Genomic DNA, 70,520 nt, shown 5'->3' with positions numbered 1-70,520 from the left:
ATTTTCAATCAACTGTGAACTTTTTCCCACCATGTTGGTGACGGATAAAGGAGCTTCACTGCATTCATCCAGTTGACATGTTGGAGGATTTTCTTTTGGGGAAATGTAAAATTTAAGCAGCTTGCCAACCGTTTCATCGAAAGATATCTGATTTCTTTTAAAATCACAGACCTCAAAGGTAAAGTCACCAACTGGTCCTTTGGTTGAGCTTCCATCTGGGAAAAGAGCTCTTTTCCCAACTCCAAGATCTGAGGGACAGTTGCTGTTTTTCCATGATGGTATGCCTTGTTCCTCCACCATTGCTTGTCCTCACTTGATGGTAATCATTGCCATAAAAATGGAGCCATCCAATTTCAAGCTCTCTGTGAGTCTTTTCTGCAGAAACATTTTTTTGTCTTGCCATTCCCCCATCATGGTTTTGGGGCACACCTGGAGTTCCACCCAGTACAGTACACTTTTTTCCCCCTTGATCTTATTTTTTTCTTAATTTTTGGAGGCACATTTCATTTTCACCAGTGGACATTTTTTGTTGACAAAAGCAAAGGACAGCTATTTGATCACCATAGGAAGTGATATATTTGCCCATTTGCGCTTCAGTCATCATAGAAATTACTGCCATGTCAGCCTGCAAAGATAAATTGTGAGAATACTTGAACTGTTTACTTAATAATAACTTTAAATAAATTTAACATATTGACATGAGTGATTGTAGATCTGTTTATTATTTTGGTAATGTCCCAATTACATAGGCCATTCTAACCCGCTGTTATACCACCCGTCCACAAGGTGTCGCGGGAGCTCTAGGGTTGATTGGCAACACGAGGAAGCCTGTAACACATTCTTGGTGCTGCTGAGTAAAAACTACTTTCAAGCTCATAAACGGACTGGTCTCTTCATATCAAAACTACAGTGATGGTACACAGCAGTCATCATTATTTGTATTCAATATTACATAATATAATAAGAATAATACTGTACTACATCAGGAAGCGGCAGCACATTTACTAACTGTGATGTCGTTTTTAAATTACATAACGTTTAAGTTTCATAACGTCATAATTATAAGAACATTAACTGTACAGGTAGAGTAGATAGAAATGCTGGCTTCACTTTCCCCACCAAGTTCGTTTCTCACTGTATTTGGAGGTCTGTGTTACTAATTATTACTACAACTACTACTACGACTCCTACTACGAGTACTGTTACTACTACGACAACTCCTACACTAATAATAATAATAATAATACAATTTATATCATGTTTGTCTTACCACTCAAAAGAGTCAAACGGTTTGCACTACACTGCGATTGGCTGGCAACTGATTCAGGGTGTCCCCGCCTACTGCCCGAAGACGGCTGGGATAGGCTCCAGCACCCCCCGCGACCCTAGTGAGGATCAAGCGGTTCGGAATATGGATGGATGGATGGTTTGCACTACAGTAGCCTTTTTACAAGACAGAAAATCAACAGTTGGGAAAGTGAGTGTGTGGGAGCCAGTGTCCATGTTGCTCTCGTTACGCTTATTACGTTAGATCTGTGATTTTTTCGAAGGAATGCAAAACTTTGCGAGGAAATGCAAAGTTTTGCAAGGGAATGCAAAACAGAGAGGGAACGCAAAGGGTGGCTTTTTTCTTCCATGGCCCCTTAGGGCAGTGATTCTCAAACTGTGGGGTGCGCCCCCCTGGGAGGAGGGGGGTGCGTTTGACCTCAGGAAACATGCTTTTTTATTTGGAATTTTTTTACTGTCCGAGAATAAAGTGCAATTGCACCTCCACTACATTTGGGGGCAGTGGCGCTCTCATTGGCAGAGTGTGCGCAGGGAGCATTCACTCTGTGTTTTATTGGCACTTAGCATGCGCGCTTTGCACACAGCACAGAGTATGAATATGAAGTGTAGACACGAAGTTGACAGACGGAGATACAGAGACAAATGAAAGTCTCCCTAAAGCTAAGACGAGGAAATATGACGAAGTGTATGTACCGCTTGGCTTCACTGTGACAACGGTGGGAGACGAGGAAAGACCGGTGTTCTTACTGAGTCTAAAAATGTTGGCAACGGACAGCATGAAGCCAAATAAAGGTGTCACTTAAAGACATTACACCCCAATCACGCTGACTGTCGAGCCGCAACCAATTCACTCTGAGCATGGAAATAGCCAGGATCAAGAGTCGCTTCCTCGTTTTTCAAAGTCTTGTAGATTTGAGTCTTTCAGACTCAAGCGTCTCGTGAATGTTTCATACTTCGTAACCCGCTTCGTTTAATCAGATACGCTTCACTTTCTTTTCCGCGACCATTACCTTTCCTCTTCGTTTGGATGCCATGATCTCCAGGATGTAAACGTTTTTGCAATTCCAGTAAGACTCACTGCAATATAGAGTCACTTGCATGTCGCTGTTTTGGATCCAAGTCCAAATGAAATGAATGCAATCATTTACATCGAACCTTAACTCATTGAATACCACCCCTTTTCACTGGAGCAACCCCCTCAATCCCTCACATTTTACTGAATTTTGACTGATTTGCAAGGCCCACAGAATTTTCTGTTCTATGGCTATATATACATGCAACCTGTCAAAAGAAAGGTGAGACTCTTCTTTCAGCAGAAAAAAAAAGTTTGTTTCTATCTTTCTCCGTTCGTTGGCAATCAGCATTAGAAAACTGCTAAGTTTTATGGGAAAGGCCGATTTTCTGCAGAAATCCAGAGAAAATGAGCTTTTTGTAAAAGCATGCATTTCAAGCATCATTTCAAGTTTTACACAATTTTTTGCTTTTGTGGCAGCTCAAATACCTCAATAATGTGTTCCTCCTACAAAAGAACATTACAAATAATGTTTTTGTAGCAAAATAATTTATTTGCACACAACAAAACTATTGAACTATGAACAAAAGTGCAGCTGTGGAGAAGATGGTTTTTGGCTTCCATCCAGTTTGTCACCATCGATTCATCCCACCACGTCCAGATGCACGACCTATAAATTATAGAAACATAAAAAGTTGCAAATATATCTTGCTGCAGAGTGAGGTACAATAATTTTATTTACCTTTCTTTCCACCACCAAAGCGAGGAGTCGTCATCTTTTAGCTTCTGGTTGGACAATCTGTAATGTATATAAGTATGTACAATTACCACACTTTTATTTTTCTACTTTTTTTATTGTTTCTTTCCACTTACATTTCAACATCTCTCACACACACACATACATGCTCGCACACTGCTATTTACACCATATATTCCACGTTGCTCAGCATCCAATTTGAAATGAAATGGAATATGAATTTAACACTAGTGGTTTTAGCAGAGCTGAGCGGACCAAATGTGTCCTGTTTTTTTTTGGTTTTTAAACCTATGGCGACATGCAAGTCAGCGCATATTTTCATCCACATCTACGAGACGCATCAACCGTACATAAATGATTAGTGTTACTGGCAACTTCATAGTATAGCGGGGAATGTAGCGGTACATAAAAGTGACTGAGGAGGCATAAGAAGTGATGAAGTTTTGAATGGGAACTTGCAAGCTAGTCAGCAGTTACCTCCTCGTTCCAGCGGCTCTGGCGAGGACTCTCAGCTGCTTTCCGTTATGTCCGAAGGCACATATTCGTCCGACATATCTGGATCCAAATCGCTTTCCAATTCATCGTTTTCGCCGTCGTCTTTACGAGACGATTCCAACGAATCGCTGACGTGTGCCCGGCGTCGGCCATGCGAAGCAATGCAGCCTCTTTGCCGTCATCGCTGGAAGTCGCCGGGGAGACGATTTGTGGGCGACGTGGGGCATCGGGAGGCACAAAATGCTCTGCCAAGCGATGATCGCTGACGTGGAGCAAGTTCATCTTCATCAGATGAACTCGAAACTCGGCGTGAGCTATGCGGGCTGCGTGTAGCACGCCATGTTTGTGCAGGCCGACGTTCGTTTGACGGGTGCCGCTTTCGATTAGTGACCGAAGCGTCATTTTCTCTTCCACACAAACACCATCTCCTTTGTTGTTTTGTTTCGAGGACGCTTTTATACCGAAAAAAAAATCATTTTTAGTTAGTTATTTCCTTTTCTCCATCGTTGCTCGTTGCTAATGTTCCAATCCACTATCCACATACGCCCCTCCTTCACTGTACGCCCTTTCTACTACTTCTGCGGCGTGATCCTGGTTGATTTTTGCACCACTGCCACCCGATGTCCATTTTTTTGCTATTTAACATTGCCGTCAAGCCTAATCCTGTGGTGAGAAGTTGCATCGGACTCTCTTGCACCCTCCCCCATGAAAACACGTGATTGACGTATTAATACGTCATGGGGAGGGAACGGCTATGCGCTAATTGACGTATTTATACGTCAAAGGGTGTAAATGAGTTAAATGTGCACCAACCTTCGGCGGGCTGAATTCGGCCCACGGGCCGGAGTTTGCCCACCTCAGCCTAAGAGTCCCCGTACAATTGAAACTGTTTCAAAGGAGTCACTCATAACTAAACAGTACACTTGACCGACTTGATTGAACCAAGTTGACAACCATGACTCCACAAGCACAATAATAATCAGAATGCCATGCTTACACTAGAAGTACTGTCAAGAAAAAATTGGGGTTGACTTCCTCTTCAAGTAGAAATACTCTTGAGGATTTTTTGGCTCATCGTCCCGCCTCTGTACATCATCAAACACCACAAAAACGATCATTAAAAACACCAGAACACTCCAAATTTACGTTTCAAAGGATGACAGCAGCATGGCTGCAAGATCCACCTCTGGCGGCCGGAAACCTTATTCTAATTTATTCACTTTGTGACTTATAAAAGTGAGGACCTTCTCTTGAATTGGGCGCAGCTGTTGCTTCGAGATGTGGAATGAGGAGGAGTGCTCTGTGATGGGTGATTGGAGGAAAACACCACTCAGAGGTTGCTTTTGGTGAGGAATTAGCATTTTAACATGGCTATTGTTGCGGGGAGAGTCGGCCTTTCTTTGCCTCCGCGTGTTCGTTAATTTCGGATGATGTGGATGTTGGTTATCCAAATACAGGCTGGAGATGAATAACAGTACCTTCGAAGGTTTTATTTTTCTTCTCTGCAGTTTACGAATCGACTCAGGCTCCTGAGAGTTTCAGATTTCATCAGGAAGCCCAGAAAAAATATGGTCATGTGAATATACAGTATAGAGACAATATGATAATGAGAGGCGGGCAGTTCTGCCCCTTATGTAAAAATCTGGAACAAAGAAAGGTTGATGCAATTCGATCTTGGCATGATGAGAAAGTCCACACCTCTCCTGCTATGCATTAATCTCAAAATGAGTTTCTCCTCAAGGGAATTTGACAGCCTTCAGGGACTTTCCCGAGGTGGGTGTTGAAAAGAAGACACTTAGGGGCTGTTAATCATTCAAGGGGGAAGCAGATATAAACTTAACACTACATCCTTTGTTTTTTAGAGTTTAAACAGATGTTCAGGTGAGAGACTGGTATCAATAGTACTCATAGTAAGGCGAAATTCCTCAACGATATCAATTCAAAAAGTGGATTTAACACTTTAACATAAACACCACCGCTAAAATACGCTCTTGTCCTTGACATGTCTTTACTTTCCGTCATTGCCAAGTACTCAAAGATGATAAAATGAAGACGGAATGGAAGTAAGTGGCCCTTTTTTCCTTCATTTTTAGAATTAATCATTCAATCTGACCTCATCTGTGAGTTAGCAACCCACAGTTCACCTGTTTTGTCTGGCTTTGGACTGTCATAGAAAGAGTCCTTTAAAGAGAAAAGCCACATACTTTTCATTTTCATTCTGTTTATTCTTGTTTTGAGCTATAGTCAAAGTTACTCAATCTTGTGGTTAACTAAATGTTATTCAGGTAAAATGACGCTCGAGTCCTTCACTTTTTGACCACTGGAGAATTGGACGAGACCTGGAAACCCTGTGATGGTCATGAAGTTCCTGATTGGTGAGAAGAAAAAAACAAAGGCAAATGTCTTTGAATTTTGGTTGTTCAATAACAAATATTGTATCAGAAAGTATCAGACAAGATGCTCACTCACAGCAGTCATAAAGTCTGTTGACACGCTCATAGTCATTGGCACTCATCTCTGTCGCAGTGCCAAAAGTAGTGACAGCACTATCCCTGGCAACAATGGTTGGTCGGCCATTTCTGGAGAAGGCACGTCTACGTAAAAGAAAATAAAAGCAAAAAGAATATTATGTGTCTTTTGGGAGTGATCAATTGACATCACTTGAACCAATACAATCCTAAACTAATATCAACATACTCTCCATCGTTAATTGAACATCGCATTGGGGATCATTCATGATTTTGAATACACACATATGGATCTGGATCAAGCAAATGTTAACGCTGGTGTGCAGTTCCTTGTTAGAGAACAGCAAGTTGTGCAAAAAGTCCTGAATCCTTGAGCTGGCGGACATGAGCATTCAATGTTTAGAGAAGGTCTGTTTCAGCTCAAGTTCAACTGTTAAGGTTATCGTTAGTCTGAGTGAAACCTAATATCCCGAACCTTTTGTGAGTAGGATAGAAAAGGGTCACATGTTTGTTTGTATGACTGGAAAAATGTACTCACTCGCTGTAATGCATCACGGATTGAAAATCATAGGGTGTACCCAAGTTGTTTGTTTGCACAATCTGAAAGTTTCTTTCAAGTCCTGCATAAAAGGAGAGAGCAAAACACCATGTTGAACTGCAGTTAAATGTCGTTCAATCAGATGGGAGATTTAGAAACACAATGGGGTAGATGCCATCCTGACAAAAAGTAAATCCAGTATCCATCATCCATTTTACAGTGAGTGGGAAGTCGCTTGCACCCTGGATTGGGTGCGATCCAAATCCAGGAAAAAATATCGAAAGCAAGCCTGAAACAATATGCTCTCAAATGACTTGCAATGCCACTTCTGTAAAAGGTCTGTTGGCAAGCTGACCTGGTCTGATGTTCTCAAAATTAATGATGACGTGTTCGTCTCTGTCAGAGCGGACATGCTCATGGTGGAATCCGAGTGCATGGAGAGCCTCGTGTTGCACAATGTCTTTGAACACACAACCGTTTTTCTGCAAGGAAATTTCCTGCTTGTTTCCTTGGCGACCAAGGTAGGACCAACACCTGGCACAAAAACGCACAAAATCAGGTGAGCTCAAAAACCGGCTGACTTTCAAGATGGAGGGGGGTGTACAACATATTTTCAGAATTGGAGCCCCAGTTGAATTGAAGACACAATGATGAATTGTTGGTTTCGAGCTTTTATCATTTCACGAAACTCAACATGTAAAAGAATCACTAGTCTGATTAAGCTCGCGAGGCAAATTATTTTCGCAAGAGCACAAATCTTGTTGAAAGATTTCTGGGTTATGTCTAAAAAACAATACCCCGCAAGTGATTTCACAGTCCATAGTGGCCCCTGAAGATTCGTGTGGAAACTGCCATAGCTGGTAAGCCAAATAACATTTTTACACCATGTCAATACAAAGATATAAATAACAGGGCAAAAATATATCAACTCAAAGATGGAGAGCTTTTTTGTGCACATTCGCTGAATTGATTGGAAAAAAGAAACAACTGGGGAAGTGCCACTGACAGCGCAAAGACAACAAATGTGTTTGATTAATGGGTTGAGTCAAGGTCATAGAGGTCCTAAATGCTCAAATCTCACCCAGTGCCAGAGATGAAGGAAATATAGTCCCGATGTCTTCTTCTCTTCCTGACAAAGCGAATGCAGGTCCTGCGTTTTCCTCTTCTGAACTCTCTCAGGGCTCTTCTTATAGTTCTCTTCTGTCTTCTTGCTGCACACACACACACACACACACACACACACACACACACACACACACACACACACACACACACAAACGCAACATTACACTGCGAAGTTTGGTCGATCAAAAGTAACACCTAAATTCACCCTTGAAGGATGCCTCATTTTGTCTGCCACACAAATCAAAATGTAATTCAAATAAAAGTAAATCTTACAGGGGACACATTTCTTGCTCTTCTGAATACTTTTAGGGACCTCGAAGATACCAAATTTCAAGGTGTGTTATAGGATGACCAGTATTTAAATTTTTTTTTTTTTTTTTAATATCCTCATGTTAAATAATCACAGTGCGATTGTTCATTTTCAAAAATTGAAATAAATGTCAGCAACTGTCAAGAACGTGGTGGTGGAGGACCCCAAAAAGCAGGCAAGAGGGAGGAGCAGGGTAGACTTGGCAAAATGTATTACCAAAACGGAGAACACTGAGAAAACTAAACGAATCCAAAGTAACAAACAAAAACCCATGAAAGACCAAACCACGAACATGAACAGAATCAGCAACAGAAAATAATGACAGCAATAGTGACAGCGTGTCATGATCCGTATTCGGCAGCAGGTGGCACGCGTTCACTTCTGCCGGAAGTGAATGGAGGAAAACACCACTCTGGGGGTGCTTTTGGTGAGGAATTAGCATTTTAATATGGCTATGAGCTCCAAAAGTTGGTCAAGCACTTTAACATAAACACCATCGCTAAAAGACGCTTTGTTTCAAATAAATTGAAAACCTAGTTTTGGCCCATTTTGACAGAGTGGAATCGACTGATGAGATCTAATCATGTGTGACTCACAGTTTTGCTCCAGTTCCCATGAAAAAGTAACACACTCTAACTCTACTTTGCTGGGTTTACGTGAGTGTGTGCTGTCGTTCATTTTCCCAACTTTAAAGTTGTCCTGTCAGTTGTTTCTGCAGTGTGACTGGTCTCAGCACGTTTATTTCGTTGGAGTTTTTGATTCTACAGGACCAAATGCTGCCTACGGTAAGCTTCATCATTGATCATGTTGACACTTAGCAATGATGTTAGCAGATAGCAGGGGCCCATAACAAAGCCACTGCTGGTTTCAAGCCCTGGTGAGAATGGCAGGGTTGTGTCAGGAAGGATTTACAGCGTTAAAATCGTGCCACGCAAATCATGCGAGTGACTTGCTTTAGCAACCCCTGATGAGGCAGGAAATCACAACAAAAGCGGAGTTATGATGACTTACAAAATTCATTGGAGATTGTGTAGGGTATCTTTACTCTTCTTCGAGTTTTGGGCCATTTACAGCCTGTTCTGGTGCAAGGAACAGCATTCTTCAAAAGACCATCGTCGTTGCTCATGGGAACCATAATATCCCCATGTATAAGGTGGGATTCTGGAGAATCACAGACAGAGAATACACAAACAGTGTGATTTGAACAGATTTTATATTGATTTCTAAGTTGCCCGCATAACAAAAGATTTGTGAACACGTTGGATGAATTGTCGAAATTCAGTTTGACCTACTGATTAATTACTTTAAGTTTAAATTTAAAAAAACCAATCAGTATTACAAAAAGAAACTGTGAGAATCCCATTCAAAATAAGATTCTCTCATTCAAGTTGAATATTGCACAGAGAAAAAGCTCAGCACATCCTAATCATTCCATTGTCAAATGAAAACACTTACCTAAGACATTTTCATTTGCCTTTGCAATTTTCGTAGAAGTGGATGTGACTTCTGGAAAAAGAAGAACAAATAAAATCAAAAAGAAGCATTATAACTTTTTCAGACTGAATTTAACAACCTTATTGTACAATTAATTTTCAGCACCTCTTTTCTTTCTGTTGTTTTCACTTATTGCGGTCTGGAAAGAAAAAAAAAATTTTTGAATCACATTTTTAAGTGTCCATTTTACATCCACGCTCACACGCAATCAAAGATATATTAAAGTATGTCTATTGGTCATTTTCATTTTGACCAATAATAGTAAAGACACTGATTCAAATACTTTATTTCAAGTGGTTGCACGAAACAAAATCATCTGGATCCAAATCTTTTTTTTTTTGAAGTAGACTATACATTTTTAAAAACTGCATCTAAATCCAGATGATTCTATTGTATGCAGCCACTTGACACAATTAAATTGCGCAAATTCATCACACAACTTTTTTTTCAGTGTATCGTAAAATTCATAAACTTTAGTCGTTACCACCATTGACCAAATTACATGAAAACTACAGACATGACTTTCAAAAGGATTGTGATTTTCCAAGTAGAACAGGAGATAATTTTTGTCATAGTTTTGTCAAGTTGATCTTACCGGAGAAACGGCCGTAACAGACACAAGGAGAACAATGATGACAACTGGCGTCATGGTGTTGCTGGTGTCTGAAAATAAAGACAAAACAAAATTGTAAAAGTTAAAATCACACTGGTCTGCATTTGCGTGTGTCTCAGATTAAGAGAGAGAGAGAGAGAGGGAGAGAAGTGAAAGAAAAATGAAGCAGGTAACAGTGGAGTAATTTTGTCTTACGGCTGTTAGCAGGTGTTTGAGGTCGCTGATGTTTAGGCACATTATATAGGTTTTACATTGGGCGTGTCTCTTCTATCATTCCAGTTGGCAATCAAAGTTCTGATGGATGGAACTTTCCATGGTTTCCTGTTTGGCATAATGCTATTTTCAGCTGAGATGGATTGTTTCTACATCACGTTGTAACTCATTCAAACTTACAGCGGTCAACGAGCCTCCAAATTGGCTCACTTTAAAAAAAAAACCAAAAGATGGGTGTGTCCGTGTGCGTGAGTGTACACTGCACCTTAAGCATTCTTTCAGTTTCACTTTCACAAAAAAGTCTTTAAAAAATAATAAAGTATAAAAAAATATCATAAAAAGACCAGTCACCTTTAACCTATGGTTGGCACATGGCCTGCTTCACCATAAGTTGTTCACTGTCAACAGTCTACCATGGCAGCGTGCCATCAGAACTGTTGTGATCTATCTTTTTTTTTCAATTATTATTCTGATTCAAAGTTTGTTACATCTGTAATTCACTGATGGAACAGGCAAAGAATGTGAATCTGGAGCACCAGGAGGATCATTTTAAACCGGTACACGTGAGCTACAATCGTGATGTCGCTGCACTTAACACGCTGCAAAAGTGCGTCCTATTCGTCCGTGTCAGGTCTCTTGTTGTCGTTGTGGGAATTTTTTTCATTACCTATTGCAAAGGCTTTTTGTTTGTCTTATTTCATCCATGTTCCCTGTTACCACTGCCATTTGTTGTACTTTGTCGGTCTTGCGTTTTTCTCTGATAAAAGTTTTTGTTCAATTCTTACTGTTGTCTTCAGTTGTGGGATTTGATTCGTCCCAGAGAATTCCGCAACCTGACACTGGACAATTTTCGCAGATAAGCATTAACATTTTCTCACATTTCACTCTCTTTCGATACTCAAAGTTCACACCTTCATCGATTTAAAAGAGTATGTTCTGTATTATAGAACGAAAGCAAAGATCGAAACTTGTTTCCAGGCCAAGACATTTATTTGAGAAATAAAAACATGAACGACCAACCCTGCATTTCATTCAGCTTTATCTGGGCCTGGTATAGACGTTATCACATTAAAAAAACAAAATCAGATAGCTTTTAGAAATAACAAATAAAATTATATTGATCAATCTATGAGGCTGGACACATAAAAAATATTTACAGAGACTCGTGTGTATTTCACAGGCCTCTGATTGTGCAACACTTGTTGTAGCATCCACGAAATGCCCTCCCTGAGAGCAGTTAGTTCCTGCCACACCTAAAATAAGGCTTTGAGCTCAGATGAATTTGGTTCTGCACTTTAAAGTGTAATTTACTTGTCTTTGGAAGTGTTGTGTCTCGACCAACTTAATAATAAAGGAGGCAGACTCGGAACTCGGGTACAAATAGCTCTGTACTGTGGCGAACAGAATTCACACAGACAGTGGGGCAAATCACTGACAGACAGCAATGCGTATCACTCCGCGCATGTATACACTGAGGAGCAGGAGGGGCAGATAACTGCGCCTAGAAAGTAGGTCCATACACTACACTTCTTCCCTCTTTGGAGGAATACCACATCAAACATAAGTCAACACTTTGCATGCATTCAGACATGAAATACTTGAGAATTTTTTTTCCACCTTATTTTTCTTGATTTAACATCTGTGTGTGGGAGTCCATAACTCAAAACACTGCACACTCACCAAAACACGGACCACCCATATTTGTAATAGATGGCGTTACAAGTACAATCTCTTGGGAGGCATTCTGTGCCTTTCAGGATCACGCCTCTGGACTTGCAGTTTTGACGGAATGACGCACAGCAAGGTTCCTCGACACACGGTGTTGGTCCAGTCTGACTGAAAGTATCACTGTGAGCTGCCCATGTCATTGTCATTTCAAACTTTGATGAGAATGTTGACTCACTTCTGGTGCTTCTTTGCATTTTGGCATCTGTCACAGGTAGCTGCTCTATCACTGTATGATGGAAGACTTTTGCTGGGTCTGCAGAGGAAGTCTTTCCTTCCGCTGTTGTTGCCGCTGGCAGGCGTGATCCATCAGCATGACAGTTTGGTCCCTTGAATGCAATATTGTCTGAGCTCCCAAGAAAAGTGCCCAGCGTTGTGAACGGGTCATTGACATCACTGGGATTCCTTTCGTGGGGTTGAAAATGGACACCAGAGGTGAGTGGTCCGTCACCAAAGTGAACCGTTGTCCGTACAGGTACTGGTGGAACTTTTTAATGCCCCATACCAGACTGAGGGCTTCACGGTCAATCTGTGTGGAGTTGCATTCTGCACTCGTCAGTGACCATGTCCGTTTTTCTGAGGGTTTTGGTCTTTTTGTTTCTTTGAATGCTTTCACAGGGTGGCCCAGCTGGTTTGCGCATCGCCCTCATAGCACAGAGATGTTGGGTTCTGTTCCGGCTCCGGCCTCCCCATGTCTGCGTGGGTTCTCTCCGGGTATTCCCCTTTCCTCCCACATTCCCAAAAACGTGCATGGAAGGTCGATTGTACACTCCAAATGTCTGATTGTGAGGGCTGTAGAGGAGGGGGGAGCTGTCAATTTCCTTTTGGCCCTCCTTGGACACAGGTTCTTTTATTTCTCTATTAGGTGGAAGAAGACCCAACACCACGTCGTCTTTTCTGAAGTTTATCACAACAGGAATCGATTCGGGCTCCTGAGAGTCTCAGATTTCATCAGGAAGAGTCGAAAAAATGCAGTCATGAGAATATATAGGAACAATATGATAATGAGAGGCAGGCAGTTACGCCCCATGCAAATCCTGGAAACAAAGGAATGTACATGTCGTCTGACTCGGTGTAGCTGGAAAAGGTTGGGAGTGGTGAGGTGAGACCAGACCACCACTACCCACTATTGTCATTCGGTCTGACCTTTGATGTGATGGCAGGAACACAGATGCTCGAGATAACAGTTTTGCTTTGCTTTTTTTTGTTGTCAAACATGTCCTCTGGAGGGGTCCCCTAAAAGTAGTGGGGGTCGAGGGGCACTGAAGGTGATTGTAATCACAGTGAGCAGTAAATACCTCCAACAGCATTCTACATTCTTTGTTTTCGTGTGTGAACAGAACCAACAACAGAGAGGGGCTAAATAAAATCACAGTAAGGAATAAATTCCTTAACAGGGCGAACGGTTGTTCGTCTCAGTGTGGCCTGCGATTGGCCGGCAACCGATTCAGGGTGTCCTTCCCCCCCCAACCCCGCCTACTGCCATAAGACAGCTGGGATAGGCTCCAGCACGCCCCGCGACCCTTGTGAGCACAAGGCGGATCATAAAATGAATGAATGTATTTTACTGTGAACATAAATTTTAAGTACAGAACCATAGGCACTGTCAATGTGAAGCCAATCACAGGATCACTTTAAGATTCTCACAGTTGATGGGTAAAACCTTTCGTAGAACTTGCCTTTGCAAACTTTTTATTGTGGTTTTCTGGGAAGAACACCACAAAGAACAGCAAATACTGCATGAAATAACAATAACACTGTCTTTGTGTATGTTGCAAATTCACAGGAAGTGTGTCTGTCAATTACTGCCCAACGGTACTTGGGTAATCATTTTCATAATATGTAATTTGTATTGTGTTACAGTATTTCCTTGTCCCTCGTATGCAAAATAAATAAAACGTGTTACAGCTAAAAATACATGTTTTTGTGGTCTTACTGGATTGACACCCATTCGTTACAATAGGATGATGATAGAAAAAATTGCAGTCTAATTGCATGACTCTCCCATTCTGGTGTAAAGCAACAACAATTACTTTGTACTGAGCATACTCAATGGACTTGTGGGAACCAGGTTTCCCTGTCGCCCCAGGGCCCCATTTGATGGATGCACTGTACATGCTTTGTATTTGTTTCACAAAGGGTGTGGCTAACGTTTTAGGCAATTTGTAGTTTCATTTTCATTTTGTTTGTTTGTTTATTGAACATAAAAACATACAGTAATAAATTGACAGAAGTAAGGTAAGTAAAATAGTAAAAAGGAAAGAGAAATCAGTCATCATACAACACAATTATTATGTTCAAAGGAATAGGAAGAAGTAAAAAACTTATCTCGTCCGACCCCAAGCTATGTATTTATAAATAATAGATCATTTTTATATCAATCAGAAAAGAAAGAAAGAAAAAGTCTCCATCAAGGCTCATGCTTTTACCCTTAACCTTGATATTTTTACAAATATAAATAAATAGTTATTCCTGTCATTCAATTCTTCAAAGTATTTGCAAGTGATTTTTCCTCAAAGGCTACTGTTTTAACATTCTTACACTCCATAGCGCACAAGGGTAAAAATGATTTTGCAAATGTACGCACAGTAAAACACATAACATTTGACAAAAGAACACAGCTGAAGTACGATGAGGAAGTATTGTAAAAAGTACTATGAGGAAGTAATGTAAAAATAAGTCATTGAAAAAGAAATGCCGAGAGTTCGTTATTAATTGTTTACTTCGCTAAGGTCTTGCAAGATTTGCTGATATCTTGCAAAATAAGCTAAAGCATAACTCATATTTTGCTTAAAAGTTTTCCTCCGATTTAAAATCGGATGGCCCCAGAAAGCAAGGTCATAAAAAAAATATCTCAATAGAAGTTGCCTGTTATGCCTCCACTAATCCATAAAAACTAATCAACATTAAACATTTCCAAATTTCACCAATTCATCCCACATCACCTCATGATTCATCAGCAACGCTGTAAGTGGTATTTACAGTTGTGTACAAAATAATAGCAGTGAGTTGCAAATGTGAGTTCTCCTAAAAGTATTTTCAGGCCTTGGCAACACTGTACGGTAATGTAAATCAAAACATGTAGATAAATGTATCAATATTTTAATTACTCAATTAATCAATCTTGGGCTGTTCAAAATAATATAATATATAAAGTACAGCTTCATATTGTTCGGCGCACTTTTTTTAAATTTTATTTTTTGCTCAGCATTACACCGTCTCTGGTATGTACCAGTGTGGGCGACGAAACTGTTTACTGTTCATTCATTTTCCGATCCACTTCATCCTCACATGGGTCGCGGGGAGTGCTGGAGCCTATCCCAGCTGTCTTCGGGCAAGGCGGGGGGACACCTTTAATTGGTTGCCAGCCAATCGCAGGGCACACAGAGACGAACAACCATCCGTGCTCACACTTTGGGACAATTTAGAGTGTTCAATCAGCCTACCATGCATGTTTTTGGAATGTGGGAAGAAACCGGAGGACCCGGAGAAAACCCACGCAGGCCCGGGGAGAACATGCAAACTCCACACAGGAAGGCCGGAGCTGGGATCGAACCCACGACCTCTGCACTGTGATGTCAACATGCTAACCCCTGGACCACCGCCGCCGCCGTTTGCTGTTCAGTGTTTACAAAAATAAAAACATGATAATATTTGAAACGGTTGGTTTTTCATCTTCAAATTTAGCATCGCTGCGTCAAAGAAGTCCTAACTGCTGTGTAGTAAGCTTCTCTTTGTTTTTTGATGTCACATATGCGCAGTAGTGTACCATGAGTGATTGACAGGCAGCAGCTAACATGCACGGCAGCTCATGACTTATTTCCGGTGGAAAATGTGGGGACAAACGTGCTCCCGACTTCCATTTATTCCAAGCTACCCTGACGTTACCTGGAGGAAAAGGAACCTAAATCTTTACAATTGCCTTAATAACGTGAGTTTTTGCAATAGGTTTTTTTTCTGTCGCTCCTGCTGGTGCTTTTCAAGATGAAAATGTCCTCTGCCGGTGTGACGACAAAGGAATCCTTCCTCCAGCCAACTCTGTGGTGTGTGTATGGTCAGTTTTTTAGCTGAAAATATTTACCAGTGAGCCAGTTCTATAAAGGAGACATGTATTCGTTCGGGGAGACAATTTAATTATTGCAACATCAAATCGACAAAGAGTGTATGTTTGTCTTTCTTTCTCGTTCAACTCCCCAGTGAGTCCCAATACTATTACTGTACATCAAAGATTTTTGAACATAATAACATTTCTATAATTTTGTGGTTATAAAAAGAGTATTTTTCTGTCTTAAGGTTTACTCTGGATGTCATCTGGACTTGGACTTGGACTCAGACCTCGTTGTCTTGGGCTTCACTTGGACTCAGACCTTTGTGACTCAAAATCGGCTTGGACTCGATCAAGGTGGACTTGACTTCAGCTCTGACAGCAACTCCAGGACACCAAAGCTGACGACCGTCCATGCGTGGCGACAGATACATAAGCATGTCTCTGTAGACGTCTATGGAACATAGTTATCTCATGTGGAACCCCTCCTTAATTTTTATGGACAACCCTTGTGTCTTTGCTGACATCTTCGTCTGTCCTCTCACTTGCTCTCAGTTTCTACAGATGTTTAGGTACTGCATAGCCACTCCCGCCGCACACTCCTAGCACTGTCTGGATCGCAACATCTATTGTGCTGAAAAATTTGCTCCGACACCCATTTAGCCTCGGTCGACTCAAGCGAACCTTTGATGGTGGCACACCGCCGACAGCCAATCAGCGTCAAAAACATTCTAGTCACATGCAGCAGCAGCTGCACACGCACAAATCCACAGTTAAATAAATATAAAATGTGGTGAAATAAAAACAATGAAGATCAATATCATTGCGGTCTGTGGGACTCAGCAATGTACCAAACAGCCAGCTTTCAATCCAGGACAGGCACGACAAAACCAAAAACGATCTGACTTGGAGAATGGGGTTAAAATACAGGCACTTGGAAACGAGGGTCGTGAGCAATTAGACAGCTGGCCAAAGTAAAACCTCTCCTCTCTCATGAACACTTTGAGACAGTAAATCTGCCTTTGACCCTAGTCAGGATCAAGCGGTTCGGAAATTGGATGGATGGATGTATATGTTAAATTGCTCCATGTACAGCACTTTGTATGCAGCGATGGCTGTTTGAAAGTGCTCTATAAATACAGTTGAGTTGAGTTGAGTTGAGTTGAGTTGTCTGACAGCAAGTTATTGGCGTGGCTGAGCTTTTAGAGGCAGATGGAAAACGAGGATATTCGTGCCTCCAATCCTGCAGGTGACTGAAACATAAACAGGACAGGATCATGACATACTGCTCTATGTTCAAAAGACTTTTTTGTAAGCCTTTTACATTGACCTCCCTATTTTCGCAGCTCTCAATGAAAACATACAACAGAGAATGCTTTGTTAAAAAATGCAAATGCCGGCAACTGAGCCATTTATTGTAAATTGCGCAAGAAATCTCTAAAAAATAATAATTTTTTTTGCCAGGCGTGATGTGCTTGCAAAGTTTCATGGGTTTTTGCCAAGGTTTACATCCTCATAAACAGCATATTTTTCCTTTGCAAAGTTCCGTTTTCTCACATGAGGAATAGCCCCTTTTAAGCAATGACTGAAAGCTTTTAGCCTTATACCTATGTACTGTCATACAAATCCTCTTGTTTGAAAGTCTCGCTTTATTCTCGCTCGATTTTCGCGCATACGCAGAGGAGATCAAAAGTGGTTTCTCTTTTCCGCCTGCAGTACTTCCCACTGTACACCAGGTGTCAGTCGAGAATGAATGTTAACCTAGCATCTAATAATGAATTTTAAAATGAAGCAGTTGTTTTTATTTTGCCCATCACAACTGGTGTGCGCTGTTCCTGCCACCACTCAATCCGGTCGCCATTTTCAACCACGAACTGTGCTGTGATAACAATGCAAGGTTATTTTACAATACATAACGTAGTCTATACGTACGTTACAAAAGTCAAATTTACAGCGAGTTAGATGAGAAATTGTTTATTTTGAATCTGAGGACAATAGTTACTTTATTTGTAACTGCATGCTTGGAATCGGTTCTGAATGTACTGCAACTTTACTGTCACACTATTAAAATAAAGATTCGGCGTAATCTGGTGTATATTTCTTAAAATGAAATCCAGAACAAATGGAGAGAGGGGAAGAGAAATGATGACTGATCAGGTGACAGTCGGTCACATGGTTCGGTCAGCTGATGCTAATGCTAAAGCTTAGCAACTAGTCGGACATTCTGCGGCAGAGAGAGATCTAACGATCAGATAAAATGCCTTTCTCTGAGCTTTATTTTAACGTCGATAACGGCTATCTTGAGGGCCTTGTCAGGGGATTTAAAGCCGGAATACTGTCTCAAGCTGATTATTTAAACCTTGTACAATGCGAGACCCTCGAAGGTGAGTTTAATGTGATAACTGTTCGCTATCCGTGCAAGCTAAGTTCACGAACGCTAGATGTCATTTTGTACTCAATGGCCAGTTAAATTAACAACAATGAATACGAGAAGTTAAGAACTGCCCAACGTTTATTCAATTTGGGGACTAACAGTCTATTTGTTCTCCTCGTTTGCTATGTGTCACTCGTAAAATGGGAACTACAGTGCTACCCATCGAATTCGTGCTAGCGTCCTTGCAGTCGTAAATTCACTGTACAATAATCACCTCGTACCTTAGCAAACGTACGAACGTCATTTCCCCCCTTCTATTGTGGGTAAATGATGGGGTTGGGGTAACCTTTGTGTTAGTGAAACTACCTCGTTTTCGTTGCACACGTTAAACAGGTGTCTCGGGAACGTCTTTCTTTTGACTTTTTATGATCAACCCGTATTCGTTCGTGAAATGCAACCTGAAAATGACATCCAGTACGTTGTAGTGTGGAAAAACAAACGAATAGCACTTATACGTAATTATTCATTAATGTTTACATCTGCTATGTAGTGTTTCCGGATGTTGTACTTTTATGTGCTGCTCATCTTTGAGCAAACATTCTTGTTTTAAGGATAATATAAGGTCCTCATTTCTGTCTAAAGGACGACACAGTTGCCGATGCTCTGCAGTTGTTTTATTCCCATTAAAGCTATAACAAAATGCACATTTATTCAGGGGCTGCTATTGGCCACAGCTCACGCCCACTCAAACCCAACGAACTAGCTGCCTGCTTAAGACAGCTTTCAAGTTTATATGATATGCCTACCCTTTCCGTCGACAATGTTCTTTTGTTATTCCATCCCAAAGACATCTATCCATCCATCCATTTTCCGATCCACTTCATCCTCACAAGGGTTGTGGGGGCGTGGGTGCTGGAGCCTATTCCAGCTGTTTTACGGCAGTAGGCGGGGTACACCCTGAACCGGTTGCCAGCCAATCGCAGGTCTCAAAGACATCACATACACATTTTTGACCAAGTAAATAAAGAGCAACTTTTAACTTAATATCTATGACAATAATATAAAACTGTTTACTATCCGGACAAGTGCGTGTCTTCACCATTGCTCCAATACTGTAATTTTGTCTTTTGTAACTGCTTATCTTGGCTAAATCCATCAGTTTTTTTTCTCTTCCATACAGACCTCAAACTTCACCTGCAGAGCACAGACTATGGCAGCTTTCTGGCTAACGAGGCTTCACCTCTCACCGTGTCCGTCATTGACGACAAGCTGAAGGAGAAGATGGTTGTTGAGTTTCGTCACATGAGGAACCAGTCATATGAGCCACTGGCCAGCTTCATGGATTTCATTACGTGAGGAAGTACAGCTTGTGTTCCAAGACTTCACACACTAACATTTCCCATATACACCAACTGCACTCAACAGTATTTTGACCAGTTACACAATCTCATGAGGTCCAGTAGAAGGGTGCAACAAATAGAACTTAGGGCAGAACATAGGTCTGTGTAAAACCAATAAATGCTGAAACATCATTAAAATAGGTACCCTAATTGTAAAGGGGAATGAAAATACAAGCTGTGCTGCGCTGTTGGGTGTTTAAAAACATTCCTGATACCTCTTGTCCCTCTGATTGTGACCACAGGTACAGTTACATGATTGATAATGTCATCCTGCTCATCACCGGAACCCTTCATCAGCGGGCCATTTCTGAACTGGTGCCCAAGTGTCACCCACTGGGCAGCTTCGAGCAGATGGAGGCGGTCAATATCGCTCAGACTCCAGCTGAGCTGTATAATGCCATTCTGGTGGACACGCCCCTCGGTAATTGCCCTCTTACCCTTCATCAACAGACATGAAAGCCGCTTTTCCATGACTGGTTTCAGACTGACTCGACACCACACTGCAGGAGGCCACTTGGCCTGGCCTCCGTTGCCTCTCCATTACAACAGGTGTGGGGTGGGATTCTGGTGGTATCAATTGAACTGTGCAAGCCTCCACTGCTTGGTGCACAGTCACAGCGTGCAGGGTTCTCCTATATTTCCCAAGTGGCAAGTCTCGGCCACTGGTTTTGCGGAGATTCAAAATACGAATTGCTGTTGCATTATGTGCCGATGTCGCAAATGACATCCGTCCGTCAAATTCACGGAAGTTTCGCATATATACGAAAAACCCATGAGCGAGACACAGCTGCCCACCAACTGACAAGACAGAAATACTGTGTGAGTGTGAACTTCAGTGAATGGCATGCTCTGTAGACCCACTTTTCTAGTGGGTGGGGCTTGCCAGACTGTGTGTGCAGTGGCATACTTGCTGCATCGTTTGAACTCCTAGATCTGTCGGCCAATCAGTTGAGAGTGACGTAGCGGCTCGAGTCGACCTGCGAGGTGGTTCTGCCAAGTGGTTCTATTGTCCTGCACAGCCCCGAAAAAGCTCAATGGAAAAGCGACCCCTCAGAGCCGAGCAAGGCCATTCCGGTGTAGAACCAGTACAATGGGAAAGCGGTTTAATAGTCTTGTTAGCTCATGTAGAACAGAGGGTGCTTGTAAATATATGAGAAGCAATTCATTTCCTGTTCTACTTTGCTTTCAGCTGCATTTTTCCAGGATTGTATATCTGAGCAGGACTTGGATGAAATGAACATTGAAATCATCCGTAATACACTCTACAAGGTAAAACATTTTCTTGTGGTCACAGATCTTTGTTATTGCATGAAGAATTTACCAACCAAACGGAGAAACACAACAACAGCAGGAGAACCAACAAAGTACAGTGGAAATGATGCCGTTTTATTACCGATAACATCTGATAAGAGGTTGAGACTTTTATGTGGGAGCTAATAGAGACACAATCTTTTCAAGACTGTCATTCAATACTGTTGAAGTTGGTTTTGCCCCTGACAATCATTTTATTTGCCGTTTGTGTATTGATTTTCTCAGGCTTATCTTGAAGCATTCTTTAAGTTCTGTTCCAACCTTGGAGGAACTACAGCTGACACAATGTGTCCCATCTTGGAGGTGAGTATCTGCTTGGCTTTTAAATTGAAGATAATGCACGACATTCAGTTGATGCACTTGCAGGTGGTGGCTACAGGTCTTCTTAATGGGGCTGCAAAGCTCTGATCATCATCATAATTTGCACTCCATGAAAGAGGCATGAAACATTCAGGGTTTTCCCTTGATTATAAAAGTTATAATGTAAGACGGTGAGGCATTCTCCGTTTGTCCCCTGGGGAACAGCTAGGGGTCATTAACCTCCAGAATATGACATTTCTTTGCATGAAATTAGAAAGTGATGTCTTAGGATCTGAATTTGATAGAAATGTAAACTTGATGTATTTCCATGTTTCTGCCCAAGAAACTATTTCAGAATTAATCCAATACCTCCATAGGTCAATAATAGTCAGTCTCAAAGGTTGCATAGGAAAAAGAAAATTGCACATATTGGTCACTCTATATCAGTGGTTCTCAATTATTTTCTGTCATGCCCCCCCTAGGAAGAGGAAAACATCTCGCCCCCCCCCCCCGCACGACTATACAGTAATCCCTCGTTTATCGAGGTTAATGGGACCAAAACCACCCGCGATAAACGAAAATCTGCGAAGTAGCGTCCAATTAACATAAACAGGTAAAAAATATATATACAGTATATATTTTTTTAAGTCCGCAAACAGTCCGCAAGAAGCTGCAAAACAACAGCGAGTCACATAGAGCAACATATACAGTACTGTACTCCATGTATATGTTTTTTAAAAAAAATTAAAATTAAAATGTTTTAATATGTTTAAAAAAATCCGTGATCCACTGAACCCGCGATAAACAAACCGCGAAGTAGCGAGGGATCACTGTAAATTGTATCATTTGTCTATAAAATTGTAAAAGTACACCTTTGCATAACACTATCCTTATTAACGTTTAAGAGAATAAAAAAAGAAAGAAATACGGACCAACTTACAACATAAAACAGCTTTAGTAACTGGGACAGAAAAGATCTAAAGTGCATCTGAAATTCAAAAATTACATTAAATCCTTAATTTAACTATAAATATTTTTTTGACTGACCATGTCAAACCATACGATACTGAAAAATAAAATTACATAAAATCATTCAAACTAATCACCAACATTATCTCAGGAGCACAATATTAAAAAAAACTTTAACCAGCAAAACAAAAATATATAAAATGATTTGTGCTTCTTTTTTTTTTCATCAAAGATGATGTCTGGATTAATGGCTACAATGAGCACGTTTTGCAATGCACAGCTTTTCAAAGCGAGGTTTGAAGCAGGACACAGCAACTCTCGGCTCCTGCTCAATGTGTAGCCGGGACCTGTATTTTAGTTTACTGAAGTAGCAGTCACAAAGCAGATGATTGTTGGCAATATTCGGCACGTTTTCGCTGAAAAAACCTCAAGCAGCTTATCAGCGTGATTGGTGTGAAATGGTTTTAACTGGCGCTTTAATTTATTTAGCTTTTCATGCTGTCCGCAACCAACTTTTTTAGACACAGTAAGCTCGCCAATCTTTCCTCGTCTGCCACCGTAGTCACAGTGAAGCCAAGTGCTACATACACCTTGTCTTATTTCCTCCCTTAGAATGCTCCCTGCGCAAACTCTGCCAATGAGAGTGCAACTGCCCCCTAACGTAGTGGAGGTGCAACTGCACGTTATTTTAGGACCGTAAAAAAATAAAAAAGCATGTTCCCCGAGGTCAAACACACTCCCCTTGACGGAGCCTCGCGCCCCCCCAGGGGGGCGCGCCCCACTATTTGAGAAGCACTGCTCTAGATATAGCATGTGTAGCTCCTTTGTGTTTTTTCAATTACGTGTCAGTACGGACATGACAAAAAGAGGCTTATGAATATGGATACAACAAAATGTACCGTGTTTTCACGACCATAAGACGCACATAAAAGTCTTACATTTTCTCCAAAATGGACGGGGCACCTAATAATGCTAGTCGCCTTGTGTATGCACCGAGTTCCAAAATGAGTGAATGCTGTTGTGTGACTTCGATGATGAGTCCGCATGACAGACTGGTGTTGTGTTGGCACGTTGCTTATACAGAGAAAAGGTGGACGTAACTGAGGACAGCTTGCGGACTTTAAAGTGGGAAGGGTGGGCGTGAAAGAGGAATGCTCAAGGCACGCCCTCAGTCGGTGCCGGTCCGTGCATTGTGCAAAACAACATCCCGAAAATGGCGCCTACGAAGAGACACACTTACAAAGCAGAATTTAAACTGCAAGCTACGGGTAGGACCATGGGACTCGAGCAGCCACGAGAGAATTCAAGATCAACTAATCCATGGTGCTTGGTGCTTTTGTTTTATGAAACAGCGCAATCTATCCATCTGGGGTAGGACAACCGCGGCGCTGCAATATCCCGTGGATTACAAAGAAAAGCTGGCCAACTTCCTCTCCTACTGCAGTAAAAAGTGAAATGTTCTGCGTTACATTAAATAAAGACACTTTCTTGGAGTTTATTCTGCTACCCTTCCGGCCTCACTTAGGTTCCATTTCTGACTGTTTTCTCAACCAACCCACACAGGCCTACATACCCACTTGGACTATGGCAAATGTTGAGGGACAAGCATACTTTGCATTTTGAAAGACAACAACAAGATTGCCGACAGCCATATAGTTAAAAGCTAAGCTTACGTTTTACCATTGCGTGCGTCCAATAATTACAATCCGTCTTGTGTATGTGTCAAATACAGAAATAGCAGCCGTCACTTTCACTACGCGTTCGAATGTGATGCGTCATGTGGTCGTGAGAATACGGTCGGCCACTTCAACATCATAAACAGCAGACTTGAACCACTCAGAAACCCCCAAGGTTCAATGCGAGTGAGACTCCCAATGCAACATAAACAGAGTTGAACAGATTACATTATAAGCATTGTCAAATTTTTGATGATATAAAGGGATTTGTTGAAAAAGACCTTGCCACAGGGTTTCCAACAGTTTTAGTGACAGCAGTCACCAGAACATGTGGACACTGCTCTGCATTTTAATGTATGGTTCTTACATTGCCAGTGCACAACGCATATTTCCCATGTTTTGACTTGATAAAAACTGTCATGTCTGCTCATAGAACGTGGCCGGTTGTGGCCTCTGCAGGCTGCGCTGTACTTTAACCTTTCTGTCTTTGCTGTAGTTTGAGGCTGATCGAAGAGCCTTCATCATCACCATCAATTCATTTGGCACGGAGCTTTCCAAGGAGGACCGTGCTAAGCTCTTTCCACATTGTGGCAAGCTTTACCCCGAAGGTCTCGCTCAGCTGGCCCGGGCTGACGACTATGAGCAGGTCAAAGCTGTGGCTGATTACTATCCCGTAAGTTCGAAAGCTTTTTGGTCTTCTTTAGGGCTGCATCTATCTAATATCACTATTAGACACAGTGATGTCAGAACCACAGGAGGCTTTTGATTTTTGCTGGGGGCGTTCAGAGTGGCAGTAGGAGCCACATACAGACACGTCTGCTTATGCACAAGCTCTCCCTCCTCGGTGTTTAGTTAGTTAGTTAGTTCCGCCCACTCCTATTTGGAACATTGGGCGACGAGCCTCCTCCATTTGTTCCGGTCACTGGCGACCCTTCTTGCTCCATGCCAGCTGACACCCATCTCACTGAGGTCTTCTTTGGCAGTCTGTCTCCACGTCTTCTTTGGCCTACCTCTCTTCTTCTTTCCACCCTCTGGCATCCAGTCCATGGCCACACTTGCCGGTCTCTCTCTTGGCAGCCGGAGTACGTGGCCGATCATTTTCCTTCTCCTTTCAGAGACAATGTCTGACAGTTCAGCCACTCCTGCCCTCTTCATCACCTCCTCGTTGGTGATGTGGTCTCTCCATGAGATCCTCAGGATGGATCTCAGGCAACGCCGATGAAAGACATCTAACTTGTTGGTAATGTTGGCTGTCTTCATCCATGTCTCACAGGCGTAAATCGCTGTTGGGATAACCACTGACATATAGAGGCGTAGCTTGGTGGTCGTAGTGATGGCTTTCGATGACCAGATGTTGCGGAGGCGTTGGAACACTCCCGCAGCTTTACCAAGTCTACTGTTGACGTCTTTCTCCACACCACCTGTATTTGAGATGTTACTCCCAAGATATGTGAAGCTGTCAATGTACTCTATGTCATGTTGGTGTAGAGTGAGTGGTTGAAGGTGTTGGTGCTGTCCGACGGCCATGGCCTTGGTCTTTTCCTGGCTAATTCGTAAACCGACCTTAACTCCGTGCTCATGCAGATTGTTGGTCAACTCCTGGAGTGCGGGCTGGGTGTGACTTAACAGAGCCAAATCATCTGCAAATTCCAGGTCAGCTAGTCTGCTCCCTCCCCACTTGGTACCAACTTTTTCCCCTGTGATGGACTTCCTCATCACAAAGTCAATTATGATGATGAAGAGTAGGGGTGACAGAATGCAACCCTGTCTTACACCAGTGACAATGTCAAAATCATCAGTTGTGCCACTGTTGGTTTTGACACAACAGGTTGAGTTGTGGTACAATGACCTGAAGATGTTGATGTACTTGAGGGGTACACCATACAGCTGGACGATCTGCCACAGTGACTCCCGGTGGATGCTGTCGAAGGCTTTCTTGAAATCGATATAGTTGATCATGAGTGGTGTCTGAAGTTCTTGGCACTGCTCTATGATGTTTCGAAGGGTAAAGATCTGTTCGGCGCAAGACCTTCCCTTCCTGAAACCGGCTTGCTCTTCCCTCAAGATGTTATCCACTTCATCTTTAAGGCGATGTAGCAGGACACTGCAGAATACCTTGCTGGGGATTGACAGCAGTGTAATGCCCCGCCAGTTATTGCAGTCTGCGAGGTTTCCCTTCTTAGGAAGCGTGACAATGACCCCACGTCTCCAGTCGGCAGGAACCTCTTCAGCATGCCAAATCAGGTTGAACAGGTGGGTAAGGCTCTCCACAACAGCGTCTTGGCCGTGTTTCAACATCTCGGCAGCTACCTCATCGAGTCCCGGTGCCTTGTTGTTCTTAAGGCCCTTGATTGCTTTGGCAACCTCAGTCTCGGATATCTCTTTCGATGTAATATTTAGAGCTGGAGCTGGTGTCTCTTGATCGAAATTGAAGAGCACGGGAGGCATTGGTTGGTTGAGAACCTCCCTGAAGTGTTCCAGCCATCTTGCTTCTTGCTCCTCGTCGCTTAGAAGTGTCCTGCCATCGTTGCTCCTGATTGGCACGCTAGAGCTGCTCCTGGAGTTGGTTAGCTCCCGCACGATCTTGTATAGGGTCGTCGTGTTGTTGTTCTCGGCTGCTTCCTGTGCCTCTCTTGCTTTCTCTTCTAGCCACTGTCTTTTATCCTTCCTGCAACTCTTCTTCACTGCCCTGTCCAAGCGCCTGTACTCCTCGTCTTCCATCCTCCAGCTCCGGAGCCTCCTCTTTTGTTCTCTTTTTATCTTGGCCACTTTCCTTTCATCAATCAACTTCCGGGTGTTGTCTGTTATCCATCTCTCTTTGTTGGTACCCCTCTTTCTGCTGATAACTGCTTCTGCAGTTTCAGCAATGGCACAAGAGAACATACTCCACTGCTCCTCAATGTTTGCAAGGTGTTGTGATACCTTGAGCTTCCTACTCAACTCCTCACAGAAGCTTTCTGAGATGTTGTTATCCTTTAGCTTGTCCACTGCGTAAGGTCTCTTGGGCTGCACCTTTTTCACCTTCTTCAGCTTCAGCTTGATTTTACTCACCACAAGGAAGTGGTCTGAACCCACATCTGCACCTCTGTGGGAGCGAACGTCGAGCAATGACGAGCGCCACCTTGTGTTGATGCAGATGTAGTCCAGTTCGTTCTGGGTCCCGCCATCAGGTGAAACCCAGGTTACTTTGTGGATCCGCTTGTGCTCAAAAAAGGTGTTGCCAATGCTGAGGCCGTTGGTACTGGTTAGCATCAACAGTCTCTCCCCGTTGTCGTTCGTGGAGCCTGCAGACCCATGTGGTCCAACTGTGGCATTCAGGCCCCTTCTGTCATTATCCAGTTTTGCGTTGAAGTCTCCAATCAGCATTTTGATGTCATGTCTGGGGATCTCCTCAAGCACGGTCTGGAGCTGGTTGTAGAAGGTGTCTTTATCGTCCGCTGAGGCAGCTTCGGTTGGGGCATAGACTTGTACGATGGTTACTTTGGCATATCTGGTGTAGAGCCTTGCTGTAATAATCCGTTCATTCACCGGCTTCCATCCAATCAATGCTTTTGCTGCACTATTGGAGAGGATGATGCCGACTCCATGGGAATGGTGGTCTTGCTTCCCAGAGTACAGAAAAGTTGCTCCATCAACCACGAGACGCCCTTGCCCCGTCCACCTCATTTCACTAACGCCTAAGATGTCCAGGCGATAGTCCCTCATATTCTTCAGCACCTGGTCCATGCGACCAGACTGGAACATTGTGCGCACATTCCAGGTGCCTACTCTGGTGTTGGTTTTGGTTCCAAAGATCTGGGTCATCAGGGGTCGGGCTTCCTGCTGGATTTCACCCGGCCCCGTCATAGATACATCCAAGGATGTGCCGTCTCTTCTTCGCCGTGGTTTACCGGAATGGCTTCCTCTCGTCGTTTCTGTAACAGGTTTTGTTTTACAGGGTGAGGTTGTTAACCTCACGCCCAACCCCCAACCTGGAGGACCAGTTGGATGCAGTTTAACGTCGTACCCAGGACACCCTCCTCGGTGCAGCATCGCTTAAATTGGGTTTGGAGCAACAACACTCCAAACACAGTCTGGGAGACGAGTCAAGTCAGCCGTTACAATGCAACACGCTCCCGGCAACAACTTCAAAATAAAAAATATGTCATTGAAGTGGGCCCTCTCACCACGTTGGTTACTGTCATGGAGTGTGTGAACTGTTGTTGCTGCATGTGCCTTGACTACTTCTTCCTGAGGTTATGGCCCGACACACGTAAATGAGTGGGTACTCAAGGCGGAAAAAAATGTTATTTTTAAAAAATCAAGGTCCTCGAGTTACTCTGCGATTCGTTTTACCCCAAGTAAGCTTTTTCACAGTAGGCCTGCTCAATGCACGGAGTTATTCTGTGTGGGATGTTTGATAAGTAAATGACATCTTTCGAAATCCCTCTACAGTATTTTCTTTCTATTTCGTGTTCGGTTTGTGAGCAGCCGATTGTGCAATTAAACGTGTGTGTGTGTGTGTGTGTGAGTGTGTGTGTGTGTGTGTGTGTGTGTGTGTGTGTGTGTGTGTGTGTGTGTGTGTGTGTTTCAGGAGTACAAGCTGCTGTTTGAGGGTGCTGGCAGCAACCCAGGCGACAAAACTCTGGAGGATCGCTTCTTTGAGCATGAGGTGCCCATTTGCTGATAAACTCTTGTTTACCGTTTTTGTTTTGACCATATCCGCTGAAAAAAAATGCTGTGATTTAAACATACTCCGTTTGACATCATGTGATCAAATAGTCCTTTGCAGGATCCATCTTCATGTTTTCAACACAGTCCCCTCCAAAAGCACTGGAATGGCAAGGTCAATTCCTTCATTTTTGTTGTATACTGATGACATTTGGGTTTCAGATCAAAAGATGAACATGAGCTCAAAGTTCAAAATTCCAGTGTTTATTTGATAGCATTCACATCTAAGTGTGTTGAACATTTCCTCCCCAACCAATACACTTGTTATCGGGCTGCATAGAGACCAAAAATAAGTAAATAAAATATATAGCGCATCAGCTAACCTGTCTCCCCGTCGATGAGCTTCCAAGGTCAATCTAAGTAGGGCTTGGTGATTATAATATTGAGAAATTATGCCACGTTACCAGCTGCGAGCCATGTGCAACAGAAAGTAATGGGAACAATCACCGAATGTGCAACTAAACGCCCAGCTGGTGGGCAGTGTTATTTTATGTTGTTCTACATTTGAAATGACGGGGAAAAAAGTCATACAGAAATCAAATGTTGAATTACTTTGTTGTGAGTGCCAATGCTTCCAAAGTGGCAATTTAAAAGCAATGAAGAATCGATTTTTATACCCCTATACATCGACACATCATCATGCAACAAGACGATGACCGAAAACAAACTGCCATCACAGCAAAGGACTTAGAGGGGGAAAAGTGGACGTTCATAGGCTGGCCAAGTCAGTCACCCGGCCTGAACCCGATCAACCATGCATTTTATCCCCTGAAGGGGAGACTGAAGGGAGAACCCCTCAGAAACAAAAAAGAACTAAGAGAGGCTGCAGTAAAGGCCAGGAAAAACAATAAGAAGAATGCAACAGTTTGTTGAAGTCAGTGGCTCGCAGGCTTGATGCAGTTATTGCAAGTAAGGCTTATGCCACCAAATATGAAATGTTATGCAAATTAAATTGGGTTGATCTCTGTTCCACTACTTTTGCTCTCTTGACAAGTGGGTGGCTTCAGACAAAGGTTGCTCTGGCCAAGAGTTGTTTAACATATCCTTCTCGAAGCGAATACCATGAAATAGAAGCTGGTATCCTCAATTTTTGTCTCATCTTCTAATCTGAAACCCAAATGTCTTCAGTACACAACATAAACAAAGGAATTGACCTTGCCGGAACTATACCTAGTGTGACACTTTTTTTTTTTTTTTGCGGTGTACTATGAGAGTTTTGTCACGTAAAATGTGCCTTGGCTGCGAACAGGCTGGGAAGCCCCAATCAAAAGCACCACTTTGCCAAATAAATGGCAAAGGGAACACCTCTCTTTGAGTGATCGCAACTGATACGCTGATGTTTTGCCTCACTAAGGTCTCTCTCTTCCCGTTCTACTTCCTCCTCTTCCAGGTGAAACTGAACAAACTGGCTTTCCTGAACCAGTTCCATTTCAGTGTTTTCTACGCTTACGTCAAGCTGAAGGAGCAGGAGTGCAGGAACATTGTCTGGATTGCCGAATGCATTGCCCAGCGGCACCGTGCTAAGATTGACAACTACATTCCAATCTTTTAATTCCCTCCTTTGCTTTCATCCGACCCATTTCATTCAGTGTTTTGGCTCAGTTGATTCACTCCCGCCTCGGTGTTAAAGCATCTGATGCCACCATGCCAAGCGGCCTTCATTCTTTCGTTGTTGGCAGAAGTTGGTCCTCCATAAACCATGTTATGGCCCTTTATACAAGTCTTCATTCGTTGGTCATTGGTGAAGCACTGGTTCTAAACTTTTAGATGCATTGTACTGTATATTCTCCGTGACCCTGTGCTATGCGTATTCTTTCTGATGCCAGGTTGTGGAAAGCATCTTTTTGAACAGTTTGGATGGCTGAGTAAAAGAAGCATGACTGGAAGTGCAACCAAGTTCCTAATAAGAGACTAGTAATGTAAGCAATGCAGGTGACGGTCATAAAATGTGAATATCATGAAAACGTTGATTCAGTCCAGTAATGCCATTCACAAAGTGAATGTTTTATATTATATTCATTCATAACAGCCAGGCCGATATATTTCAAATGTTTTTTATTTTTATTTTAATTTAGAACTGACAACTAATGACAATCTCATATTCAGTATCTCCGAAAATTTGAAATATAACGGTCTGTGTACAATGAGTAATATACACGTTTCACTTGTTGAGGGAAATTCCTTAAACGGGTCAACTTTTTCATGATATTTTCATTTGGTGACCAACAACCTGCACAGACACGGCCAATAATCAAATTAGATTTTCAGAATTTGAAACGGTTGAGCATTTTCATCCCCAGGCTCAGCCACTAAGGTACCTTGTAGCATAGACGGAGATTAATCACCTCTGCAAACAGTAAAATGGAACCCACAAGTACCCTGACCATCTGTCTGAAGCAAACATTCCGCTACCCCAAGTTGTCTATATTTATGTTATGGGCAAGGACCTGTAGCAATGTTTTGTTGTGCTCCACCCCCAACCCTCCAACCTGCGCCCCCCCCCCCCCCAAAAAAAAATCTATAGAGTAAAATGTTAAGTCGCTACCTTCTTGTTGGCTAATTGAGTGTTGTTCAATATAAGATGTGGAATAGAACATAAGTTTCCATTCTGCATCCAACCTTTTGTGTGATGTTTGAACTCCAGATTGACATTGCAGTAAGTGTATGAAAGATATAAACATAAGATATTTAAAAAAAAAGAATCACTATTTGTGTTTTTCCATGCTGTACAAATTACGTGATACAGATTTTGATGTTTCCTGTCAAGTGTGTTGTTCATGTAACAAAAATAAATAAGATTCCAGGTGCACCTGAGTCCAATGTTGCTTCTGGTAGATCCATGATTTCTTGTAGGATTTGAATTTGGCAGGCAAAACGTTTTACAGAATGGCTCCGCTCACAGAATTCCAGACTTGGCAAATTCAACTTTTCTAAAAGACACCTTATATTCTTAAACGTTTTAAAAAAGAGTCACTTATATTTTAGTTGCAGACAAAGTTGAATGCCCCGGTGAAAATGTGAGAATAAATGCTTGTTTGTGTGTGCCATGCCATTGACTGGCGACCAGTCCAGGGTGATTAGACCTTTTGAGTCAGAATGGGTTCACTCCAGCTCACCCAAAAGCGTGACAAGGACATACAGTGAAGAAAATGGATCTAAATTAAATCTTTTGAAATGGTTCACCAATTTCCCATCAGTTACTTTTCACCCCAAAATGTGAACTGTGGCTGGTTTGTGTCACTTAACGAACAAGCATCAGTTTCACTTCAAAGTGTTTTGAGTGTTGTTACAATTTGATTTTTGTCCTCTGAATCTTGATACAAATTCCTTCTTAAATCTTTCAATGCAAAGCTAAGGAGCAAACGGTACAAAAAGTGTTTCAGGAGGCTGAACTTTTTCTTGCTTTCATTAAGTGCAATGAGCTCCAGCTGCAGCACCACACACGAGCTGCCGGGTTTGTCTGAATTGAAGAGGCCAAAAGCAAAAGGAATCCCAAGTTCTTTGCAAGGTCTCAATATGACTTTCCAGCTTCAAACCACTGCCCGACTTGTTGACCTGCACTGCTCTGTCGGTTTGACAGACTGGGATATGGACAAGGAGCTGAAACTGCTCACAACCACTGACCAGTTTTGCCAAGGTGAGTATTTCAACTCCTCTGGTTTCAAGTCACCCCAAATTTTAGCTCGTTTGCAAAATAAATGACCGTGCGCGTCTTGCTTTGATGGGTGTTGACGCACTCTCGGCCTTGTTCTCTGCCGAAACTCCTTTTGCGAAGTGCGCCAACCAACAAACTGATAATAAATGGGATATTTAATGCTAACCTAAAATTGTACTGAATGCTTGGATCAGATCTGGATGAAATTTTGACATCCTCTTTAACTAATTCACTCCCAAATACATATTTAGATGTCTTTTCAGACTTCACACATTCAGTCCCATGTACTTGGGTTTTCTTTTTTTTCCAAGACAAAGTATTTTTTTTTTAAACGGGTCTGAAAATGGCTGGTACTGAATGAGTTAATTTTCTGGTTGATTTAGAGTTAATTGAATTCAATGTTTTGCCTACTTATAAATGGGTGGGGTGGGGGGGGTCTGGTTTTGGTTGATGGAATTTTATCAAAATTAGTTCAATTCCAGAATAAGATGCATTTGCTCAAGTAAGAAATAAAGAATGTTACTGTCCCCGCACAGTTCATAAAGGACAATATGATGGCTGTGTGTCATTTTATTTTGTTTTTAAACCTCAAGATGATAAACTTGGTGACCAATATGTGGCACAGAGGCCTTTGGCAAGAGCGTCCAGAAGAAAAGATGAGTTCATTTGGTATGACAAAACATCAGGTGAGTGTAACTTTTTGACTACAAAAATGTCTGCCCCAAAACAAGGGGCGGAATGATGAGCAGAGTAATCAATTCTAAAACAGATTTGTTCGTGACAACCTTAGCTATTATGAGTAATTGTGGCATGCACGTGTTAATTTCTCACAATTAGGGATAGGCTAAAGACCAATATGCAACACGTTATTTCCAAAAATGCCTTCCATTGTTTACATTTTCAAAATGATCACTGATAAAACATTTGTAGAAAATCACTACGTCCTACGTGAGATATTTTTAGAACAGCCCTGCGGGCTACTCATTTGGTCCTTGTGTCACCATGTTTGTGACCCCTTCCTTAAAGCAACAAATTAACAATAATAATTTTTTAAAAAAAAGACCATTTCAAAATAAAACAATTGATGATAGAAAAAGGGGAAATTTATCCTTAGACTGGGTCTGTAGTTTCACTGTGTATGCCTGTTTTAGTGTGTTTTTCCCCTCCTTAATCTGTGTTGTTGTTTTTTTTTTTGATCAGACACCTTTGTGAAGCCAAACCTGTGGCTCCTGGTCAATCCTAACATTGCCTGTTCGATCATCGATGGGGAACCTTCAGCAGGTCCGCTGACTCTCCAAGACCTTCCAGAGGAAACTCAAAATCCACTGGCTGTGTGTTCACAAGTCACAAAACGACACACGTTCTCTCCCCAGAACAGAAGAACGCACGTTGTTTCCTCATCCACTGACTGCATGGTACAGTATATAACTGCACTGTTGCAACACAATTGACATACAATGATTTATAGAATTTTCAGAGCATGGACTGTCCAGTGTGTCACATTTTAGTCTGTACTAAACAAATATTCAGAAAGATTTAGTCGCAGAAGAATATCACATGTAGATTGAAAGTGATGCAAACAATGTTTTGCTTTTTATCTGTGACGCCAAGGATGAAGGCCCCTCTAGCCAGAAGAGACATCGCAGACGCAAGGGGAGAACCCCCAAAGTATGGGTGAGGAGACCTAACACGTGGCATGTTCCGAAAAGAACATTCCAAAATGTTGTAAAGAAAACTTGAAATCTGGTTGTTTTTTTTTCTTTCCCAGGACAACAAATCCTTGAAGCCAGGATGTTGGCCTCGTCCACCAGTGAATTATTGCATCCTCATTGCCCTGGCACTTAAAAGCAGTCACAATGGGAGCCTCAAAGTTCAACAGATTTACAACTTCACCAGGTCAGAAAATGATCACCGCATGTGGCAAATGAAGTCCAAGATGGATGGTTTCATGTCATGATATTAACCACAACTGATGAAGATTGCAAATATGATAATTACCTTTACCTTCATTGTAGTCATCCTCAGTTGCACCTTTTTTTGGAGGTGGAGGGGGGTCTTACTGCTTTAATGGGCTTTGGTTGGCGGGAAACGACGACACTGAATTATCATAGATTGCTTTCTTTCACATTTGCGAATACACAGGAATAGGTATGTGTATTGTCAAGACACCATGATGACTGCAAACGACTTGCTTACAACAATATGGAAACCATTGGTAAATATTCAACAGAAAGGCAGGAAAAGAAACCTTTTGAGACTCACTTGACGAGCTTGTGATCCAAGGTACAGCACATCATAAGGAGGACTGGCGCAACATTGCGAAGGAGGAATCTCACAATTTGTGGTTGACTGCAAAAAAGTGACATTTGTTGTCTTCACAATCGTCGAAAACCCTCTGTTTATTGTTAACGGCACATACTCGGTGGAAATTAAGTCAATATTTAGGATTTTTGGAACACTGTAGACATTTAATGGCACTGCAGCCTGACCATACACTTTTTGTCATTCCCCAGAGAACACTTCCCTTTCTTTCAGACGGCTCCTGATGGCTGGAAGAACACAATTCGACACAACCTGTGCTTCAACAGCAGCTTCCGCAAAACCTGTCATCAGATGTGCAGAGATGGTAAAAGGAAGTCCTGCTTTTGGCACCTGACTCTAGACGGCCAACACCGACTGAAGGATGAGCTCTACACGTTGCCGGTGGAATCTTTAAAGCAGTTGGAGAGGAGCATGTCCTGTCCAGGTGAATGTGATCAAACTACAGTAGAAAGAGCAAAACAATTAATGTTACTTCAAGATGATGTGATGACCAATTTGCTCCCCCTTTCCTATGTTCTTTATTGCAGATATAATTACAAAACTTCTTGGGATGTGATGGCAATTATCAAGGGTATGAGAATAAATGATGCAAAAACATTTTCTGCCCCCCCCCCCCTCCACTGCTTCATTCATTCAAATAGGCATTGGGAAATGTTCATTTATATGTTGTCAAAATTCTGAGATTACGCTGATAGATTTGTGTCAGAATCAGTCACACAATTACGTCCGCGAACGTAAAGATTGCAGATGTATTTGTATTTCCAGATCCACAAAAATATTCGTGATTATTCACGTTTTTGACATGTGTTTTTGAGACTCACCAAAAAAAGACCCCCCCCCCCCACCCCCACTTATTTGTGTGTTTTTTTATCATTTTGTGCATGTTCTTTTCTGACTGTGGATTGTCGAATGTGCGTTTAGGGATTTGCGAACACGCGCGTTTATTTTTGACACAAACATCACGCTGTAGTACAGACTTCCACGCGTATCATGTACTGTACTGTATTCACGTGTTGAAAGGCCAGTCCCTCCTCTGTCCACCAAGTGGCAGTGTTGTCTCCATAAACACAGTCCAATAGACCAAACGTGATATATTTATTAAGGTTATATATTTTAGGTAAACGGCCTAAATTTAGTTTGAATTAATGTAGTTCATTAATAAACACATGTAGAGTCGACAGTCGTTTGCAGCTAATGTATTGTGGATACATGAGCATATTTAAACGCTACTAAGCTGTTTTTTTTTTCCTATTTCACAAAAAGACGAGGAGGGTAATTTATGTTTTTATTTAAATTACTAATGGCGGAGCTGCGGGTTGTCTTTGTTCAGCCATGGTTGGTTTAACTGAGATGCAAGACGGAGACCGTTGGCTTTCCATAAAGTAAATGGCAGTCAACAACACTGCCTCTTAGTGGACTGAGAAGGGAGAGAGAGAGAAATTGTTGTATTTATCTTTTTATTATTTGGCTGATTAATTCCGCATGCTGGGGACATCAGCAGAGATACCAGAAATCTTTTGATCTCTCCTTGACCTAATGATGCAATCCAAAAAAGACAAAGGAAGGTTTGGAGATTGGACTTTCCGAAGAAGCCCCTGTCTCCACCCTTCCTGTGTGGAGTTTGCACACATTTTCCTTTGCTTGCATCGTACTCGGGCTTTTGCCTTCGTTGCAAAAATGGCAACGTAACGACCACACTATTGACAAATGGAGTAAAATTGGCAACGGCACGACTTGTAATGGCGCTACTAAGGCAGCATTGATAATACCCAATAGATTATTTTGTATACTCCGGGCAGTAAATATGCTAATGCTTTATTTTCATGAGAATTTGAGCCATTCGTGTCCACTTTTCGTGAACGGTGTTGAATGTTTTTGTGCTACTTAATTTCTGTAAGCCTTTAAGTGTCACCATTTTGGCACAAAGTTGGCCCTTTGTTGCTCGATCACGGCCATGAAGCATCCAATTTACGATCGTAAATAAGATGAAGGTTGGGAGCAGAAGTGCAGAAAGGGGACCAGAGGGCAGCTTGTGGTGTAATGTCTTTTACAGCTGTGTTTAAGTTAGTTTTGGCATTAAGTTTATGTCCCTGCCATGCACTGTCTGTCGTTGCTGTTTAGCATTGTTTTCCTCTTGTTTATAGGTTTGTGTGGTTTGAGAAGAGGCTCCACTGGGGCATTTCCACTCGAATTTCCGGCAGATCAGAAGCACTAAATATGTTACACACATTTGTTAAGTATCAGACTGTTCAACGTGAGCATGTGCAGTCCATGTGTGATTAAACATTTCAAAGGTGATACAAAAAATAACTGCGATGTCTCTTGTGTGAGGTTATGTGCCTATTATTGCCTGCAAATTGTGCGCCGTTGCTTGAGGCACACAGGATGCAATGCCTTTTGCAGTTGCTATTGTTTAAATGAAATCAATGACACTATAGCATTGGGGGAACAAATATATGTAAAATGGACCATTTGTTTTATTTTTTCAACTTTTCACTCACAGGGAAGGGGGTGAGGCTGCTTACCCTGACTGCATGTACAGATGAACCTACATGTCCACATACAATGCAAGTACATTCAAAGTAGTTTGCAATTAAAACAAATTACGTTCATCACTTTTCATGACATGTCACAGCCATGACTTGACAGTAGTACATGATAAATGTGAGGGGAGGGGGGGGGAGGTGGATCTGTTTTCTCTGGCTCCGTCTTGGGCCTTCAATTTAATCTACAACGGGGGTGTCCAGGTTGTCCTTAAAAGCCCTTGAAAGGGAAAACTGATGTCATGTAAACTTGAAACATCACAGACAAGAGTATTGTTGATAACCTCGGCAAATTTGAAAGCCTGCAGGCAAAAGGGCTCATCCTTGCTCACATTTATTGCATAATCGATATTGTTTTTGCTGCTTATTGTATGTTTTAATCTATATTTTATTTTCACTGTTCATGGGCGGCCCGGTAGTCCAGTGGTTAGCACGTCGACTTCACAGTGCAGAGGTACCGGGTTCAATTCCAGCTCCGGCCTCCCTGTGTAGAGTTTGCATGTTCTCCCCGGGCCTGCGTGGGTTTTCTCCGGGTACTCCGGTTTCCTCCCACATTCCAAAAACATGCATGGCAGGCTGATTGAACGCTCTAAATTGTCCCTAGGTGTGAATGTGAGCGTGGATGGTTGTTCGTCTCTATGTGCCCTGCGTTTGGCTGGCAACCGATTCAGGGTGTCCCCCGCCTACTGCCCGAAGACAGCTGGGATAGGCTCCAGCAACCCCCGCGACCCTAGTGAGGATCAAGCGGTTCGGAAAATGGATGGATGGATGTTTTGGCATGCTTTCTCCGGGTACTCCGGTTTCTTCCCACATTCCAAAAACATGCATGGCAGGCTGATTGAATACTCAAAATTGTCCCTAAGTGTGAGTGTGAGCGCGAATGATTATTGTCTGTGTGTGCCCTGCGATTGGCTATCAACCGGTTCAGGGTGTCCCCCGCCTACTACCCGAAGACAGCTGGGATTGCCTCCAGCACCCCCTGCAGCCCTTGTGAGGAAAAAGCGGATCAGAAAATGGATGGATGGATGTTTTGGTGTGAATTGTACAGCCCATCGATCCTTTGTTTCGTTATGTGGGGAGTACAGCGACTACTCTCCAATGCTATATTGATCCATACATTGCATTTAAATGGACTGTCCCCCCTCCTAGATTCTCTAGATTTGATGTGTATTTTGATGGGGGGGGGGGGGGGCTTCCGTATTTTATTTGAGGGCTGTGTTAAAGGTAGTGCATGAGAAGTACGGTATGAAGTGCAGATTTTCAGTTTTCATGTTCTCTCAGAAAGTGAGTGATCCCTAGGTGTGTTCGCTTCCTCGAACATTCGCAAAACATAACTGAGTACAAGTAGATGTAGAAAATGGATGGATTAAAGTTTCTGTATTTTGCTATTTGTTAGATCTTTGATTTATTCACAATTTAGACCACACATACTGCATTGAATAATTTCTTCATGTCATTCATTTTGAGTATGCCTGTATTCCTTCATTGGTTTTCATGTTCCCTCAGGCAGCTTTCTTCATTACATCACCTTTATGGGACAGCTGGCAACATTTACTGCACTGAGTGGGACAAACTTTAGCTTCTAATCCAGACTGATTGTAAATTGTATCATAAACTTTTAAATAGCAACGCGACTGATAAAATGTAGGCTGATTGGCAGTCTGAAGAAACACTTAACTGTGTCAGGAATTCACCCATTTTCAACACCGCTTATCCTGAAAAGGAATGCGGGGGTGGTGTGCTGGAGCCTGTCTTCGGGCGGAAGGCGGACTACACCCTGAACTGGTCGCCTGTCAGTCGCAGGGCACATATAGAGACGGGCGACCATTCACATCCACACTAAAATTGACACCAACCCCAATTTTTCTGTCGGCTAGGTCTGTCCAAACTGGTGCTAAATTGTGTTTGGGATCGAAAGATATGTCTCCTAGAATTTTCTGCTCGAGGCTAAAATCTTAACATGAAGAATTGGAGACGCAAATGGCTCAATTACTCCCTGCAGAACTCGGTCTTGTAACTGGCGAACACTGTTCAGCTGCATCAACATATTAAAGCAAATGTAGCATGCTCTTCAAGATGATTGTAAGTTATGGGGGCGGGGACAACAACAACAACAGCAATCCTCTTCATAGCAAAGCAGGACTTTCACGTTTGGACACATAAAAGGTGCCATCAAGCTCATCCCGCCACTGTACCCACACACAGCTTTGCCTGGAAGTGCGGAACACTAAGTTCACAATGCACCTTGCTAATGTGAAACAAAACCAGATTTGTTATACTTTTGTTGTAGCGTTCAGAGTGTTTTTTTTAAATACTTCAAATTGGTGCGACCACACACACACACACACACATTGAACGCTGCGGGTTTGAGTGCGATGCAGTTTATTGATAATTTTTTTTAAATGATGAGCTTCAACGACCAATGAAATTATCAAACGTGTCACAGTGGATCAATGAAACTGTCTGAATCCAACCTGACACTGAATTTTATCAGCCATTTGCGGTTGGAGTTCACACACGTGACTGTCCCTCATAGTGGCCGGATGCGTGAGAGAAAAATGCGGGAGTGTTTGTGTGAAGCGGGATACTCTTGAGTTTCATGGGCGTAGGGAACGAGTGCCTTAAATACATTTTTTTTCTGCAGCGCGACTCCTCTGCCGTTTGTTTGGCGGCTGACTCCCACCATTGCTGGCAACGAACGACGGGTGCTGTCAGACAGCCACTCCAGCCCGGGCGCGGCATCCAAACGTAACAAACGAGTTTCCAAAGGCTGCACTGCTGCGTGATGAAGAAGACGATCGAAACTCATCGGTGAATTTAGCTGTTGCAGCTTTTAATCAGATGCATTTTGTCATTGGGCAGTTATAATTTATTAATTGAGCACTGAAACCGCAAAACATGAAGCGCGAAGTGACGAGGGATAACTATGTATAAAACTGTATTCTGTTACAGTGACAGAACAAAAACATGACGTTAGATTAACAGGTACATTTCGCAAAAATGTGGATTATTTTGCAGCATTACATTTTTAATGCTGGGAGGGAGGTGGTACAGTTGAGTCGACAATCGCCCGCTCTTTACTGTTGGCAGATTTCCCCAAGTTAAGTGGATAACTGCTCACACCATAGCTCAATAGCCGACTCAAGTCTAATTTTTTGTTGGCCGACGATTAAATTACACAGTTCCCTGGCATAGTACGCGTTGGTTTTAGCACGGTCAGTTTGGAAAGTGACTCAAAGGCAATGGAAGATGGCTGTTATGGAACATATTCTCTGGAAGATTTATTCATTCATTTTAAATATCATTTACAAAGAAACGTGTGAGCGATCAGATTAATGCAGACTGCTTGTTACCGTATGAGGCGCTTGCTGACAGAACACTTTGGAACTAAATTCTTCACTACTTCCCGTTCACCCACAGCTATATTTATGCGTGTATATCTATCTATCCATCTATCTATCTAGATAGATAGATGCTGTTGACATAGCATGGTTTCAAAGTTACGAATGTCTGCATGTGTACGCGTGTATCTATATGGAACACGTCAGGTATTTATCATTTCACAGCTTTTATGTAATTATAATGCAACACAGTAAGTATTTGAGGGTTTTTTTTTTGTTTTGTTTTTTACTGGCCCTGTTACATATATACGCATGTGCCCGTGTGAGCGTATGAGACAGGGAGGATTGAATCTAGGTCCTTTTTTACCTTTCACTCAAAACAAACAATAGTCATGTGGAAAAGTTTGAAAAACATGAAGCTATCAAAATTAACTTACCTCTTGAGACAAAGTTATCTTACTATCTATCCATCTATTTGTCTGTCTGATCTTCTAAAAACAGCTTGGGTTATGCAACTCAGCAATTGTTTGAAATGGAATTGATCTAGCTGTCAAGCAACCATGCTATCTAGACATGGGAAGAGTCGCCTTCAGGGACAGTTCATCCATCCATCTCTGTGCACAAGTGGTTAGCATGTCTGCTCTGCCTCACAGTTATAGTGCTTTGGATTTTTTTGTTGTTGAATCTTTTAAAAACATATTTGGTAATCCAAAGGTTATTGACAGTATCGAAGTGAGATCACTTATTATGGTTCTTGGATTATGCTACTCAATACATTTTATAACAGGCAACTAGTAAGTGTAAATTTTAAAAGTGAACCCTCCGAAACCCTGCTAATTTGTTACACCTCTCGATGTTTCATATTCAGCTCTGTTCATTTTCCCTAAGGTACAGGCTGAAATTCAGCTCCGTCGACTTCACGAACATAATCGAAGCTCAGAACATGTTTGACAAACCAAACTTAATAAACGTCGCACACTCCAACCATACATGCTGCAACAGACACTTTTTATCGTTCTTCTTTATTTCTTTCATTGTACTGTATAGTCACGATGTATGCAGTTTATTTTTATATTTTCATCATTAGGTTTTCTCATCACACCTGCACATTCTTTTCCCATGATATTATTATGTTGATTTTGTTATATTGTGAGAAATAAAAAAAGATAAACAAAATCACCACTCTTAATTTACACAACTGACTGATTTACATGTTACTGTGGGCTTCCGCAGCCTCGCACACATACAGTATTCGCAGAACAGCTGGTACCCTGATAGACTCGTGAAACTCCGTACTTACCCTTCACACCAACATCCGTGAAAGCAGCTTCTTTTGGAAAGGGGGTCGGGTGAGGGCGGGTGGGTTGTTTTTATCTTATAGCTGTATGCTGTTATAATCAAGTGCGAGTGAATTATATACCACACGTTAACATCCAAAAGCAGAATATTATTCAGATAAGTATTGACTGTCTGTTATGAAGTTTTGACAAAAGAAAAGTGTTGAATGTGACACATTGGTTGGGAATGGAGCGGGGCATGCTGAGTTGGTTGAGGTAGCAGCTCTGTCCTCTGTCAGGTTCAGATTGAGCTCTTCCAACTGTCAGATTGTGTTACTGTGTGGGTGTTGCCGTGGCAACTGTTTAGTGGAATGAATTTGAGTGTTTCAAGTTCCTCTGGGATTTCGGAAGGCTCGCAAGCAAGCAAAAGAACTTATGTTTGAGTGTAAATAAGTGTTGGCTGGAAATGCCTGGGTGACCTAATGTGCATCTGTGGGAGCTGGAAATCTGTTCCACTTCTCTCTTTCTTGCTGCCGGAGAAAATACGACCAGAGGGATACATATTCAACACTTTAATATCTACTGGACCCAGAAAGAATGACTGAAAAGCTGCTAATACAATTGTTATTAGTATTATTATTGTTATTACCATGATTATTTTATGTCAATGTATCATTTGACACTATGAACCACTACAGTTTGTTCCTGGAACACATTACAGCACATTTAATTAATTAATTCAGTGGCAGGCATTTATTTATATATATATATATATATTTATATATATATAATTTTTTAAAAATAAGTACCTATCTGAAAGGTCATAAATGTCTTTGCAAGTGAAATAATGCCAGAATAACTACAGAAAGTGAGGATGTTTGAAACTAAGGTTCTTGAAGAGCCTGACCAAGAGTTTACAGTGCCAATAAAATGTATTGAAAGGAACCAGGTTTCGAGTTACGTGCGACTCGAGGAGAACTGTGCTGCCCATTAAGTGTGTCAGATCTTGCTGTGGGGCTAGCTAGCACATAATCCATTTTAGGAGAAAGGAAAAAGAAAAAAAGCTCCATTGTTCACATTTTTTCCACAGAAAATTGATTTCAACTTTGTCTTGTGGACTACATTTCAAAACTGGGGTTTAACATTCGTGTGTAATAGTGCTAAGGTTTATTTTATGTCATTAAAAATCGAAAGTCATTTCACGATAACCTGAGGCCAATATACTGTACTTACGACGCTGTATTATATATACTGTGTACTTTATATGATATAAATATGTACCGTATGTATGTTGTAATGAAGTAACAAAGATTGGGAGCAATAACAAAACTGTCATGTTTCGGTTTGGGACCAAAAGGTGGCATTGTAGGGCTCTCCCTGCAGCTGCACACCTGTTGGTCGTTATGTAATTAGTGCTTTAAAAGGACTCCCAGCCCGAGCACTGATTGTCGGGTCATTGTTGCTGTTTGTTGGCTGCTGTCATGTTTGTATCAGTCATGTTTCGGTTACTGTTATGTTTTAGCTTCGGTCATGGTTTTTGTTTGATACTTTGGACTTTGTGTGTTGTTAGGACTTTGTTTGTTTTGGATTTAGTTGTCTGTGTTTTATCAACACAATCTTTCAAGTACACCACGCTCCTCCTTCCTGCCTGCTTTTTGGGGTCCACCACCACCTCGCTACGTGACAAAAACAAAGAAATAAAGAGAGACAGTGAGAGGACGAATTGTTTCTGTATTGTAGCAGATGCAGTAACATTTCATTTGACTACAGATAATTGCCCTCTAAAATAACAACTGATCAGGGAAGAAATAAACATTCTCACTTCCATACAATCCTTCCAAACAATTTCCAAATGTGCTATAATGTATACAATGCATGCATGCATTGTGATCATAGTTTCTTGGGAATACATTCATCTTGCAAATCCTCTTGGGAGAGTCACGTGACCCCTGTTGTTTCGGGAGGTTGGGCTCAGTCAACACTTGGATGGAAACCTCAGAGAGGGAGGGGTGAACCTTTGCTGAACATAAAGACCTGATATGATGGGCTACAGATACACAGTTGAGTGAAGGACGAAAGGAGCAACTGTAGGGATAAAATTCCTGAACCTGAACCTGGAAATAAGCTGGAGGCTACAATAATATCAGGACAAAGAACGGGCCCAGTCCACTATGTCTGAGTCCATCAGAAGAAGAAGCTCCAGCAGACAGCTCCTGGAAAACCTCATCCAGTGAGAAAAATATATGTTGTTTGTGCTGTTAGCAGTTTTTCATTTTAATGCATTATTTAAAGTACCGTGTAGTGTTATCATTTTCACAATCACTTCTGCTTTGTTTTACAAAATTATTTGCATAAGCTATATGTGTCTTATTGATACAAATGTCATTTAATATGGTGTTTAATACAGTGCATTCTTTTTTTTTCTTCCATAAAATTTGAGAATGAATGACATTGAGGTCTGACTACATACATTACCAAATCATGTTTTTTTTCTAGGCTAATACAAGGGGATTTCAAATGATTATGTTTTATATTGCAGCTGCTCCTCAGCTCAATGAACGAAAAGGGGTGCTTCATTTAGCGGTTTGTGCGTGTCATTGAACAATATAAAAACCAAGCATGAATGGAGACTAATGAACATTATCACGTGTTGCTATTTGTAAACAAGAAAATTACAACATTGAATAATAAATATTTCAATATGCGGTATATATATATATATTTTTTTAAATATTGTTTATATTGGTTTTTATATTGTTTTTATATATATAGCGGCCCGGTAGTCCAGTGGTTAGCACGTCGGCTTCACAGTGCAGAGGTACCGGGTTCGATTCCAGCTCCGGCCTCCCTGTGTGGAGTTTGCATGTTCTCCCCGGGCCTGCGTGGGTTTTCCCCGGGTGCTCCGGTTTCCTCCCACATTCCAAAAACATGCGTGGCAGGCTGATTGAACACTCTAAATTGTCCATAGGTGTGAGTGTGTGCGTGGATGGTTGTTCGTCTCTGTGTGCCCTGTAATTGGCTGGCAACTGGTTCAGGGTGTCCCCCACCTACTGCCCGGAGACAGCTGGGATAGGCTCCAGCACCCCCCGCGACCCTAGTGAGGATCAAGCGGTTCGGAAGATGAATATATATATATATATATATATATATATATATATATAGAGAGAGAGAGAGAGATCTATATAGATATAGATACAGATATAGATAGATTACACTTGCCGGGCTGTCGAAGAGTGTGACGTATATGTTTGTTGGTTTGTTTAATTGTAGCTATAAATTGTAAGAGACTTTGTTCAGATATTGTGCAGATTTGGTGTCGCTGGTCTTTTGCATGCCGCCCGTAAAATCTGCCTGATCACCGTAATTGCACAAAGTCTGAAGAAAGACTGTAGCCAAACACTGCATTTTCTTAACATTCTATTAACAGCACAACACTAGTTCATACAACTCACTATAGTCACCATTACAGAGCTCCTCTCCTTCCTTTATCATCTCGACAGTATTTTTATAGCAACACTGTCACCTTGTGTACAGTCAGTGAACATAACAGAACGTTTTTTCGACAAATAACATACACTTTAATCGGACACTTAAAATTTATTTTCCCGAGCCACACAGAGCTGCAATATCAGGATGAAAGAGCCGCAGGCGGCTCAGGAGCCACGGGTTGCCGACCCCAGCCTTCGATGGTTGATGTTCGCAGGTCAGTGCTACTCAGGGACACAGTTTTGATCAATGAAATCCGGTCAACTCCTGCAGCCGAATACCATGCATGTCTGTTTAATAAATGACTCTTAATATGGTTGCTGTCGTAAACGTGAGAGTGAATGATTGTGCATAATTATTCAGTCGGGTAATTAATCCAGTGCGTACCGAGCCTCTCACCCAAAGTCACCTGGGATACGTTTCTGCGCTGTGCATGAATGGGGACAACGATATGGAAAATGGATGGTTGGCTTGATAGTTTAACTCATGAAAATTGGTGCAAAATGCAGAGAGGGAATGCTTTACCCATTAGAATCCTGCGACAGTTGCCTAGAAGAAAGATTAACCAAACATCAAGGCACTACAATACTTGCATTAATCAATGCTCTATTATCTTCAAGGTTTTTTTCAATTATTGCACGGCTTAAGTCCAGACTTCTTGCTCGTTTATTGTGTTTGATGGTCACTCTATTATAAAACCAGGCCCTATGGTTTTCATTATCAGTGAGGTTTTCGTATCCTCACTTTTTGGTGGAAAATGTGTGTGACTTCACTCTGTTCTCGGCTCAATGGCGTCTTTTATAGTTGCAATTTCCCTTATGGCAATGACATCATCTGGCAGAGTCTCTGAACTCCCTCCTGCTCAGCTGCACTCAATGTCCACCCCCACACCAGCGCATGAGACACACTTGCACAAAATATTTTCTATTGTGCAGTCTACGTTGACATTTTGCTCAATTTTAAGTAGTGGTCACAACATTCTTCTTGTAAAACGTGAGATTCCGGCCTCTCTTGGGTTGATGGATTCAATCAAACAAGGCCTCGCAAGAAGACGACATTATAGCCTCTCTGTTTAATGGTGGAGATTGTGAAGCATATCAACGCGAATAATACCCTACTTACTCAGTTTGCATTTAGGTTTCATAGCTTCATAAATTGTATTTCTTGAAGTGGCTACAGTCAAGGATTAGCTTCCTCTTGAAGCAAGGAACGTAATGTTGCAACCATCTGGAGTGGTTTAACTGAAGGTTATCTGCCTTTTACCCAAATCAGTTTTTCTAACTTTTCTCTTTAAATGTCGGCATTCAAGTTGAGTCGCTTCACTTGAAGACTAAAAGTGGAGTGCGTTCCGTTTTTCTTCTTTGTCCATTATTTCCCGGAATCAGTGACTGATAATGGGGCACTCATCTATCTGACTTGTACAGCAAGTGCAGTTTGTTTTCACTCAGTGACATCGGGAATATGAGTGTGACTGTTTTTTTCTATTTCTATGGGTTCCTGTGATTGACTGGTAACCAGTCCAGGGTGGAAGCAAGAATCATTCATGCTCTCATTTACACCCCTGGATGAGAATTTAACCCACACGGTCAGAAGAATAACCAGGTTTTTACTGGCACCCGTTTGAAGAGATCTTTGGCCAGATATTCATTCAAATCAATGCTTTTTTGCTTGACATAGACCCAAACCTTTTGTAAATCCTACTCGGTGCCAAAATTCCCCTTTCTTCTATTGACGAAATAATGAGCACCAGACAGTCCAATCAAAAGTTGAACTCTTTTCTGCTGCCTTTGCAACAACAGTGCTGACAGGCATCAAATTAACTTGCAGTGAACTCACGCCTGTTAAAAATATGGCCTCCACTTGCAGCTCTGTTCAATTCAATCATACTATCTAGGTCACCTCCCAGCATAATGACCACAGTATGTTTGACTCATTTGGCTCACCAGGGACTGCGCCAGTGGGAGCTGATTAAGTTACCATGTAGGAAATGGTTTATCAATGATTTCATCCATTCTAAATTTTGTTTGACTGATCTAGAGTGTTGCCATTTTGGGAAAATGTACAGGTTTGAGGAAAGGCCTTGAATAGATCAGGGCAGGGGTGTCACTAGGTTTAATGGACAGAGAGGGCTCGCTCGCCCCCAGGAGATGTATAGGATGTGAACAAATCCAGCGCCAGAGCACAAGCAGCTCACAAAGACTGGTACAGTAATACTGTGTCAAAGTTTAAAGTCAACAGATTAGATTTGTAGGGTTAAGTAAACAAACACAGAAAATAGGTTTGTAGCATTCACACCCCCCTCCCCCAAATAAAATGTACACATTGTACAGTGTTTGTATGCAAAAAAAGGATCAGTGTGTTGTCATGAAATAAGCCAAGCAAATTGTTGTCAATACATTACGGAGAGAAAGAAATGACCAATAATGTAATCAAATTCAAATCAAAGAATGTATTACACAGCAGATCAGCAATTACTGCAGGTCTGGTTGATGATAGACAGTTCTTTGAAAAGCTCTCGGTTACAATTTTGAGTTCATTGTCGTGATACAGTAGCTCCAGGAAAGAAGATCTCTCTCAGTCTGTTCGACCCGCCTTTGTGGGCCTCTCGCAACAGCTTGAATGCGTAGTTACTGGCGTGAGTGGGGTCCTTGATGATGTGGCCAGCTCCGCTGAGGTAGTGAGAGCTAGTGATGTCTCCAGGCTGGCCACAGAGCAGCTACAAAAATGGTGTGCCTTGACACTGATGAATGAGTCATAAGCTGAACTGAATTCTCAAGTTTTGTCCATAGTCACATAGCTTCCATTGTGCAACAAGCTCCCGCTAAACATCATCTCTCTCTCTCTCTTTTGACATTTCATTAGCTTATAAAAAGGATGTATTAACATCTGCAACTTGCATTCCAAACAAAGCCGTCATTTTCAGCTGTGAGTGTTTCATCTCGTGAGGGAAATTGATGAGGTGTTTACACTTGTATCACAGGGTCGATGTCTGAAACTCTGCCAGGCCTTTCTGTGTGGGGTTCACCTGCCAGGCAACAAGAAGTGACAAGTATCAGTGACGGCGACAATGATCCAACAAAGACTGATAGAAAGTGGAGAATTCAATACAAACTGATGATGAGGAACACCTGGACAAGGCAAGTGGTTGAGGGAGCTGATTGGACGACACAACGGACTGGACTGATGACAACAGGTGGACACAACAACCTAACGAGACAGACATGGAAAAAAGGGGTTAAAAGGAAAATCACCAAAATCCCATTTAAATTAACAAAAACAGGCCATTACAGTGCAACCCGCCCATTCTTAAGAAATGGATCCCAGATTTCCTTAAATAAGCAAAAAAAAAAAAAAAAGGCCCAAGAAGTAGGTAGGAGGAAGGGGGTCTCAAGGTGGGATCATGGTCCTCACATTGGCGACGCCAGACGCCAGTTGCTTTGCTGGCCCAGTCAGGAGGTCGGCCACGTGGGGGCCCACACAAGGCGAGGGTCGGGTGTCAGCCGCAGGACGTGTGCCGCCGGAGCAAAATTGGCTGGCGGCGGTGGCCACAGGTCACCCATAATCCCTTATATGAGTTGTTGATCTGGAAATGTTCTCAGGAGGTTCAAAACAAACATTGTTCATGATGCAATTGTCCCCTGCTTTGTGCAGGGTGACGGTACAGCGGAGCCTTGAGGATGCAGAGGAGGTGGAGCGAGAACGCAGGAGGAGAACCAGGGAGAGGCAGCGAGACGAACAGACCACTCTGTCGGTGCCTCACCAGCAAAATAGATCAACATCTTCAGGAGTGTAAGGCTGGTTGCGGCTTATTTTCTCTTTGAATCACACCTTTCTTCATGATACATAATCCTTCAGTGGCTGTAAACTATCTTCCACCTTAATAAAATGACAACTCTGAGTTTGCTGACTTTTTATACGAATTTATTTTGCACAAGGAAAGACAATGATTGTCGGTGATTTAAACCCGCCACCGGTCAACAACTTTATAAATGTCATATATGTTTTAATATGATACAATTTGTTTCTGGACTGATATATATGCATGGATACATTTTAAATCTGGTGCTAGGATATGGCCTGCCAGTCCCAAGTGATATTTGTGTGCTACAATTGTAGATGATTCAATTTGATAGTTTTATTCCAAACCTCCGCTTCTCTCAGAGAACATCATCCAATACTAGATGAAGGATGTCAAACAAGACGCCCATGGGCCGGATCAGGCCCTCAAATGGGTTTAATCCAGCCGCGAGATGATTTGGTCAAGTTTGAAAATAAGGATGGCCCAAACTGAATAAGCAGCTGCCCAATTCTGATTATTATTGCATTTGTGGAATATGACTTCAGCGGCAAAATCGACCCATTTTTCGCCATCTCAGGGGGTGGCAGAACAACTGTGATGTCATTTTCAGTCGACAGCGAGTGGCCCCGGAGGTGGACAAAAATGGTTGGATTTTACTGCTCAACTCAAAACAAATGCAATATTCATCAGAATGCTGTGCGTGGACTAGTAGGGCTGCATGGAATGTACAAACCCGATTCCAATGATGTTGGGAGGTCGTTCAACGTCAGACCAGATTTTAAGGTGCTGCTTTTAACCAATGAAATTTCAAACTGTTTTGCAACAGTGTATATGAATAAAGTTGTGGATATCTATGATCCCAAACAATCTATGTGCTCAAAGGGCAATGTCCAGTCAGAATGACAAAGACCCCCCCCCCCCCCAAAAAAAAATCCTCTCAGTCTCTGAACTAGTAATTTTAGGTATTTGTATTTATTTTGATCAGTCAGTGCAGCATTCAAATTTCGCGACCGAAGACATTCACAAAATAATTACCTTCAAACATTAAGAAATTAAAACTCATTTAAATTGGTATCAAATCACTGTAAACAAAGGATGTGTTGCCCCCATACTTGATAATAAAAAAAATCAACTACAGTTCGATTTAAGTGTTTTGGGGGTTTTTCACTGCTGTTACACAGGTCGGACGAAGAGCTGCATCGTAGTGGCTGCTTTGTGCAGGAGGAGGATGAGGGGTTCAGTGACTGGAGCCACAGGTTGCACAGATTGGAAAACCGTAATGATCTTGAGCACGTCAGGGCCAAGGCACAAGAACCTTCATCGATGCAGTGGAAAGCAGGCAGAAATAACAAGAAACAACAGGATGATGAAGAGCAGGCGGAATGGCAGCCAAAACAAAGGAGCCATGCCCTGCAATGTACAAGAAGCCCTCCACTGGGGGTATATGCGGCCCTCCTGAATCAACCTTCTTCTTTCACTTTCTCTTCTGCCCTAACTTCAGAAACTTGTAAGTCTTCTCTAACAGCATCCATAAATTTCATCTTTGGTCTTAATTTTTCCTCTTGCATCGAGTCTCTGTTTCCAGCATCCTTTTACCAATACAGTATCTCGAGTGTTCCTACTCTGAATACATCCCAACCATCTCATTCTGGCCCCTCTCTGGTTTTGTCTCCAAAGCTTCCAGTCTGTGTCATTTGACAAGCTCATTCTTGACCCTGTCCATTCTCATCACTCCCAAAGGGAATCCGAGTATTTTTACCTCTACCACCTCAATCTATTTCTGAGGTCTTCTGGTTGTTGCTACCATCTCCAAACCATACAAAATTGCAGAGTTCTCTCTCTCTCTCTCTCTCTCTCTCTCTTTCTCTCTCTCACACACACACTCTGTCATTAGTAGTATCTTTTGAATTTTGTATAACATCATGTCCACATAAAGTTCACCCCTGACACTTTACTCCTTGTGCTGTCGCCTTTACCACTCAGTTATTCCACCCCCCCCCCCCCGAGTTTACAGTGCATGTTTAATACATTTTTGACAGAACTCACATTTAACTGACTTTCTCTTTAATTTTAGAAAAAAGAAGGCAAGCTGTTTCTGTCAAATGATCCAAAACAACAGCAGGCCAGCGACCCACAAGCAGACACAATGCTGGACTTAGCGACAGAAAGGATCAGGTTACAATGCATTCTACATTCGTTATCACTTTAGCCTCATTTATGTAAATGTACTCATACAATTGACTGAAAGTATTCCTCTGCTTCTACTCACGCAGGTTTGTCCTTCTTGACTCTTGACAAATGGCAGCCCTTTCTGTTTTTTTGCAAACATTTGAAGGTGTGATGTTGACGAAACGTCAATTACACCAACTTCTCAGCAACTATTTATCTTTTTAACCACTTGCACACTGAAGGAAATCCAATAACTGGCAGGTGGCATCTACCAGCCATCTGCAATCAAGAATTTTCAATTAACTTATGGTCTAATTATTTGGCATGCATAAGAACCACTGAAAGAAATCCCACTAATATACTGAAAGCAATTGTGAAAAAAATCCTGAAGACACTCTTGAAGATTTATGAACATACAGTATAATGTATAAATCGCCGTGCATTATGCAAGTAGCTGAAGTCTGAGACAGTAAAGTGAAAAGTGCATATAACTTAAAGTAAACCCTGTTTTTTTTTTCATTATTTTTATTTTCCGTAACAGCAAAGGGGTGTGCCTGGCGAAGCAAGAGGAAGAAAGGGTGCAGCAGACTTTGCAGAAGGAGTGGAGGTCATGCTCGGGAAACAGAGCAACATATGAAGTTGATCATGAAGCAGAGGATCTCAACGTCACACGTGAAGAGATGAAGAAAAGGCTCTCAGAGTTTGAGGGAAACCAGAAGCTGACAGAAGAGGCCAGTTTTAAAAATCACTTGACTATAAATGTGACTACTGCTTGTGTTAACTTTCAATTCTCTTAGCACTGAGAGACCAATATGTAAATTCCCAAATGTATATGAGTTTAGATGACATTCACCATACATTACATTTATGTGATGACAGGCAGGACACAAGAGGGCAATTCTACTGATTATTGCTTTTTCAACTCTTAAGATTCTGATGCGTGGCAAATTGCTAATACTTCGTCCATACATGTTCACCACACAGTGATCGACTGGTTAGCACGTCAGGGTTTGATTCTAGACTCCGGCCTTCCTGTGTAGAGTTTGCATGTTCTCCCCGTGAATTTCCACCGGCTAGTCAGGTTTCCTCCCATCCCTTAAACATGCATGGTAGGTTGATGGAACACGCTAAATTCCCCCTTGGTGCATTCTATTATTTCACCACTAGATGGCACTACATTATCTACACTCTTCCTTTCATGGTCAACTTGAAATGCTTGTTTTCAACTTATCATTGGGCTTTAGCGCAAAGTTTGGAATGGCATTGTGAAACATTAACACAGTTTGAGACATATTTAACTGTTTAATTCCACAAGACGTATATCTTTTTAAAACTAGGCCCTGCCTACCAAGGACATAGTTGTACGTCTAAGTCTTTTTTTTTTTGCGTCGCAGAGAGGAGGAGGACCTGATGCAATCTGTGAATGAGAATAAGCCGTTTGCATTGTAAATCATGTAAAAAAGCAACCAGTAGGTGACAGTGGTGCCTCACGTGCTTGAAATGCATGCTTTTACAAAAAGCTCTTTTTCTCCGTTTTTTTGCCCAGGAATCGCCATTTTCATGAAACTTCATAAATCAGTTTGTAATGCCGATTGCTGAAGAATGGAAAAAGATAGAAACATTTTTTTTCTGCTGAAAGAAGAGAGTCCAAACTTTATTTTGGTAGGCTCCATGTTTATATAGCATTAGAACCAAATATTCTGTGGGCCTTGCAAGATCAGTCAAACTCCAGTAAAATGCTGGGATTGAGGGTGGTGCTCCAGTGAAAATGGCTGGGATTTAATGAGTTAAAAGGTACGTGCAAAGATGTGCAGCGCAAATTGTGCAACACACGTGGGGCCCTGTGTGGGAATAGTGAATGAGGGGTGGATACAAGTGCATTCATTTTGATGTTTTCCTTAAGAAAATGGAGGAGCACATCAGTGAAACAGAAAATAATGGCAGAGGGCATGCATGAACACAAAAAAGAGTAAAACATGTCAAACGATTGAAGCTATGATGCAACAATGTAACCTTTTGAATGGAAATTAATGAGTTTTGTATGCTGGGGGGTTTGTTGTAGAGGTCAAAGGAAGAAGGATGCAGGAGTGATGACGATAAAATCCGTCGCGCTGGCCTTTCTCTAGACAGCAGTGATGAAGATGAGACATTAAACTGCTATGGGGCCATGAGCCCAACATTCAAGGTATGGGGAAGAGTGAAAACACTATCGTGTAGATTCCAAAAGAACTTCAAAGGCAAGTCAAGGGTGGGACTCCTGGTGGTTACAAGTGGTCACTACAGCAGCAACTGAAAATGAGACTGGGTGTGAGATGAATAGCTTCTCACAAAGAAGGGATTCTCCTTTACCTCAATCACACATCCGTGTTAGGTCGCAAATGATTCATCTATAATAAGGCTGGCATCAATTCAGTTTCAGTATGTTGCCATGCCTTAGAACTGGACAAACCCTCAACCTGAGACCTGCTCAACTGTGACTTCTTTGGACAGCAGGGGCGACTCCAGTGTTAAGCCATAAAATCATTGTCTTTGTCACTTGCTTGATTAACCTTTAAGTCTAAGTCTCTATAATTGATTGCACGATCTTGGTTGGCACATTATGTTCCAGTTAAATGGAATGATCAAATTACCGGTAAACTGGACCAAAGTTCGCTTTTTTTTTTTTTTCGTGCAGTCTTCACCACTATTCTGCATACACTTTGTTGTCTGAAGCAGTTATAGATGAAAGAGGAGAGGTTCAAAGTGTCCTTTCACCAGTGGATCAGAGACGTCATGCTGAAAAATGTGCACACGTCTGCTACAAGCTAAGTTTTGAAAGCAAACAACAAAGCTGTAGCGTCCATTGACGAAAAGAGATTAGTTCACCTCTCCTGTCCCACGTAATCCGCTTCAAACTCCAAGCCGCAACTCCCATTTCCAAATCCGCATCGGCGCTCCGTGCTAACGCTCCTTTCTTCTCATCGTCGGCTCCTCAAGACTTACATCCATCCAGTCGCAGACCGTTCAACAGCACCGATCTCTCCGCTGAACAAAGCGAGGCTGTGAAAAATGCTGCCCATTACAGGCGCAAGACACAAGCGCTGCGGGACTGTCCAGCAACGACAGTCAAATGGCGCAGACATTCCTCCCAGTCAAAAACAGTGCTGGTATACCCATGCTGCCGAGAAGGCGCAACCACCAAGCACCGAGTCTCCTCCTTGATGAATGTCGTGGCCAAAAAATGCTGAAAAAAGTCCACATCGGGTCCACACGACGTAACAACAAACATCTGACATAACAAAGGTTCTTGACAACAGAAGTCAATTCATGTTAGTAGTTCAAATTATTTTCGTCACGTGTGATACGTCTTTGTATAGGACAGTTAATTTAATCAAGTGTTGCTGTCTATGTTCATGTTAACTGTCATCAAATATTTCCCTCATGCTCTTTGTTCCAACAGAAACTCCTCATTCAGTTTTACCCAGTAAGTCGCTTGTCCTCCTTCATATTGTTGATGATGTGTGATGAAGATGGTGTATCGGTGTGAATGGACCTGATTTGAACACTTTCAAAAGAACCCAACACAATCACGTTTTATAAGTAAACTGCATTTTGTGGTTAATGAAGTCACCCTCCAGGCCCATGACAGCATCTTGAACTGCTCAAGCATCCTGCTAAGCAGCAGGGGCGGTTCTGGATCAATTTCACTGAGGGGGCCGGGCTGGGGCCAGGGGTTTTGATGGGGGGGCACATTCAACCCAGGGCTAAAAAGACAGATTCGAAATCTTATTTGACTTTTTATTTCTTCAGACTTTGAAATTGTAGTCATAACATTACAGTGATGAGAAAAAAACTGTATTAGGAGGGCTAAAATGTCTGCAAGCGTAACAATACGCCGTGTCCATCTGTTGAGAATATTCAAGCCAGTGGATGATATGGTACCAGCCTGCCGGGGACAAAAATTGCAAATACACTGAAGCTAGATGTTTTACATGCATATAATTATCCAAATTTTAAAAGGTAATGTCTTATATATTGATCCTGTTAAATAAAAATTAAAATAAAAAGGGAGACTAAAAAAGTTACACACACACACACACACACACACACACACACATGCACGCACACGCACACGCGCACACACACGCGCACGCAAACACGCGCACACACATACGCGCGCACACACACACACACACACGCGCGCACATGCACACACACGCAGACTGGCAGAAAGACGACACCAAACCTGTGGGTTAGCATGGTGCTGCTGAAGTCATTTTCTTTCTTTTTCTTCTTCTTCGTTAACACGGTGCAGTTAAAAAGTTATCATAACATACTTAGTTAGTTTTATCACAAAAGAAATGTAACATTTCAGCACTGTTACAACCCAAAGTACATGCACATTCATACATAAAGTCCTAAATCCAAATAAAAAACCGAGCGATGATCTGCAGCGCGGTGTTCACCTTCGATGCACTTCAGCTCAGTCAAGAAGTGTTATGCTGACATCCGATTACCCAATAATTATTGAAATGGTGCTAGAAATGCTATAAAGAAATCAAAAGGTCCAACAACAAGGTATAAGCCAAAGTGTCAGAATACGCACAGAGGCGCCACCCAATTTGCCGCCATAACAAAGACAAATAGTGTAACAGAGACGAGCATTGACATGCATCTCAGCACAATGTTTCTCTGTGTAGGATGAGGTGAAGAGCAGAATACCAGCAGATGGTAAATGTGTGGTAAGTTGGCATCAAATGACTGTTCAGAGGTTGCAAGTCTCTGTTAGCATTCGGTGCTCCTGTTATTTTATTTTCCTCATTTTCGCAAAATGTGTTTTTCAGATCACAGAGCGAACGGAATCTCTGAGAAAGAGGTGGGTTCTGTGTAATCCTAGAGCAGGGGTCACCCCCGAAAGATTTATGAGTATAGCCTTCAGCCCTGTTAGCTGCGTTCACCCTCTTTTACGATTTGAAAGTGGAATGATTCGATTCGGTGCGACTCAACGGGATTACGATTTGATTCAAAATGGCGGCTACGGCTCAGTTGTAGAGGGTATGATTGAATGACAGATTTTTGTTGTTGTGATTTTACAGACATTTGAATGAACTTGTCAGGACTGAAATTGTGTCATTTCCTCTTAAGGTATATCACTCCAACAAAAGACAATTCAATAAGTATTTCGATACATTTCAAAGTAGAGCGATACGATTCAGTTCGATTTGATGCATTTTTATCTTTCATAGCAAAAAAATGATTTTACGGTTCAAAATGTTTTTTTGTTACACCCCCAACTTACAAGCTTCAATAATATTGTAGTTCACTAACGGTGCAACCAATTTAGAAAATTACTTCGCTAAACTCCCAAAGAAAGTATTTGGACTTTTTCCGTCGCAGCCCTATAGACAACGACAAATATGGTGTCCTTTGTCCCTGCTTCGTGTTTTTATTCCTGCACATACATAAAATATTTGATTTTTTAGACAAAACAAATACACAGGAAAAAAAAGTACTTACTTTTCGGTTGCACATGGTTAAAAAGTGTTGACTGACGTAATTTTCTACTTTGTTGAACACATTTTAATCATGTAAAACCGATGCACATGTCCGAGTTGAATAAATCCAAAGGATCCAAAAGATTTCTTTTCAGCATATGATCGGTGTTTCCTCTTTGTGTCAAAGCTCCAACAGCCAGAAGATTCCACAACCCATTTGTGTTTCCAAGATCGACAAGAAACTACAGCAGTATACGCATGCTCTTGAGGTGACACATGCTAATAGTTTAAATACACCAAAACCAACTTGAGATGAAAACTTTGTTTTCAGATAATCGACTACCATTTGGTTGTTGGCTGTGTAAAATCCCACTTTTTTCGGGTAACTTTAAAATAGCAATTACATTTTTTACAGGTTTCCACAAAGGAAAGCAAACCAGCGAGTCCAGTCCTGGTGGATGCAATGAGTCCCATCGCTCACAAAAAGAATCTCTTTGAGGCTGGAGTGGCATGGAACCAAAACACACTCGCAAACACACCACCAAAGGTCAGTCAATATCTGACTGGTGTAATATGATACACACACACACACACACCAGGGAATGCAAGAGTATAGAAGTGTATGTTGGTGCTGAAAGTCTAACAGACTTAGCAACTGCAGTTAAAAAGGGGTGCGTCATAGCGAAGTGAGAGGTCAATCCCTGATGATGTTAATTTTTGCGTCTTCTTTCACAATATCTGTAGTTATATCTGTACATTCAGTTACAAAGATCTTCATTCCAGTTATTTTTGTGCTGAACTTTGTTCATTATTACCAACCTCTCCAATGTCATCATAAATCAGCGCAAGAATTGTGTGTGTCTGTTTCAGCTAATTAAGCCATCAGATAGCTTTCAGCCCAGCAAGGACTTAATATTCTGTCTTTTTATTTTCAGGAAATAAAACCTGGTGTAGTTTTAAGCAAGAAAAATGTGTGGGAGGGCTACAGTGATATAGTTTCTCTCGCTTCTTCGGGGAGGGATACCAAGGTATGTGGTTTTCGTGATGATGGATGAAATGCATTAATGCAGTACATTCAATGAATTAGTTATATATATACTGTATATATATCTTCTTCTTCTCCTTTCGGCTTGTCCCTTTTCAGGGGTTGCCACAGCGAGTCATTAATTTCCATCTTTCCCTGTTCTCTGCATCCTCTACTCTGACTCCAACTACCTGCATGTCTTCCCTCACAGCATGAATCTCCTCTTTGGCCTTCCTCTCTGTCTCCTACCTGGTAGCTCCATCTCTAACATTCTCCTACCAATGTATCCACTGTCCCTCCTCTGTAAATGTCCAAACCATCTCAGTCTGGCCTCTCTAACATTTTCTCCAAACTTTCCTGTCTGAGTTGTCCCTCTGATGACCTCATTTCTGATTCTGTCCATCCTTGTCACTCCTAAGGAAAATCTCAGCATCTTTAACTCAGCCACCTCTAACTCTGCCTCCTGTCTTTTGCCAATTGCTAGTGTCTCCAGACCGTACATCATGGCTGGTCTCACAACTGTTCTGTAAACTTTTCCCTTCACCTGAGCTGACACCCTTCTGTCAAAAATCACTCCTGACACTTCTCTCCAGCTGTTCCATCCTGCCTGCACTCTATTCTTCACTTCTCTTCCACAGTCTCCGCTGCTCTGCACTGTTGATCCTAGGTACTTAAATTCCTGTACCTTCTCCTCCTCTGCTCCCCATAACCTCACCGTTCCACTGGTCTCCCTTTCATTTATGCACATGTACTCTGTCTTACTACGACTGACGTTCATTCCTCTTCTCTCTAGTGCAAACCTCCACCTTTCTAGGTTTTCTTGTAGCTGCTGCCTACTCTCACTACAGATCACAATGTCATCTGCAAACATCATAGTCCAGTATATATATATATATATATATATATATATATACAGTATATACAGTATATATATATACAGTATATACAAACTTTATTAAGGTGCAGCATAAAAATCTTCATAATTGCCGTATTTTCCGCACTATAAGGCGCTTCGGAGTCTGAGGTTCACCTTCAATGATTGGATTGGATTGGATACAACTTTGTTGTCAAATACAGCACAGATGAAATTTCTTCCCTCTCAAGACAACATAAAACAAGAGAATGGCCTATTTTAAAACTGCATCATCAGGCGCATAGAATAGAAGCGTCAATAGTGGCTGCGGTTGTATTTTGCATCCACTAGATGGAGCGATGCTAAAGGAATACAAAACAATACAATCTAGCTTTATTTAAAGCTAGATTTATTTATAGCTTTCGCAACAGCAGCAGCTATAACCAAGCAATTTACAGAATATTTAAGATACTATGTCCAAGATATCATAATATTGATCCATATAGAAGGCACATTGGGTTATAAGGCACACTGCTGGCTTTTGAGAAAATTAAATGCTTTTAGGTGCGCTTTATTGTGCGGAAAATACGATACATCAAATGATGCATTCAGTCATTGCCGCAAAAAGGCATTTTAAACTAGTCAGGTTTCCTCCCATCCCAAAAACATGCATGGTAGGTTGATGGAACACGCTAAATTCCCCCTTGGTGCAACCAGTAAATATCTGTGCAAAAGAATGTACCGTATAGAACTGAAGTTTACGTAAATAATGACATACCATATACAGTATACTATATTAACCAAAAATATATTTTCCCCGCGACTGGCTGGCAATCAGTTCAGTGTGTATCACATCTACTGCCCGAAGACAGCTGGGATAGGCTCCAGCCCGCCTGCGACCCTCATTAGGATAAGCAGATTAGAAAATGGATGGCTGGATGGATGGATATGTTGGTACCGATTTGGGTTGCCTGTGTACGGCTTTTAGCAAGCACTTGTTGGTTGTTTCATATGTGCTAAAACCTCTTCAATATGTGAAGGTTTTCGATGCAAACTGCAATTTGACATTAGACGTGACATTCGCATCAATGATGATGGATTAAGTCAAAAACATTGCAATTAAATTAAAGTGTAATCTGTGTTTTTTTTCTTTTCTTTTTTGAAAATAAACTCAGGAATGCTCAGCCGGTAAAATGTATAAATTTGTTGCGATGGCTCATGGCAAGTATGAGAAGGTTTCTGATGAGGACGGCCTTAGAGATGATGCAAACTGGGCAGGTAAGCTTGATGTTCAGCAACTACCAAAAATACATTATACAAAGAAAAATTAAAAAGTTTGCTCTTACTTATTGCAGGACTATATTATTATTATTATTTTGTCCTTTCTGGGTAAAGTAGCTATAAGTTACAGTGTTGCTTGAATGATTTCGTTGTCTTACTCAAGGTACATTGTACACCAGGGATGCCCAAACATTTTTGACCTAAGATCTACTTTTCGATCAATCAACCTCCCGCGATTAGCACGTTACCGTGCATGTGCGCATACGAACGCACGTGCACACGCATGCCATGATGAGCAACAGCCATAACAGCACATAAGATGAACGAAACAGAAAAATAAGGTAGACACAAGAGTTTATGAGTTTGTAAAAAGGACTTCCTGCCTACCTTAGTGGGAGACCTGACGCGGATCTATGCGACACACTTTTTCAGGCTGTTAACTTTCGTAGCTCACGCATACCGTTTAAAATGCTTTTCTTGGCACTCCATATAGCCATTGTTTGCCAGTGCCATCGTGAATTGTACACGAAATGAACTTTGACTTATAATTATAATAAAAGCTACATCGTAACAGCTCTGATCGTAAGGTGCAATTGCAGACTGCTGAGCGCTAACAATTTCCGGTGACGCAGGTCACGCGCCACCTTAGGTTAAAGGTTACTTTTTTTGAAATTGAGACTGATAGGATGATTAGGGTGTGGTGTGTATTGCCACAAAAAGTATATTACTAACATCCACAGAGATACACAAATGTTTGTGTGGTTGGGTTTTTTTTCCTCTGGACCCCTCAGTAGTCCACGAGCTACCGGTCAATCGCGATCGGCGTAATGGGCATCCCTGTTGTACACTAATTAAGGTCAATCATTTGACTGAATTCTCAGTTCCAAAGTGAGTGTAAACTGTCAAGTGCTCCATCCCAACAGTATTATCAAAGGTACCTAAGAGTCATTGAATCAGTAATTTAAAATAAACTCAGTACATCAGGAATTTACAATACATTACATACATTCAGGAAGTTTAACCCTGGAGAACCCACGGGGTCAAATTTGGCCCCTATAACTCCTGCTACTCAAATGCTACCCTTAAATCCCAAAGGGTCAAATTTGGCCCTAATCTTAAATTAGGATTAAAGCATTAAATATTTGGAAAAACATATATGTTGGTGTTCCGTGAACATATAGCAGCCATTTAATGTAAAATTCGTCATTTTCCAAAGAGGAAAAGGGTTCTTGGGTTCTCCAGGGTTAAGTCCAGCTGTAAAAGTGTCACACAAAAAGCAGAAACATGTCATACACTTAAGATCGGGAAACCTGTCATGAACAGGTCAGTCTTAAATGAGCATTTTTAGGTGGATGCCCAATCGCTGTCCTTATTCGTAACTTGCTTTACCAACACAAGCCACTACAGGACTTGCCTTGGGGTCAGCTGCCCTCCAAGCTATGCAGGTCTTGGTTGTCGTTTTTCATTTATTTTTGGGATGCTGTAATTGACCAGCCAAGTTACACACTCACAGACTCTTTCCGGTTTGGCACCGTATGCAACATTCATCCAAGTAGAAGGCCATATTACAATTGGCAGGAGAATTTGTTTCAAAGAAATGAAAAAAAGTTTAATGTTGACTTGAATTCATGTTTGTTTGTTTTTTTTGGGGGGGGGGGGGGTTTGCCAGCCGATTTCACAAGATTGTAACAGCTGTGTGATAAACGAGGTTCAAGATAGCTTATAGGGATAAACAAGCGTTGACCACGTGATGTTAGATTTAGATGGGTATCAGGATTTCACGGCTGTGTTTAGCACCCTCTGTTGGTGAAGCTTGAGACTACAATCAGTTGGTAACAGACCAGTGACGTGCCTGTACGTGTGAGAAGAAAGCTAGATGAACTGAGTCGCCCTTCACAATGTCGTCTGTCTGGTGATTGATGTGATCGCAAGCAAGAAAAATCACAGACATCACCAATTAAATCCCACATAATACAGATTATTTTCATTTTAAGACAGTATGGGGGAAATTCAGAGTCAAAAGCTTTACAACCACTCTCTGCACACTCTTACGATCACAACAGAAATGACCTGGCACTATTAAATAATGCATTTTCTTCACTTCCTTTTCATTTTTGTCTCCATACTTAAGACCCAACCAGCATTCCATCATTATTATTTCATTGTAACAGTCTCCATCCCCAAGCCAAAAAAAAAAACAAAAAAAAACAGGCAATGCTATCAACTGAATCACAGTTACATTTCGATTGCACAACTTCTTATGTCTGATATAGCTACCGGTACTTTGGTTTCCCGGCTTGGTGGATTGGCCAAAAATGACTTCCATACACATTTCCTCTCCAAGCCTAACTTACAGAATCATTCAGTATTTAAAAATGTGTCACCTAAGTTAATTTTGGAATGTAAATCCAAATTTGTTACAGTGGTTTAGACCTCAGCAGTGAACACCCTTAAATACCAAGGTGCAGCATTGCAAATGATATACAATACAACTAATCGAACTTACCTATAAATACATCCGAAATTTTAAAGGGTTCCTGTTGTGTTTGCCATTTGATTTGGGGTTTTTTTGCAAATGAAAAGTGTAAACTCGTAACTGAAAGCATATGGTGCACCTTAGATCAATGTGCTCTCACATGGTTAAAAAAAACAGTCCTTGACCTCTTGAATCATTCAACAGACTAATTAATCAACCCCAGACACATCTGTCCAAGTTACAGTTCTTTTGTTTCAGCCGGTCCAAATCCTCTGGCTATTCTATTGAAGTCCTTGTGATCATCCTCCTGAGATTTTCGCTTCAGTAGTCCCCTTTCAAACACTGCTGCTATTTTTGTCAATGGCTTCTCTGCTGCCTCTTTTAATTTCCTAGCATCAAATCGAGGCCCGTACAGCAAAATCGGTAGGCGATTGACGAAAGATGGGACCTCTGCCTGGCCGTCTTTGGAGGCCTTTTTCTTTTCGGAATCCTTTTTGGCTGTGTTGATCTGCTGCATGATTCGGTCTTTGGTCGAGAACATTTGAAAGAGGAGGGCATCCCACATTTTCAGTGCCCTAGGACTCTCGCTGTTCTTGACCAAGTCTTGATTATCACATTGACCTGCTGACAACTTCTCCCTACCATCAGCGTCTGAGCTTTTGCTGTCACTGGACTCATCCCGAGATTTGGCCGGCGGCTCCGGAAAGGCAGGTTCCTCTGGGTCAACCACCACGTGTTTCTTGAGCCGTGTCCATCCACTCAGTTTGCCCTTAAGATCTTTTGGCTTCTGGGCTGCCTTTGGCTCAGTAGGTAAGCGAGATGTTCCTGGTCTAACTGTGTTTCTCTCAGCAATTGAAGATGCAGGTGATGTCATTGACTTCATGGAGGATTCGACTGTTGGTCTCTCCGCCACTGCTGGTGTAGCCTTCATCTTCAAACCATCCTCGTCTTTGAGTCCAGTGATTTGCGGAGATAGCAGTGACATTCCTTTGTTTGGTGATGGAGTTGAGACTGACACTGAGGCCTGAGGCGAAAAGGCAGGAGTGGGAGAATCAATCACAGCAGCTTCAACTTTGGATGATTTCATGACAGTATCTGTTGCTGGCTTTGCAGGCGAAATGCTCTCAACTGGCTGCTCTGTCAAATGCTGGTCTTTACTGGCAGAAAGGTTTGTCTGGACTGGATTGTGGGACTGCGCAACAGAAGGCTTTCTTTCTACAGTGGCGGGAGAAGGGCATATTGCAACCTGCTTAGATCGATGCGCGTTTGGACTGCGAATCAAATGAGGGAAAAGAGAGCTGCTTTTGGTTTCCATGTTTAACTCTAACTTTGTTTGAATGATTTTTGATTGGGAATCTGGTTGAGCAGAGACCTGAACAGTGGTAGAAACTGAGTTGAAAGAAATGTTCTCATTTTCCACAGTTACTGGAGCGGGGGTGTTGCCCACAGGAATATGATAGGAATTGGGAAAAATTGAATGAAAGGCTTGTTTTGGTGTATTGCACAATCTTGAGTCTTGGAACAAAGGGATTCGTGGGACAACCAAAAATTTTGATTGCGCTGTGGAGCTCAGCGAGGTAGGAACAGATTGAGTGATTTTAGTTAACGAGAGAGTCACAGCACTTTGCATATTTACGGCACTATGGGAAATGTTTTTAATATTTACATTATGAATGTCAGTTTCAGCAGCTTCTTTGGCAAAGTGCCTGTTCTTCTCCGCTTTAGTCTGAATGCCTGATGAATTCACAGAAGTTTGAGCTTTTTCATCAGCCCGGGGGTTTTGACTCCGCTGTAAGTTGTTACTCATTAAGTTTGCAGTTACACAGTCATTTGAAGTCAAAACACTTTTCACAGGATTTTGAATTGTCGTCTCCTCATATGGTGCGAAAAGAGGTCCATTTTCAATATTTTTCGCTACTTTATTCACAGCTTGCTTCGTTGTAATTACTGGTCTTCTTAGCGCAGAACTTTTTGGAGTCACCCCCCTCATTGTAGGGCTCGAGGGCACGTGACTTATGATGCGGGCTGGATGACATAATGCTTTACCGCTTACCATTGGGTCTGTTAAAATAACCTCCGTGGTGAGAGGATTTCCACGAATGTTAGATTTGTTTGACTTAGTTGGATGCGGAACACTTCTGTCTTTGAGGTTTTCAAGGGCACCCAATTCCAGAGGGGCAACCACGTTGTTGCTGAAAGCATGTGAGCCGACAAACAATGTGCCGCGTTGTTTACTGAAACTGTCGAGCATGTTCTGCAGTGTTTTTACATTTGAAAGTTCGGAGGTGTTTTTGGTACCAGTAAATGTGGCTTTTTCATTTCTAGCCCTTCCTGGTATGGTAGGAAGAGACTCTCCTGGTAATTTTCCAGCTCCAACACCAATGCCATCGGTTGGCAGAGAAGGCACAGCAGAATTGTGTGCTTTCACATTTGCTTTGCTCAGGTCGAGAGTAATTTTAGCAATGTTATTTTGAATTGTTAGAGATCCTCGTGGTCTATCTGTTGAGTCCTTGCTGGCGGTAACGTTGCAATTTTCTTCATGGCTAACGTTACTTGACAATCTGGAATCTGGAACCCCATTGTCACTTGTTTTGTGAAGCTTTACAGTTTCTATATTTGATTGGTGGTCTCTCTCCAAATGGAATATGTTCAGGGATTTGGTTGTCATCATTGGTATGCCAGGGAGCTCGGTACCGAGCAGAGGGTTATTGTTTGACAAAGTATTTACAGGGCTGGAGCTTGTTTTCAAAGCACAACTGTCACCAAGGAAACACATTTTGTGGCCTGCTGTCTCACTGGGCGCGTGATTGTGTCCACAATTTGCAGAAGCTGCTATAAGCTCATGTTGAAGCTTTGAATCTCTAGTTGTGAAAGTTGGGTTTTTAATTCCGGTTTTCAATTGGCGGCCTCTGTTTGCTTTTTCGGGGATTGTGTTAGTACTGGCCACGGCAGATGGTAAACTGTCATCAATGTTCACATTGGTGTGTAAAATAAATTCAGTGCTTTCTTTCATTTTTTGTTGAAACTTCTCTCTTTTGTTTTGCAAAGCTTTGTTTTCCACTTTGGTAAAAGGCCTGGTGTCTGGTAGATTCTTTCTATTATTGGCTGCTATTGAGCCAACACCACTTACACGTTTGCCAAGCTTTTGCTTTGTTTTTGTGACATTGGGTCCTTCAAAAGTCTTGTCTGCTTCATGAATGTATGTTTTGTCATTTTTTGTACATTTCTCAACATCTATCACTTTTTGAATACAGTGTGTTTCCGGAATCGAATCTACCTCCACCAGCTTTGGGATTGCATCAAAGAAACTGCTGCTATTTTTTAGGCATGGGGTCCTATTTAAAGCTGCCTCCACAGGAAATATTTTGACGGTCTGAGTGTGTACCTCACCTGCTTTAGGAATAGGCTTTGGAACCTCAGAGTATGGGGCCTTTCGCGTAGATACATCACCTGTGGACTGACACATATGCTTCTGTATCAAGCCAAGGGGAAGCTCAGGTCTTATTTTTTCCAAACAAGATGTTTCAAGTGAAGGTGTTTCCACATACTGAGTTTTGACTTCACAACTTTTCTCAAATACGTCTTTGACAGTCCGCTTTGTCTGGTGCTCCGAATCTTTTGGCGTTGAAAGTGGATGCAAAGTATTTGAAGATTCACTCTCCAACGATGGTTGCTTTTGATGTCCACTAAATTGCTTTGTTGACTCAAATTTGGAGACACCAACGTCATCCGCTGAATGTGTTTTGGTGAAAGAGGTCCGCTGAATTTGACGGGATACAAGGCTTTGATACGATGTCCGAATCCTACCATGAGCAACATACTGACGAGGAGTAAGTCCATAATATGTTGATTGTGGTTTTGACATTTGATTCGCCAGTAGTGATGACAAAGACTTGCGCACCTCGACAATTGGACAATGATAGGTGGGTGACAGGTGGCCCAAGCTTGTGAATTCCTGTGGATACATCAATGCTGTCTGAGTCTTTGGTGCAGTGCAGAAAAATGATGGGACCGTTGGCAAATATGCAGCCTCTCTATCTGGAATTTGGTCTGTTTTCAAGTTTGGAACGGATTCTCTATGGGCAGAGTTAGGCTTAGTACCATTTGATGTCCAAATCTCAGGGGGAGTGTCAGTGGGAAAGCTTAAGTTCAGAGTACTCCTACAGGTATTTCGGATACCGCATCCTTCATAATTGGCATTTTGCTTTTTGTCATGATTGTTGATTACATTCTGCTGTACTTGTTTTTTAGTAGCACACTTTGTACTACGAGCAACCTCAGTGAAATTTGAGGGAACACATCCATTTTGATCGGAGTTCAAAGCTGTACTTGTGTCAGATAAAACAGGATCGGTTCTGGATAGTTCACAAGAGTGAGTGGATACTCTTGACTGTGTGTAAGATGTCGTCTTGGGTTTTCCGTATGAAATTGAGGGCACAATTGTTTTGGGGTCTTTTGTATCCTCTGCGGGGGTTTTCTCCATGTACGAAACTGCTAATGATTCTTCTTTGTAGGTTGGGTTTATCTCTGAAAGGTCTTGATGGGAAGGAGGCTTAGAGATCTCATTAAGTGTTACTTTTGATGTATAAATTGAATGTTTACGGCCATCACACCGAGTCTCTTGGGATAACCGCCTTACCAATTTACCATGACTGATAGGTCTTGGGGTCCAAGACCTTGATGTATGGAGTAGAGTACACTCTTTTGAAATAGTGTTTGTTTCCACATGGTTGGAAGCAGAATGCTCTTTTTGTGCGTTTGAAACTGATAGAAGTGCAGAAGGATCAGGAGGCAGATCTGCAATTTGAGAAAGTGCTGTTGGGTCTGCGCCATAGTTGAAGATGGCTGAGGATGGTGTCAGGTTATGACTTGACATTTTCGGATTGGACTCAGACACAGTGACAGGATCCACTGTTGTGACAGACTTTGGGGAATTTGGTGACACTGACTTGAAAGCAGCTTGATGTGATGATGATGGACCCTCCTTCATTCTTGGCACAGGGTTTGAATTTGTAGGTGGTATCGTGTCAGAAATCAGTTCATCAAGTAGAAATGTGGAACATTCGTAGAGTGGTGCCACCTGCTCTTCGGAAGGCTTAATCTGTCTTTCGTTGGACTGTGGCAGAAGGCCATCAATTTGCTTGGAGGTGCTGCTTTCAAGGAGAGGAAATGCAGATACAGATTGATCAAAGGAGTCCAGTGGGAAAGCGGACCACAAGGATTCCACCGTGCAGACTGAATCTGGTGTCTGTGGTGGGCTGGACAGGTCACTGTACTCGAGATCTGCGCAGGCTTCATTGACAGGTGACAAGCAGGAACGAAATGGAATAGGAGTCTGAGAGAGACTACCCTTTCTCTTGACTCTCCTCTTCTTTAGTTGCTGAAGTCTCACATTGTCTTTGGCAGGTTTTGGCAGTAAGGGTGGTGGATATTGCTGGGAAAGACCAGACTCAAGCCTGCTGCTAACTTCCATCAGCACATCAGCATATCAAGTCCTGTAAAAGACACAGAAATCAAATCAAACTTTTTATGGATGATGCGGGTCATTGTGTTCATTTGGACCTTTGAAGTGGCATCAATGTTTTTGGACCCTTCTGCAGCTCTTTGCCGTGACATAATCCTGTCTCGGCGGTTTACGGACAGTTCCTCTGACAGGGTTTGTGCTCTGGCACTGTCAACTGTGGAACCTTACATAGACCAGTGTGTGCTTTTCCAAATCATTTGCTTGTGACTTAACCATATATGCACATATGAGTTTTGGAGTATTCGTTTATTATTTTTTTTAATTGCAAAAACTATCCCCCAAAAAGTTTTTTCACACTGTCATTATTGTGGGTTGTGTGTAGAAAAAAAAAAAGATCTATAGTGGACAGCCCGCATATTCTCGGTTCACCACTCGTGGATTCAACGATTCACAGATTTTTTTGTTTGTTTTTTACCGCTTTTTTTTTTTCGTGGGTGGGGGCGTTTGCGGCAGACAAATCATGTTTTTTGTGGTATAATTTTAATACAATATACAGTATGTAGAATCTATATGTAATTTTATTTTGGGTGCCTGTAAGTTTTGTTTCATGATTAAAATATCAACATATAATAATAATAATAATACATTTTATTTATAAGCACCTTTCAAGACACCCAAGGACACTTTACAATAACAAAAAACACAAAACAAAACGTAGTATATTGCAATATCTTCTAAAAGCAGCAGCAAGACTTCAAACGAATATTTGAACAAAATTGAGATTTGCATGGTGTGGCAACCACTACACTTTCTCATCAGGCTCCTTTGGAAACTTACTTGCCACCCCTCTCGCAAGGCAGTGACCCAAAAGACACTGTCAAAACAGAAAAGAAGTTTGGGGGGGGGCAAGAAGTCAAAGGTTTTACACTCCCCATTTTGCCTGCTAACTGACTGAAAAGAATAACCCTAAAAAACAAACCAAAAACTGCAGTGGAAGCCTGAAAAAGCATCACAGGAATGAAGAATCCAAATTGTTTGCGATGCCAGTTGCTCACAAACTTGATCTTATCTCTTTTCAGTCCACAGCAAATCCACGGAATGTATCAAATATATGAAAGACAAGTAAGCTACCTTGCCTGAGATTGGATGAATAGCGTCAGCTCCAAATACATCTTAGGATAGTCTTCTCCAGTTTCACTTGGTTAAAAATTGTGATTTTAATTGAATTTTGTTCAAGTTGAAACCAAAATCCATTTTAACTTAAAAACAAATTTGTGTCAAATATTTCTCTTTGATCAAAACTTTTCAGTAATTAGTTCATTTTATATACTGTACAGCATATTTTCCCCTTTGGGAAAATCTACACCATGATCTGCACCATGTTCTTTGTTTCATCTTGCTGAGTAATAAGTGTGATATTTTCCTCTTTTTTTTCCAGCCTGAAGAAAAACAGAAATGGAACATGCCATTTGGATTTCAAAAGAAAGGTTTTACTGCAAAAACTGGAGTCATTGTGATTTTAGTCATCTGTATATTTTAACAGTTTTACTCAAACTTCCAATTTACTCGAATGTTCGAAATGTTCCCTGTCAACACCTATTTCTCTTATGAGCAAAATATGGAAAAACTATCACTCCGCTGTTTATTAGACAGGTATTCATCAACACAACAGTACATTATCTTTGAATTGAATAAAATAATGATTTTTTTCTCAATCTCATGTGGTTGCTCTGATTTGTTTCTTTGTATTTGACTGCAGAAGTCATGTTCAATGTCTATCATGTTCTACTCTGAATTCTTCCTGCCTGCTCTGACGCTGTATAAGATGGCTTCATGTCTCCGAGCCAAATCTGTTGCTTAAATTAGAATATGAGCTCTCATCAGGACACATTTACACATTTTGAACGTCTTAATTGGGTCCTGAAGATGATGCCATTCTACCAAAGGCACTACTATTAGAAATAGAAAGGCACGTAAAGCTGTTGCTTATGGCAAGGCTGCATTCAACTGTTGACAGGCTTCTTATGGAAAGAGTCTTACAAGGAGGCGGTCAAAGCCGAGAATGACCTTGGCATGACATAAAAGTAACTGACACATGCACATGAGGGTAAAGAGGTACACGCATGCAGGGGGGCCAGGGACCATTAGCCAATGAGGGAGTACTTTGGAAACTACTATATGAGAAAACGAGACATTTATTTTATGAGGAGCTTAGGTTTCATTCAAGGAAAAAAAGCATAGCATGCAGTATATCACCCGGTATGGCAATGACTGCATTTGGCTAGACTGAGTTTTTTTTTTTTTTTTTACTTTGCCAGAGAACAGAATGACTTTTATTTATCATGTACCATCGCGGCCAGATGAGTGGAATTGCCTTCTTTCAGTATTTGGTTGACACTAGAAAGGGTTTGCAGTCTAAATTTAGTCTGAGGGAAATAAGAGGAAACATTCTGACAGTGAGCACCTGCTGCGTGATGTCTTCCACTCACAGAAACAACCTCAGTCTGTTGGAAATAAATACGAGGCACAAAATC

General features: G+C 41.7%; 5 protein-coding genes and 1 long non-coding RNA gene across 7 annotated transcripts; 3 read left to right on the top strand and 3 right to left on the bottom strand.

The window, feature by feature from the left end:
• Window positions 1–2,829: 2,829 nt before the first annotated feature.
• On the bottom strand, window positions 2,830–3,100 carry LOC147207272 (uncharacterized). The gene is made up of 2 exons (XR_015100493.1): window positions 3,042–3,100; window positions 2,830–2,969 (listed from the first exon to the last, which is right to left on the bottom strand). It is a non-coding gene; the product is annotated as an uncharacterized LOC147207272 (long non-coding RNA).
• Window positions 3,101–5,755: 2,655 nt separating this feature from the next.
• Window positions 5,756–10,135, bottom strand: LOC147207271 (low choriolytic enzyme-like). Its single transcript, XM_086106769.1, has 9 exons — window positions 10,082–10,135; window positions 9,592–9,625; window positions 9,448–9,498; window positions 9,004–9,153; window positions 7,639–7,768; window positions 6,913–7,091; window positions 6,558–6,639; window positions 6,021–6,145; window positions 5,756–5,919 (listed from the first exon to the last, which is right to left on the bottom strand). Coding segments are annotated over exons 1-9 (807 nt in total). The 3' UTR covers window positions 5,756–5,917.
• Window positions 10,136–18,268: 8,133 nt separating this feature from the next.
• Window positions 18,269–31,629, top strand: atp6v0d1 (ATPase H+ transporting V0 subunit d1). The gene is made up of 8 exons (XM_086106930.1): window positions 18,269–18,466; window positions 19,637–19,808; window positions 20,099–20,277; window positions 21,046–21,125; window positions 21,393–21,470; window positions 24,609–24,785; window positions 28,686–28,763; window positions 30,213–31,629. The coding sequence occupies exons 1-8, from the start codon at window positions 18,340–18,342 to the stop codon at window positions 30,372–30,374; spliced, it is 1,053 nt and encodes a 350-aa protein (XP_085963056.1). The 5' UTR covers window positions 18,269–18,339; the 3' UTR covers window positions 30,375–31,629.
• Window positions 31,630–32,338: 709 nt separating this feature from the next.
• Window positions 32,339–35,355, top strand: foxr1 (forkhead box R1). 2 transcript variants are annotated; one of them, XM_086107357.1, is made up of 7 exons: window positions 32,339–32,459; window positions 33,071–33,163; window positions 33,678–33,892; window positions 34,089–34,151; window positions 34,246–34,373; window positions 34,991–35,223; window positions 35,327–35,355. In XM_086107357.1, exons 1-7 carry the CDS (start codon window positions 32,339–32,341, stop codon window positions 35,353–35,355), a joined length of 882 nt encoding a protein of 293 aa, XP_085963483.1. The 2 variants fall into 2 exon arrangements, with proteins under 2 accessions (XP_085963483.1, XP_085963484.1); XM_086107358.1 differs by having other exon boundaries at window positions 33,678–33,897; window positions 34,115–34,151.
• Window positions 35,356–44,039: 8,684 nt separating this feature from the next.
• On the top strand, window positions 44,040–69,644 carry LOC147207267 (uncharacterized). The gene is made up of 14 exons (XM_086106829.1): window positions 44,040–44,190; window positions 49,098–49,235; window positions 50,427–50,685; window positions 51,320–51,420; window positions 51,956–52,145; window positions 53,477–53,599; window positions 54,854–54,877; window positions 56,094–56,135; window positions 56,238–56,269; window positions 57,076–57,157; window positions 57,304–57,435; window positions 57,824–57,916; window positions 59,941–60,043; window positions 69,425–69,644. Exons 1-14 carry the CDS (start codon window positions 44,132–44,134, stop codon window positions 69,427–69,429), a joined length of 1,383 nt encoding a protein of 460 aa, XP_085962955.1. The 5' UTR covers window positions 44,040–44,131; the 3' UTR covers window positions 69,430–69,644.
• Window positions 62,761–67,995, bottom strand: LOC147207268 (uncharacterized). The gene is made up of 3 exons (XM_086106436.1): window positions 66,241–67,995; window positions 65,800–66,180; window positions 62,761–63,768 (listed from the first exon to the last, which is right to left on the bottom strand). The coding sequence occupies exons 1-3, from the start codon at window positions 67,993–67,995 to the stop codon at window positions 62,761–62,763; spliced, it is 3,144 nt and encodes a 1,047-aa protein (XP_085962562.1).
• Window positions 69,645–70,520: the final 876 nt, after the last annotated feature.

Source organism: Hippocampus guttulatus, chromosome 3 (genome assembly GCF_054856545.1).
Source record: "Hippocampus guttulatus isolate MCC_2025c chromosome 3, RoL_Hgut_1.0, whole genome shotgun sequence".
NCBI classification, from domain to species: Eukaryota; Metazoa; Chordata; class Actinopteri; order Syngnathiformes; family Syngnathidae; genus Hippocampus; species Hippocampus guttulatus.
Note: the sequence above shows the minus strand (reverse complement) of the source record. Positions and strands in the feature narration are given on the sequence as shown.

What these genes read in the sequence shown, in the direction of transcription:
- LOC147207267 (XM_086106829.1), top strand. Translation starts at nt 44,132, where the DNA reads ATGTCTGAGTCCATCAGAAGAAGAAGCTCCAGCAGACAGCTCCTGGAA. An exon ending in CCATGAGCCCAACATTCAAG is followed by an intron (nt 53,600 to 54,853) that starts GTATGGGGAAGA and finishes TTGTTCCAACAG; the next exon opens with AAACTCCTCATTCAGTTTTA. An exon ending in CTTCGGGGAGGGATACCAAG is followed by an intron (nt 57,917 to 59,940) that starts GTATGTGGTTTT and finishes AAATAAACTCAG; the next exon opens with GAATGCTCAGCCGGTAAAAT.
- LOC147207271 (XM_086106769.1), bottom strand. Translation starts at nt 10,135, where the DNA reads ATGACGCCAGTTGTCATCATTGTTCTCCTTGTGTCTGTTACGGCCGTT. An exon ending in CTGTTACGGCCGTTTCTCCG is followed by an intron (nt 9,626 to 10,081) that starts GTAAGATCAACT and finishes TTTTCTTTCCAG; the next exon opens with ACCGCAATAAGTGAAAACAA. An exon ending in CACAATCTCCAATGAATTTT is followed by an intron (nt 7,769 to 9,003) that starts GTAAGTCATCAT and finishes GTGTGTGTGCAG; the next exon opens with CAAGAAGACAGAAGAGAACT.
- LOC147207268 (XM_086106436.1), bottom strand. Translation starts at nt 67,995, where the DNA reads ATGGAAGTTAGCAGCAGGCTTGAGTCTGGTCTTTCCCAGCAATATCCA. An exon ending in ATTCAGCGGATGACGTTGGT is followed by an intron (nt 66,181 to 66,240) that starts GTCTCCAAATTT and finishes CCATCGTTGGAG; the next exon opens with AGTGAATCTTCAAATACTTT. An exon ending in CAATCCCAAAGCTGGTGGAG is followed by an intron (nt 63,769 to 65,799) that starts GTAGATTCGATT and finishes CGATCTAAGCAG; the next exon opens with GTTGCAATATGCCCTTCTCC.
- foxr1 (XM_086107357.1), top strand. Translation starts at nt 32,339, where the DNA reads ATGACTTTCCAGCTTCAAACCACTGCCCGACTTGTTGACCTGCACTGC. An exon ending in CACTGACCAGTTTTGCCAAG is followed by an intron (nt 32,460 to 33,070) that starts GTGAGTATTTCA and finishes TTAAACCTCAAG; the next exon opens with ATGATAAACTTGGTGACCAA. An exon ending in CAGATTTACAACTTCACCAG is followed by an intron (nt 34,374 to 34,990) that starts GTCAGAAAATGA and finishes GTCATTCCCCAG; the next exon opens with AGAACACTTCCCTTTCTTTC.
- atp6v0d1 (XM_086106930.1), top strand. Translation starts at nt 18,340, where the DNA reads ATGCCTTTCTCTGAGCTTTATTTTAACGTCGATAACGGCTATCTTGAG. An exon ending in AGCTTCATGGATTTCATTAC is followed by an intron (nt 19,809 to 20,098) that starts GTGAGGAAGTAC and finishes TTGTGACCACAG; the next exon opens with GTACAGTTACATGATTGATA. An exon ending in TCTGGTGGACACGCCCCTCG is followed by an intron (nt 20,278 to 21,045) that starts GTAATTGCCCTC and finishes CTTTGCTTTCAG; the next exon opens with CTGCATTTTTCCAGGATTGT.